Source organism: Schistocerca cancellata, chromosome 4 (genome assembly GCF_023864275.1).
Source record: "Schistocerca cancellata isolate TAMUIC-IGC-003103 chromosome 4, iqSchCanc2.1, whole genome shotgun sequence".
Lineage (NCBI taxonomy): Eukaryota > Metazoa > Arthropoda > Insecta > Orthoptera > Acrididae > Schistocerca > Schistocerca cancellata.
In genome coordinates, this window is record NC_064629.1 from 209,656,565 (window position 1) to 209,728,653 (window position 72,089).

Here is a 72,089-nt window from a genome sequence, read left to right on the forward strand (position 1 = left end):
AAATTTACAATGCTATTTTTCATAATTTAGATTTAGTCTTTTACTGAGAAAAAACACTGTTCTATTAGAAATGACTTAAGGTTATATTTAAACATATTCTTTCATCATTGGAGTTTTAATTCACTACATAGGCTGTTGAATAGTTTAACTTTTATGTGTGAAACGCATTCTTGATACAATACTGTTCTACACTGAGACATGTGTATATTACTGATGTTTCTTATGTTGTGGGTATGAATATGCCTATTTTGTCAGTCATAGATGGCTAGCACTGTTTAAAAGATACTCATTTGCAAAACGGATACACTGATGTATGTAAAGGCTTGGCAGGCTCATTATTTTCAGCTACATAAAGTAGAGTCTACATGTTCCAAGTTTCTTTAGGTTGCAGATAGCCCTGACTGCCCTTCTCCATTTGCTGCCTCTATTACAGGTAAGATCTTACTGGCTTAGGACTCATCTGAAACATTTTTGAGTTAATTTGAGAACAAGAAAGTCATTGTTAATTATGTCAGATGCTTTTGAGAGGTCTGGGAAAATACCAGTCCTCCAGTGCTTTAAAAAGAACTGCTGAAGGACCGCCATTTAAATAATTTGGAAGGCACATATGTCTGTCTTCATACTGATTTCAGATTAACTGATTTGCTGTATTAGTAAGATACACATTAAACTTATCAGCTACTTCTTTTCGATCTGAGAGTCTATTTTTTCAATGTTCAGAGAGATATTCTTTGATGATGACTGTTCCGTGCCAGTTTCTGCTCTAACTGCCTTCCAGACAGCTTTCGTTTTATTTTTTGCACCTTAAACGTAGTTATCATTATTTCATTATTTGCCTTCTTTTATTACCTTGTTGAATATTTGGTTATATTTTTTCACATAATTTCTAAATTCTGGAGTAGTCTTATTGTAGGTTAATTTTTACAAAGAAGAAGACAGCAACCAGCCACTATTAATACTGCTATTTATTTAGGTAAATAGCACCGCTACCAGTTTCGAACTGGCCTAAATAAACAGTAGTATTAATAGTGGCTGGTTGCTGCCTTCTTCTATGTAAGAATTAACCCACATTAATTGTACACAGCCACAGTCTCACCATGTCAGTTTTAGACAAAATAGCATTAGTCTTATTGTGTTTGATGAAAGCGTGGAGCATTTTTTTCTTTCTACTGGAAGTTATAATACTTTCTTTATCCAACATCTTAATCCTCTTCTTTTTCTTCGAGATGTGATATGAAAATAATGTAGATACACAGTGTGGAAACTGCCAAATATGCTATTTACTTTAGTTTTACTGAAGACGTCCTCCCATGTTTCCTTTGACAGCATAACATTAACCACTATGATTTGTCATCACTCAACTCTGTTCAGTTATTTTAGTTTTTGGTCCTTGTTTATTGTCAATGTTTAATTCAATACACAGGAGCTGAACAACATGATTGCTGTAACCCATATTTATAATGGTGTTACAGTGTCATTGCTAAGATCATGCTCTAAATTTCACATTCATTTTGCAATGTAGTCCTTTCCAGCACTTTTATTACAATATCCTTCATCCCAGCAAATTTCAAAACAATGCATTACTGGACATTGCTTCATTAAGAAAAATGTTTAATTTCATGTCCTCTATTATTTCAAGAAACTAGAAATAGTTATTATGATACACCTTGTATAATTTTCTATACAATCAAAATCATTTGGAATGTGGTGAAACAAAAAATAGTGATGACCATGTCTCCAGTTTCCCACTGCGAGTTTGAAAGAACGCACCAGTCAGATGAATGATGAATGAGTGTGCAAAGGTTAAATATGAGTGCATCAAGAAAGAATACCAGTGCTGTGATGCTTTTATGGAATAGATGTCTGAAAATATAGTAATAAATATTGGTTTTAAAAGGAGTGATGAACACTGTTAGCAGGAACCCGAGACCACCACAGCTATGGAACTGGATGATTGCATGACTGAGACCTGCATGGCAAGAGAGAAAAGTGACACTATCCAGGAAATTAAAAGTTTGACTTCAGATGACAATCAATAATAAATTATTGTAAAATGTATGTACACTCCATTTAATTTTATTTCTTAGATTGTTTGAATTTACTTTCTCTTTACCTTGAAACTAAAGGCTAAGTATTATACTATTTTCTACATTGATGAATGTCTGGTGTCAGGAACACTGTGATATGGAATATTCTGTTCCCGCTTGTTCCCTGGCATGCTCAAACATTTTAGTAAACAGATGTCAGCATGCTCACATGTAAACTGCAATGAGTCATGCAGCTGGTAGTGTTTGCCTATAATACAGTCAATGGAGCTTTGTTAGCCTTTCTTTCAGCAAATGTTTGAATCTCAGCATCAACGTCTAGTTGCATTGCCAAATTATATTCATCTGCCAGGGTCTCCAAATCTGTGAGATGTTGTTGATGCATAGTTGATCTAAGCCACTTTTTAAGACAAGCCAGAGAGCTTTCTGCCTTGGGTACAATCATTGTTGTTGTTGTTGTTGTGGTCTTCAGTCCTGAGACTGGTTTGATGCAGCTCTCCATGCTACTCTATCCTGTGCAAGCTTCTTCATCTCCCAGTACCTACTGCAACCTACATCCTTCTGAATCTGTTTAGTGTATTCATCTCTTGGTCTCCCCCTACGATTTTTACCCTCCACATTGCCCTCCAATACTAAATTGGTGATCCCTTGATGCCTCAGAATATGTCCTACCAACCGATCCCTTCTTCTGGTCAAGTTGTGCCACAAACTTCTCTTCTCCCCAATCCTATTCAATACTTCCTCATTAGTTATGTGATCTACCCATCTAATCTTCAGCATTCTTCTGTAGCACCACATTTCAAAAGCTGCTATTCTCTTCTTGTCCAAACTATTTACCGTCCATGTTTCACTTCCATACATGGCTACACTCCATACAAATACTTTCAGAAATGACTTCCTGACACTTAAATCTATACTCGATGTTAACAAATTTCTCTTCTTCAGAAACACTTTCCTTGCCATTGCCAGTCTACATTTTATATCCTCTCTACTTCGACCATCATCAGTTATTTTGCTCCCCAAATAGCAAAACTCCTTTACTACTTTAATTGTCTCATTTCCTAATCTAATACCCTCAACATCACCCGACTTAATTCGACTACATTCCATTATCCTCGTTTTGCTTTTGTTGATGTTCATCTTATATCCTCCCTTCAAGACACCATCCATTCCGTTCAACTGCTCTTCCAAGTCCTTTGCTGTCTCTGACAGAATTACAATGTCATCAGCGAACCTCAAGTTTTTATTTCTTCTCCATGGATTTTAATACCTACTCCGAATTTTTCTTTTGTTTCCTTTACTGCTTGCTCAATATACAGATTGAATAACACCGGGGAGAGGCTACAACCCTGTCTTACTCCCTTCCCAACCACTGCTTCCCTTTCATGTCCCTCAACTCTTATAACTGCCATCTGGTTTCTGTACAAGTTGTAAATAGCCTTTCGCTCCCTGTATTTTACCCCTGCCACCTTTAGAATTTGAAAGAGAGTATTCCAGTCAACATTATCAAAAGCTTTCTCTAAGTCTACAAATGCTAGAAACGTAGGTTTGCCTTTCCTTAATCTTTCTTCTAAGATAAGTCGTAAGGTCAGTATTGCCTCATGTGTTCCAGTATTTCTACGGAATCCAAACTGATCTTCCCCGAGGTCGGCTTCTACTAGTTTTTCCATTCGTCTGTAAAGAATTCGTGTTAGTACTTTGCAGCTGTGGCTTATTAAACTGATTGTTCGGTAATTTTCACATCTGTCAACACCTGCTTTCTTTGGGATTGGAATTATTATATTCTTCTTGAAGTCTGAGGGTATTTCGCCTGTTTCATACATCTTGCTCACCAGGTGGTAGAGTTTTGTCAGGACTGGCTCTCCCAAGGCCGTCAGTAGTTCCAATGGAATGTTGTCTACTCCGGGGGCCTTGTTTCGACTCAGGTCTTTCAGTGCTCTGTCAAACTCTTCACGCAGTATCGTATCTCCCATTTCATCTTCATCTACACACTCTTCCATTTCCATAATATTGTCCTCAAGTGCATCGCTCTTGTATAGACCCTCTATATACTCCTTCCACCTTTCTGCTTTCCCTTCTTTGCTTAGAACTGGGTTTCCATCTGAGCTCTTGATGTTCATACATGTGGTTCTCTTATCTCCAAAGGTCTCTTTAATTTTCCTGTAGGCAGTATCTATCTTACCCCTAGTGAGATAAGCCTCTACATCCTTACATTTGTCCTCTAGCCATGTCTGCTTAGCCATTTTGCACTTCCTGTCGATCTCATTTTTGAGACGTTTGTATTCCTTTCTGCCTGCTTCATTTACTGCATTTTTTTTTCTCCTTTCATCAATTAAATTCAATATTTCTTCTGTTACCCAAGGATTTCTACTAACCCTCTTCTTTTTACCTACTTGATCCTCTGCTGCCTTTACTACATCATCCCTCAGAGCTACCCATTCTTCTTCTACTGTATTTCTTTCCCCCATTCCTTTCAATTGTTCCCTTATGCTCTCCCTGAAACTCTGTACAACCTCTGGTTCTTTCAGTTTATCCAGGTCCCATCTCCTTAAATTCCCACCTTTTTGCAGTTTCTTCAGTTTTAATCTACAGGTCATAACCAATAGATTGTGGTCAGAGTCCACATCTGCCCCTGGAAATGTCTTACAATTTAAAACCTGGTTCCTAAATCTCTGTCTTACCATTATATAATCTATCTGATACCTTTTAGTATCTCCAGGGTTCTTCCATGTATACAACCTTCTATCATGATTCTTAAACCAAGTGTTAGCTATGATTAAGTTGTGCTCTGTGCAAAATTCTATCCTCTTTCATTTCTTAGCCCCAATCCATATTCACCTACTACGTTTCCTTCTCTCCCTTTTCCTACACTCGAATTCCAGTCACCCATGACTATTAAATTTTCGTCTCCCTTCACTATCTGAATAATTTCTTTTATTTCATCATACATTTCTTCAATCTCTTCGTCATCTGCAGAGCTAGTTGGCATGTAAACTTGTACTACTGTAGTAGGTGTGGGCTTCGTATCTATCTTGGCCACAATAATGCGTTCACTATGCTGTTTGTAGTAGCTTACCCGCATTCCTATTTTCCTATTCATTATTAAACCTACTCCTGCATTACCCCTATTTGACTTTGTGTTTATAACCCTGTAGTCACCTGACCAGAAGTCTTGTTCCTCCTGCCACCGAACTTCACTAATTCCCACTATATCTAACTTTAACCTATCCATTTCCCTTTTTAAATTTTCTAACCTACCTGCCCGATTAAGGGATCTGACATTCCACGCTCCGATCTGTAGAACGCCAGTTTTCTTTCTCCTGATAACGACAACCTCTTGCGTAGTCCCCGCCCGGAGATCAATCATAGAAGAGTGTAAAAGACACACATAGCTACACACATATTTGGGAGAAAGCTTGAAATTGTAAACTTGTTCATTTTATTCAAGCCATGTATTCAAAGTCTGAAGTATGAATAGTTTTCAGATTTTTATTTATTCTTCTAAATCTTTTGTGAGATGATTATGGTATGGTATACATTGATAAATAGCTTGCATGGCTCAATGACCTGTTCATTAGTCATCTTTGACTATTTTCGTAAAAACCCAAATATTTTGTCTCTAACTTTCACTGTTTCACATGAAGTTTTCAAGCTACATAGTAGATTGTCAATGATGACATAAAAACATTTATCGTGAATAAATCTTCTGAATTTACGTTTATCACTTCTTTCACACACAGTTTCATCATGAAATGATTTTCTCCTGTTAGTGCATACCTCTGGTATTGCAGGATTAGCATTAATTGCACTGGCAACAACTTTAGATGCAGTGGTGTCCCAATTTTCATGAAGATATTTTAAGTTATTTAATAAGTTCTCAAAATGTCTTACCTCAGTACTGATGGTACTATTTTGAATTTGTGGTGATGTGATGCTGTAGTCAGCTGGTACCAATGATGCCATAACTGAACACTTGAAAGAGCTCCCATAATCCAAAAACCTCATACCACAGAAAGTGTTTCAGCTGACAAATTTACCCTACTAAGAGTTTCAACAACAATGTCAGTCTTATCCATGTGAGCTGCAGTTGGTCTTACTGAGCTCTCCAATGAATATCAGACATGGAATATAAAGAACTACCAACCCACTAATTAAGCTTATTCATTATGGATGTTTTAGAACCTGTGACTGTTTATTCATTGTAAATATATAAAACTGTAACTAGTCACTTTTTTGAAATAGTTATTTATTCTTTCCATGAACTGGTTTTCGAGTGTTTTTGGTATGAGCAGCCCATATTGTTGCAAGTCAGCACCCAGCAATGTGCTTGAAATAATTATGTAACTTGTGGAAAACCATCCGAAGATGAGCCCGAAAATGTTCAGAAACCTGTTCATAGAATGAATGAATAACTATCTCAAAAAAGTGACAGGTTGCAGTTTTACGTACTTACTTAAATTAACACATTGTTTTGGAATTTACCATCATTATAAACTGCAACTGAACAGGTTGTAAAGAAGTTCAACAGCTCTGAAAAAAAGTATTTGCTCCATGACAACTCGTAGCTGCATGGACACCACATAAGGCTATGACAGACACAAAGAGAGAATTTTGCAAGAGGATTCCAATGAATAAAATGTGTTAGGGCTCCTTATAATGCCATTTCATATTACTTCTGTTATCATAACCTTGCCCATGGCATATATTGTTAGGAACTGAGAGTTTCACAGATATTGATCGAATTAAATGTGTGATAGCAACTCCTGTATCCTGATTACAATCTAAAAATTCCAAAGATGAATGTTGACTGTTCATCATGATTTGAATCAGGAGATGCATCAACAGTAATTGAGTAATACTTCTCATTTTCTTTCTATTCCAAGATGCCACTCCTGTCGATATGGTACAATAAGAAATAAATGTATTCCGAGTACCATCCTGGCAGCTAATGAACTTGTAAATGTCTTCCAGTTTTGTGTTCATCTCTGACCTTGCATATGTGTTTTGCAAGAACAGGATAGTAGTGACTCAAGAGCTTTAATACTCCAAGGAAATTTCCATTACTTGGATCTCCAGTTTTCTGAGATGAATCTTTGAAAACCAAGCTTCTTTGATCAAGAAATAATGTCACATCAAGTAAGCTATAGTTATTGTCTATTTTTTCTCAATATATCATATTTCACACTGGTATTAGACACATCATGTAGCCATTTTTATACAGAATAAACACATTCCTTTGAAATTTGTCACTGATACATAATAAGATTTTTTTGTAATGTTGACAGATGATCAGTAATAATACTGCTAATAACAAGCATTAATTTATGCAACAGTTTTGGATACAAAAGAAAATTAAATAATAAGTTATTTGTTTTTGCCATACTGCTGAAAATTCTAAAATACATGGATATAAACTGAAAACTAGTTTTTTTAGATAATGTATGCTTATCCACACTGCAGAAGATTGAGACATTTATACTTGGTGAAAACTCATTTAAATCATATTTCCACCAAATAAACTTAGTATATACACAGATGTGACAAAAGTGATGGTTGGTTGCTTTAAAAGAGGGGGCAAGGGACCAAATTGCTAGGTCATCGGTCCAAAAGTGATTGGGTAGTGGTAGGCACATATGCAGATGGCAGTAGTATCGCGTACACAAGGCATTGGCGGTGCTGTCATTTGTACTAGGTTGATTTGCGTGAAAAGGTTTCCAACATGATCATGGTCACAAGACAGGAATTAACAGACTTTGAACATGGTATGGTAGTTGGAGCTAGACACATAGGGCATTCCATTTTGGAAATCATTAGGGAATTCAATATTCACAGGTCCACAGTGTTGACAGTGTGCCAGGAATACCAAATTTCAGGTATTACCTCTCACCACAGACAACACACACTTGACTGAGAGCAGTGGCATTTGCATAGATTGCATGCAATAACCACAGAAATCAAAGTGGGATGTATGACAAATGTAACCAGTAGGACAGTGGCACAAAATTTGGCATTAATGGACTATGGCAGCAGGCGACCAGCTCGAGTGCCTTTGATAATAGCATGACATTGCCTGCAATGTCTCTCCTGGCCTTGTGACCATTTTGGGTGGTCCCTAGATGAGTGAAACTGACACCTGGTCAGAAGAGTTCTTATTTCAGTTGGTAAGAGCTGATGGTATGGTTTGAGTGTTACACAGACCCCCCCCCCCCCCCCCCCCCCCCCGCCCTCCCCTCACCCGAAGCCCTGGACCCAAGTCGTCAACAAGGCACTGTTCAAACTTGTGTTGACTCCATAATGGTGTGGGCTGTGTTTACATAGAATGGACTGGGTTCTCTGGTCTGAGTGACTGGATCATTGACTTGAAGTGGTTATGTTCAGCAATCAATGTTCCCAATCAATGATAGAATTTTTATGGATGACATTGTACTATGTCACCAGGCCACAGTTGTTTGCAATTGGTTTGAAGAACATTCTGGACAGGCACTCAGATCATCTGACATGAATCGCATCAAACATTTATGGGATAGAATCAAGAAATCAGTTCATACACAAAATCCTGCACTGGCAGCACTATAGCAATTATATACAGCAGTAGACGCAGCATGGCTCAGTATTTCTACAGAGGACTTCCAATAACATGTTGAGTCCATGTCACATCAGGCTGCTGCTCTAAACTGGGCAAAAGGAGGTCCGACATGGTATTAGGAGGTACCCCATGACAACTGTCAAATCAGCCTATGTTCTCTTTTGTATTTTCAGCATTGTTCTTTGTTTTCATTTCTTTCTTTTAGTAAATTTGATTCCACCTGAGAAAGGAAGTGTTTTTCTCCATTTCCAACTTCATTTCACATTTCTCCTATGGATTTGCCAGCAAGTCCTGCTTCACCTTATATCAGCATCCAGAGATGAGATGTTCCTTCATTTTTCTTTTGAAGGTGCTCAGTTCCTTCATGCTCTTTATGCTAAGTGGCAGTCTGTTATAAAATAAGCTTCCTGTATTTGTAAGGTCCCTAATTGTCATTTTCAACGTTTTGCTGGAGTGATGGGAATTTTCTCTATTTCTTGTGGTTGTGTTCATGAAAATCTTTGTTTAGAAATGCTGTACAATTTAACATTAAAAGAAATATTGTGTCATATATGTACAAAATTGGCGTAGTTAATATCTTAAATTCTTTGAATTTATTTTCACAGGATTCCTGTGATGTTAGTTTTGCTATGCATCTGGTGGCTTTCTTTTGAAGTTTCAAAATTCTCTGAATGTATACGTCTGCTGCTCCTCACAATGTTGGTATACAGTATAGGATGAATGGGAAGGTAAGTCCGTAGTACACTTTTAGCAAGGTTTCTGTGTTTACCATATAGCGCATTTTTTCACTATGAATATATTTGTACTTATTTTGAACAAATCTTATCACTGTGGTTCCCATGTCACTTCTACATTTGTCGCACGTCTCCCATTAATTTCTGCAGTTATTTCATGTAGTGTTGCTTGTCTATTCGCACTGATAACTCTATGCAAACACTACTCTTGGTCATTAAGTGAAGACTGTCAGCCACTGTGTAGTCTGTGATGAGAGGTAATACCTGAAATTTGATATTCTTGGTGCACTCTTGACACTGTGGATCTTGGCATATTGAATTCCCTAATAATTTGTAAAATGGAATGTCCTACAAGCCTAGCTCTAACTACCATTTTGTATTCAGGGTCTGTTAATTCCCGTCGTACAACCAGAATCATACAGGAAACCTTTTCACAGGAATCACTTAAGTACAAATGACAGCTCCATTAATGCACTGCCCTTTTATACCTCATATACACAATACTACTGCCATCTGTATATGTGCATATTGCTATCCCTTGACTTCTATCACCTCAGTGTATACAGGCTGAGTCAGGACGAAAGGCACGTGTTTTGACAGGTGATAGCATTAGTGATTCTGAACAAAAAACTTCATGTGGACATGTGCTCTATTTCGAATGGTTTCCAAGATAGAAAACTTTTAATGTATATTTCTATTTATTTTCTGTATTATTCATTCTCATTGTTTACTATGTACCACAGTAGTTTAGAGGAAGTTGAGACGAACATTTTGATACGGGATGCTTGTGGTCTATCAAGTTGGTTAACTACCTCAAACTGGCCCACAAAAAGTACTTAAGCTATGGCACACACACATCTCGGGAGATTTCCAATATTCTTGCGATATCTTTGTGCAGACTGTTAGTCCTAGTCAAAAAATAAAGAGGACCTTTTTTTGTTGCAAATGTAATTTGCTTTAATTGTGTACTGAGATGCATTTTTGTTGGGGTATGCGGTTTTTGAGTTATTAAATAAAAATCTACAAAAGTGATATTAAACATGTTCTATCTTGGAAACCATTCACAATAGGGCATATGTCCATATGAAATTTTTTGTTCAGAATCACTAATACTATCGCGTCTCAAAGCATGTACCTTTCCTCCTGACTCGCCGTGTATACAAGATAAATAGTAGAGCTCCTAGTACAGAGCCCATATTTTATTTGCAGAAAATCAGAGTAGACATTTTTCACTGTATTTCTGGATTCATGTTTTATTTCAACACTTCATTGTCTGTTTTCAACAAATATGTTTATAATATCTGCTGAGTTTCCCTCTTATGCCATAGCAGTCAAGGTTTTCTAGAAGACTTTTATGATAGACACAATCAAAATCTTTTGAAAGATCTAGATATATTCTACATACTTTCCTTTTTATGATCCAGGACCTCAATGGTGTGTGTTATGAAGTTCACCATTCCAATCTTAGTGGATCTACGATTCCTAAACCCATGTTGTGCTTTGTTTAGCATGGTCGGCTTTTCTGTGAAGTTTGTAACACTGTCTTTAATCACTCCATCTACTATTTTAGACAGAACAGTTGTGATTATTATGGGTCTATAGTTTCATGGATCCCTTTTTTTCTCCTCCATTGAAATACTGACACTACCTTGCTCTTTTTTAAACAATTTGAGAACACTCCTTTCTTTATTACTAAATTTATCAGGAATGTCAAAGGCTTTGCAAGGTAACTTGCAGAGGGTTTTACCATTTTTGGTGATACACCATCCATAACCCCTGTATTTGTAGTTTTGTTTTTTAGAGTGCCAGTTATTATTGAAACTTCCATTTCATCTGTAGGCAGTAGGTATAAACTCTCAGCCACTCTTTTGAAACTTTCCATGTTCTTTGTTACTATTTTAGAAGTTTCTCTGCTACAACAATACAAAGCTAATTGAAAATATCACACACATATTCTGGATCTGTCATTTCTTTCCTCTCACTTGTCATAATTATATTTGTATCTCTTAAGACATGTGAGTCTCTTCTGTTCTCATTCATATAATTACAGACTGTTATAGAGATGTTAGGAGAATTTTATATTTCAAGTTTTTAGTGGCTTGCATTTGCTTCTCATATCATTCAAGTGTATGCTTTCTTCTTGCACCTGTAAGCCTCATGACTGTCCTGTCTTCTATCTTTCTGGTAATTTTTGTAGAGCTAAATCAGTTTATCTATATTCTTAATTTCTATGGGGTACCATTTTTTGTTTGGTTTAGCCCTAAGAGTTCTGCATATTTTAAGACAGGCTGTGTCTATATGGTGTCTTAATACATCACAGAAAGATTCCCAGCTCTTTTCTATGCTGGCCTGTATGTACACATCATACCACTTTTAGCAAAATTTGTAGCCTATTCAAATTTTCAAGTTTAGTTTGTCTAAATTCAGCCACTATCTTGTCCTCTCTTTTTATATCATATTCCAGTTCAATTGTTTATCCATAATCATCTGCAATGACAGCATTCACGACCTGAACTTTTGGTTTATCTGTTGACATATATGAAAGAATTTCATCTATTAATGTGTTTGGTGTTTCTGTATATCTTGTTGGTGCCTGAGTTAGGTGATTGATATATTCATATTAAAAGTCATTTTTCCTCCATGGACTTTATTTGTACTGCTGCTGCTTCAGAGCAAAAGTCCATGCAGTTTGAAGTCTTTTGTGGAGTGTAGTCCCCTACTTTGCTGCTTACGTGTATTACTACTCCCCCACTTTTATGTTCAGTTCTGCAATAATATGTTACATTTTTGTATCCTATTGGACTGAAAACATTTAATTTGCTCCCATTAAAACCATGCTCCATCACTATGAAAATATTGGATACTTCAGCAGCTAATAATTTTGATGAAATATTTTGAAATTGATTTTTTAAAATCTCTTTCTGTATTTGTTATGTTGTTTTTTTCCCTATCAGTGAGTACCAAAAATTTTGCTCCTTTTGTGCTGGCTTCTTGTTCCTGGTACTTCTTCCCATGCATCAGGTGCTGCCAAAGCTGCTCCGTGATTGAGAATTTTGTGCAATTAATTTTTCTGTGACAGTTTTGCATTTCTTGTCACATAAAAGTTTTTCCTTTGAAATTTAGGTGGCTCCCATGTTTGGTATTTAGGCATTTGTCCAGTTTACCTTTATCCACTATTCCACATTTTCCAAATGAAGCATACCTCAATTTCATTTTATTGTTTGTTTTTTTGTACCTCCTTGTTTGCACATGAATCATATTTGCTACCTGTGAGGTAGCATTATAACATGAGGGCTCCCAAGTAAGTTGGCTATTCTACAGAAGAGCATGGCCAATGCAGCCTACCTCTTTCATTCCATTTCTTTACTTTTACATTTTTTCCAGGACAAGTATATATACATACATAGATATATTTTATTTTGTGTTTACTCTTGAATGCAATATGTTTTCTGTATGTATCATGTAAAAACACCTTGTGATGGAATCAGAAATGGCTTATATTTAAATGCTGTTAGAAATCCTACCAGTGCGGTACCAAATTGTACTGACAATCCATGGCTGCTGTTGTGTAGGCTACATTTGTTGAGGAAATGTTTTGGAAAGGTTTCCAACAATATTTAAAGACAGCACATTTTTGACTTCATGACTTCAGTAGGCCTATATTATTCATGGTAATATTTTTCAACCATCACTTATTAAAGTGATGGATTAGCAGTATTCACACTTGTTATCACTTGCCATTTTTGGAAATGGAACTATTATATTCTTCGGGAAGTTTGTGTGTATTTTGCCTTTTTAAATCCATTTATTATCATCCATTTCATTACACCATAAGCAGGGGTTACTTTGAACACAGGAAAGACTGAACATCTTTCAGAAAATGATTTTTAACACTGCCTCTCACTCCAGCTTTGGTGAAGGTAAATTTCTCTTGGGGCAATGTTTTCTGTGCTATTTCACTATATTTTGGTAAATGAGATAACATTGATAAATGTTCAAAGTGTACACATAACACAAATTTCTAATGAATCCCATTCCTTTTTATGCCAAGATGTTGTTTTACACAGTTACATTTGTTATTTTGATATTAAATTATTTATAATATGTATATTTATTTATTTCAGTGCTAAAAATGGCAAGAAAACATGTACACAGAGATGATGCATACCGATATGAGAATCATTCTTCAGAAAACTTCGAAGAAACTATGAAGACAGCCAGGAAATGAAGAATGATACTGTGAAAGGCCAGAAAACATTTTAATATTCCACTAAGAGATCTCAGCCACACAGCAAGAAATAAATTTTCTCACTCTACTGGACAGCTGTTAGTATTCTCTGTTGATGAATAAAATAGCTTTGCTGATTATTTAGTAACTGTAACTGTCAGTTTCTCGTTTGACAGGTAGATTTAAATATGATGGCTAATGTCAATTTAATTTTACAGAGCCATACAGTAGGGCTTATCATGTCTCAAAGACAACATTTCTATCCTGATTGGGCCTCAGTCTTTCTTAAAAGGCACAAATGTCAACTGTCTCAACATGAGTAGAAATATCTCAACAAATAGGTCTCCTTTATCTGCTGCAACCATAAATCAGTACTTTGATAATTTGAACATTACACTAAAAAATGATAATAGTTCTGATGTCTCACCCAACAATTTATTTAACTAGCCTTTTCCCCGCATCTTCAGCTGAGTACACATTCAACATATATATTTAACATGTTGCCTCATCCCACCTCTCTGTGTCCACCTCTTGCTCCTTCCATCTCTCTGTCCAACTCATCTTCCCGCCTCTATCTGTCCATCTCCTACTATCCACTCTCCATGTCTCTTCATTTCTTCCTCCCTCCTCTCTGTGTCCATCCCCTTCAACCCCTCTGTCTGACCATATCTTCTTCCCCCTCCATCTGCCGATGTCATCCTCCCCCTCTCTCTGTACATCTGCCCCTCCCCTCTCCCTGCCTCCTCCTCCTCTCTCTCTCTGCCTCACCCTCCTCTCTCTCTCTCTCTCTCTCTGTCCACCTCCTCTTCCCCTTTTCTCTCTGTCCATCTTCTCCTCCTCCTTTCTCTGTCCATCACCTTTTTCCCCCTCTCTCTGTGTCCATCAACTCCTCCCCTTCTCCCTATATCCAGATCCTCCTGCCCCTGTCTCTCGGTCCATCTCCTCCTCCCCTTCCTCCTCTCTCTCTGTCCATCTCCTCCTGGTGCCTTCTGCTATCCATCTCCCACCCACTGTCCATCATGTCCTGCCTCTCCTCTCCCTACCCCCCCCCCCCTGCCCTCTCCCACTCTCTGTTCATCTGTTCTTCTATTCATCTCAATCTTCCTTCACACATATCTATCCACATGTGTAGTCTCCAGAAAACAGGTCAATAAAGCAGGGAAATACTACTCCCACAACATGCCTGTAGTGGCAGGCAACCTACATATTAGGGGCATGAAAAAAAAATTTTTTTCCACCCAATGTTTTGGTTGCCCTGCAAAGCAAATTGATAAGTAGGCTGATACTACTCAAACACAACATGCCTGTTGTGCAGGGCAGCCTGCACCTCAGGGGGTGAAAAACTTTTTTTATCTTTTTTTCCCCCTTTATCTCCACACCTATGGGAGCTAGAAGGTTCTGACAGCTGCAGTGCTAATAGTTGTGAAATGTGCTGTGTGTATGCCAAATTTGTTTGAAATCAATCCAGTGTTAGGGAGGAGATCTTGGACATACACACATACATACATGCTGTTTTATAAAGAGTGGTTTAGCTGCCCCTAACAATTTGTTTTATGCAACCTCCACTATGTCTGTACAGGAACAGTATCCAGACAGGTGATAGCCCATAATCAATGTACATTCCCTCTCAGAGGTTTGGGAAACTGTTAGCAAATGGAATTGTACAGTAAAAAACTACAAGTGACGATTGGCCATGAGTTACACAATGTTTTTGGCCCAAGACATACCTTACTTCTTCCAATCTTATTCAAGTGTCTCCAATTTTTCTTTGTGTAATTATTGATGTAGTCATACACGTATTGGATGTCTCTGTAAGTTCATTCTGTTTATAGTACTAAAGCTTTGAGAAATGGTTCCTAGGTTATATACTGGAAACTTATTAGTTCCACACTCCCAATTTCGATATCTCATGTTAATTTTATAGTTTCTGATGGTGAAACACACTTTATAAGACAATATTTCTGAACCATTTATGAGATGTTAAGTACTGATACAGACATACATGGGTTACATGAAACAAATCAGTATGGGCAACTGAATTGCCCTGTATACATATAGATTATGATGAGACCAACTTGTCAGATGACACTGGCCAGAAGAAATTCGTATTCGTGTGAGTGAGTAAATATACAGTTAGAATCTGTAGTAGCACTAAGAGCTTGATATCAGTTATGTTCTGTGGTTCAAACACAGGTGCTATATTGACAGCATATGTCATATATAATGATGAACAGATGTGGTCAACTTGGACAGAAGGTGGTCCATCAAACACAAGATAAAAGTGTAGTAAGAGTAGTTGGTTCAACATTGTCATCTACACTGATTGGTTTGAAACAGTATTTGATCCAAATGTCAGAATTATTCCAGAGAAAAATGTCCTAATCAGTAATAACCTGAACAGTCACTTTAGTGCAAGGGTTCCATAGCTAACACAAGAAAATCGGATATCATTCTCTTGTCACCCAGCAAATGGTAGTTACTTGTTTCTTATGGCCTATAAAGCAACAGTGGAGGAGCATATTGGATCCCTGGATACCTCTTTAAAGAAGAAATCTCAGTGGCTGAGTAAAGACCAGTTTCCATGTTTACTTTCAGAGCTGTATGAAAAATTGTACACAACTGAGGAAGAGGATAGTGCAAATTCAGCTGGAGGACTTTGAAAAATGTGATATGTATTCTTACAACCCTAGTAAGGTATTTGTGAGACTGCATGATGGAAATTCTGATCAGTTCCTAGAAAATGAAGAATCGCCCATTACTATTCCTCTGGTGTCTGAAGCAGTAATTAGTTTTCCGAAGAAAATGAGAGGAGTTAATAAGCTAGTTGAAAGAAAGAGCAGGAATAAGAATATTAATGTCAGACCAGGAAAAACTATCAGTGCAGGAGTGTTGTAATAGGTACTTCAGCCCAGTTGACAAGAGAGGAGACTCTGCTAGAGGAAGACAATAATGCCACCAGCAGCAGTGGTCAGCAACAGGTTTCCTGTGATCATGATAATGGAATGCATATTGCATATGATCTCACAGACTCTGAATCACAATCAGTACCATTATGTGCAGATGCTAACAGCGTTCTAACAGTTGGAGATTTTTGTTTGATTGAGTTTCGTGTGAAGAAATCTGTAAAACATTATATTGGTAAAATTATAAAAGCCACCCAAGAATATGAATGTTGGGTCAACAAATGACAGTGCATTTCTAAGAACAGAGTAATAAAATTTCATTAAAGTTTTACAGGACTACTATAGCTCACAAAAGAACTGTTAGTAAACAAGATATTCTTAGGTCACTAAGTGCTTCAAGTCTGGCAGGAGAGGATTTATAATATTCATGGAGGAGGATCAGAAAACAAATGGATACATTCTTTGTATGTCCCACACTGATTTTTGTGGTTATTTCACAAAGTGTTGCTTGTTTGTTACTACAAATAACTCCGTGCAAACGCTGCTGCTCTCAGTCATTAAGTGTAGGCCGTTGGCAACTGCATTGTCCTTGATGAAAGGTAATACCTGAAATTTGGTGTTCTTGGCACACTCTTGACGCAGGCTCTCATAATACTGAATTGCCTAATGATTTGCAAATGGAACATCCCAGGTGTCTAGCTGCAACTACCATTCTGCGTCTGTTAATTCCCATTGTGTGGCCATAATCATGTTGAAAACCTTTTCATGTGAACCACCAGAGTAAAAATGACAGCCTCACCTATGCACTGCCATGTCAGAAAACGTGTCCTGCAAACTTACATATGCTGATTACATCTGTCTAGTGACCCAACAGACCGGTCACTCAGAGGCAGAAGAAATAGTGACAGAGGACTTTCATACATTACATGAGTATGTCAGAAGTTGGAAGATAAAACCAAATCCACTGGAGACAGACATTGCAGCATTCCATTTGAGCAACAAATATGAAAACTACTGTCCACAGATAATATTCAGAGTCACTGTTTTACTATGCAAGATCAATACAAAGTAGCTGGACATAACCTTGGGTAGGTCACTTATGTATTGTCACCATCTTCAGAAAACAGCTGGAGAAATGAAGAGCCACAATAATTTACTGTGAAAGCTAGCTTTTGGAAACTTTTTGTAGAACTGATGCAAACACTTTGAGAACATCACTGGATTTACTTTCTTCACCAGCTGACTACTGTTCAGGCATATGACTCAACAGGTCCCCAGCCCATTTAATATGGAAACTGAAATATTCTTAAAATTTGTCATTTAAGTGATCATCTTTGACATGCCATGCACATTATGTCTGGTACACTTCTGCCTATGGCTTTTCAGTGGCTCTCAGTGTTAAGCAATATTACTCCATCTTGCCTAAGAAGACATCTATCTCTCAACCATTTATGTACAGGAATACAGAATAATCAGTCTCGTCTCATATGCAAGATCATTCAGTAAGTTTCTGCAATCTAATCAAAATCTCATCAACTAAGTTGGAGAAGTGCCATGAGCCAGTTAGCCAGAGCTTTATCTGGCTTCTGCCTGGAAATTAGAGTGATCGTCTGCACTCCAGACAGGCTTCTTGCAAATCAAACTCCTGGGCTTCAGTTGTCCCCATGTCACCTTACGGAATCTGAACTGAATCAGATGTCGGACAGAGAGAACAGCTGTTACTCTCTAATGCTGAGAATAGTGAGATTCTCCAAGTCGTGACTGCAACAAGGTGGCAGCAGTTTAGTGGTTGGAAAACATGGGTGGTGATCTTTGATTGTTTACTTTAATTTATTTAACTATTTGCTTGTAAATTGTTAATTTTCTGGTACTTGTGACTGTCAGTGTGCATCAAGCACTAAATTGGTCACATCATATCTACATCTGACATGCTTCAGTACTGCAAAATTGAGGTGAATTTGTATGTTTATTTCAACATATAATTGCTAAACTGTAAAATTCACAGTCTTGGACACATTTTAATTTGTTTGAATTGCTCACCAGTTTTGACTTAATAGACCCCATCAGATCTAAAAAAAAGAGCAGTAATACTAAGGATGGAAAATTATAAACCACTTGTCTTCTGTCACTGCATTTTTAAGATCTGATGATCCCTGTAAAGTGAAAACTCATAACCTGTTGAGTTAAATTAAAAGGACTGTGAATTCTAGGGTTTATTTAGGCATTATGGTCACCAGCATCCTCCGAAGGTCAAAGCATCTTCATTTCATTATAACAGTTAGTTTATGATTAACTATTGGTGCATTAATTCTAGCTACAATATTTATTATGAAAATTGAAATATAATCTTACTCACTTATAGCAGAGCCCAGGAAGAAAACTTTTGTTTTTTGATGTCAAGATTATATTTTCCTGTTTATTTTGGGAACTCATGCAGCATTTTTCAAAATTATGATTGCTTCATTTATAACGATTATGACTGCTACAATTCATGAGAAACATTTTTGTTACTAGAAACATAATGATAGAGTATGTGAACTGAGAGATAAATAAGTGTAAATATTGTGATTTCCTTGAAAACATTCCTACAATAATTCTCATACGTATCTCCACAGATCACATCCATATCTCATTTTTGCAACATAACACATTGTCAGGTCTTATATCATTTGCCAAGAACACCATACTGTAAAACAGTAAAGAGTAAAAACATACAAAGTATGACAACTTAACTTATCTATGAGTTATGTTGGGGAATAACTTGTTAGGTTCAACATCCTGAATTGAATTTTTGTCCAGTTGAGCCATATTCTCATTCCATCACAAGACATTGTTTACTTGTTTTTCATTTTAATTACAGGACCTCGTGGACTATTATATACAGCATGAATCTGAATAACTTTTATTTCTGGAACCTTTTTGGTTGATGCTGCGAACTACTTGTGTATCTGGATTATTATAGTTCCAGCTACATTTTATACTGTGGAATTTTGATCCTTGGTCAGTTTGTCAGTTTCATCAGCAAATGTCACAATCTGTACTTCATCATTTGCCAACACTGATATATCATAAACATTAAGTCAGGTAATACGAGGATCTAATTTTGGGAAAGTTCCATCTCATTGTTCTCCAGTGTGACATATCTGTACATGTAAAGGCAACTCTTCATTGCATGTTATCTGAATAAAACTGTAACCAACAACAAGCATATCATTGATATGACAGCATGGAACTATTTTGAAAAAGTATTATAATTTATACATACAGAAGCTGTTCCAAAATAACAGATAATGCCAGTTGGACACCTTTCTCATCTGTTTCTACAGATTTTCATTAATGAGAGAGTGAGAGAGTACAATTTAATTTGTGGAGTATCATCTTTGAAAGCAAATTCTTTAAAGCTTCAGCAAGCCATTGTGCATAATTAGCCAAAGTTCTACATTATATACTTTTGGTGCAAATTTTGAGATCATAATGAGTCTTGTTTACTTATTACAGTTCTATCCTCCCAAAACTGAAACATAAAGATGTGAGTTAGTCAGCACTTATATTCAAGTTACAGAATGTATATACATAAAAGATAACAATAATAATTCTTTCTCTATTTGGGAATAGTTTTAATGGCCTGTTTACAAGATATTTCAAGCATAGAAAGTGGGATGTTTTGATGCATACAGTGAGTGGTACAACAGCATTGTTGCAAACATGCCTAGATTATATGGTGAAAAGGCCATGATAGTGAGTGCAACAGGTGATGATTCAAGTGATTGAAAATCTGTTCACATTGTGAAGTCCAAGTAGAGTTCATTTAGAAGTGCTGTAATCAAGAGTGTGTCTGGGATGGATTGTAGATGATACTTAATCTTCCCATCACATTTTGTTCAAATGGTTCAGACTGCTCCAAGCAGTCCCCTAGACTTAGAACTACTTAAACCTAACTAAACTAAGGACATCACACACATCCATGCCCGAGGCAGGATTCAAACCTGCGACTGTAGCAGCAGCGCAATTTCGGACTGAAGTGCCTAGAACCACTTGGTCACAGTGGCTGGCTCACTTTTTGTAATTTTGTGGTGTTACAAGGTGCATTGATTGTTGTGTGAGGATTCATGTGCTGCAACCTTTCCTCTCTGATAATGTAGTGAACTCTGACAGGAAGAATGAGCACTTCTATAGACTGCAAGCCAGACACGTCTACTTTAAAAGTGAGCCAAGGTTCATAAATGATCAGTCACAATGACCTCAGTAATTTTGGTGTCATTAAAGTACCATAATATATAGTGATGCATAACATAAAATTGTGATTTTAGAGCAGCTGAAAACTATCTATTACATTGGAAATGCTAAAAGGCAGGCTACAATAATATTATGACACACAGAAAGTATTGGAAACACAAATTTACACCACCCTTCATCAAAGGACACATGAAAATAAACTTTGTTCTATTGATATTTAAGACGAAATGACCACATATCAAATGGGAAAGCAACTCTTCTTGGCATGACAAGGGATACAAATCAGCAGTGGATTGTATGAGGTGTGCTTCTTAAATAAATACGATTTTGAAATAAAAATAAAACCGTTAGACTTTCCTTAGCAATTTTATTTTTACGAGAAAACCTGTAGTTTAGACTTTTACCCAATTCCTACCAACATTTGACATGTCAAGAAGTATACTTTCTGCAGTTGTTCCCTAATCAGATGGCAGATTTCTATGAGGATGACACTCAAAAGCTGGTTGTATGATGGGATAAGTGCCTTTACATTGGTGAGAATTATGTAGAAAATTAGATTAAAGTACAGGCTTTCATGTGAAAATAAAACTGATAAGAAAAGACCACTTGTTTTATTTTTATTTTAAAATGGTACTTACTCAAAAAACATGCCTTGTACATTGGAATTATCTTGATTTATTGGGACTCTCCACTTACAAGAGCAGAAATGACATTGTCTGTCAAAGTAAAGGATGGAAAGTTTTGAAAAATACCTACTGTGACAAGACATTTGTGCTCCTCATGAACTACGTCATGAAGAGTGTATTCTTGGGCATGAGCTCTAGCAAATTCTAGGAAGGAAGATCTTGACTGAATTTTTTTACAGCTCTATTATTACTACTGGAGAAGTACAATTTAAATACTTTACTCCAACTCAAAAAGACATAAATTTATTTTTTAATATGTCTAAAAAGGACATTTGGTCAGAATCTTCTGACTATTCAGATGAAGATGATACAAGACCAATGACACCAGCTAAAGATATAGACACAGGATGTAAGAGAAAAACTTCTGATACAGAAGAACAAAAAGAGGTAACTCCCCTTAAGAAAACAAAAATAACAACTTTAACAAGTGACAACAATGATACTGATGGACTAACAATAGATGTAATTGAAATTGTAAGTCTATTAGTTAAAATTATTAATTTATTTGATGATCCTCAAGACTCTCTAAATTCATTTTATGGTTACGTTCTCACTTTGAAAAAAAAAAATATCAAATTGAACATTTACAAACTTTACAGCAAATTGAAGGGGGAATGGGAAAAATCACCTCAGACAACATAATTAATAACTTGTGTATCCAATTTAGAGAACTGGATTGGACACACTCTGTGTTCATCCAAAGCCAATACTCGAGGTGTTATAAGGAAATTACAAATTGCATTAGATTCTTTTGAAAACAAAATCAAAGAAACAGATTTCTCTTCATCCTTGCAGAGAAATCAAAAACGAACTCAGAGCGCATCCACATTTTCCATTGCTGTAACAATTTATAGTATTTTATAAATCACATGGTGTTCCTTGATTTACAGAAACAGAACGTATTAAATCTTTAGTGAAAATACTTTCAATGCGTTCTGCAAATGTAGCAGTTAAACATATTCTACAAAATAAAATATCACTCATTTGTAATATAGTTTCAAAATAATGAGCTTTTGACATACAAAGTATTTTTTGAGTAGTAAACCCATAATGATCCTGAGTTGGTTGTTCAGTTAAATATAATACATTACTAGGTCGACTCACATAATGATTATTAGACAGTATTCATAATTTTCCTTCATCCTGAGTGTTAATAATAACATTTAAATAATAATTTGTACACAATACATTGTATAGAACAGGTTTACACATATGGCCATAATGTCTAAGACAGTAATTGTGTGGTTGATTCAGTGATATCAATTTATAATTTACATCCACAATTTTAATTCTATATAGTAATTTACACATTGTATCAAATCGTGTCCACATTATCAAATCTTTATCTTTTAATGACCAAATTCGCATAAAATGATCATATCTTCTAAAAGCGATAGCACTCCAATTAAAATGTCTTTCAAATTCTTCATTTCTAATTTATAAGTAGTATTTGGTACATATTTCATTACAGCATTGTCATACAAACAGCTTGGCCATCCCAAACCTTTTAATACTATTGTTTGTTCACCATACTGCAAGTCTCTTGTAGATAAAAGATACTTTTTTGTCAATACATGCTCCCCAGTATGCACAACGACAATTAAATTGGTCTTCAGATTCTCTACTACGAATTTGAGATAGTTCTTCGTCACCATCACTATCACTTTCAAAAATTAAGCGACGTACATTTTATGTAAATTATGAACTCCAAATACTCATCTGTAGCAAATAAATTTCCATTATCGTCAGATTTACCATGTGGTATTATAAAAGAATCATAAAAAGGCCAGTTATGTGGAACAGTTAAACATATAGGATAATCATTCATTGACCTTGAACCCCATAAAGTATTTTGTATATGGCCTTTTGCTGCAATACGACTAATACACATAGGTTTAGTTTGTTCAGTCGTAACTTTAACTGGTTCATCAGCAATTGCAAGATTCACACCTTTATTATAAATTAACATTGGAACATGAGTAATACTTCTGCTTGCACTTAATGTACTTCCAGTTTGAAAACTGGCTTCTAAGGCAACAGGAGTTAACGACATCCATAATTTATTTACAAATGAATTATGTGGTAATGAATCAAATTGTTGCTTTACTCATAAACAGACTTAATTAGTTAGTCATAAATTGAGCTCCAGACGTAACTAATCTTTTAGCTACAACTTCGTTATTATTATCAGGAGCAACTGCATTAAACCATTTATATACATAACCCCATACAAAAAATACAGGGCTATTACAAATGATTGAAGTGATTTCATAAATTCACTGTAGCTCCATTCATTGACATATGGTCACGACACACTACAGATACGTAGAAAAACTCATAAAGTTTTGTTCGGCTGAAGCCACACTTCAGGTTTCTGCCGCCAGAGCGCTCGAGAGCGCAGTGAGACAAAATGGCGACAGGAGCCGAGAAAGCGGATGTCGTGCTTGAAATGCACTCACATCAGTCAGTCATAACAGTGCAACGACACTTCAGGACGAAGTTCAACAAAGATCCACCAACTGCTAACTCCATTCAGCGATGGTATGCACAGTTTAAAGCTTCTAGATGCCTCTGTAAGGGGAAATCAATGGGTCGGCCTGCAGTGAGCGAAGAAACAGTTGAACGCGTGCGGGCAAGTTTCACGCATAGCCCGCGGAAGTCAACGAATAAAGCAAGCAGGGAGCTAAACGTACCACAGCCGACAGTTTGGAAAATCTTATGGAAAAGGCATTTCTTAAACAGGAGATTGGAAAACCGATGGATCGGTCGTGGTGGAGATCATGATCAGCAATTCATGTCATGGCCTCCACGCTCTCCCGACTTAACCCCATGCGATTTCTTTCTGTGGGGTTATGTGAAAGATTCAGTGTTTAAACCTCCTCTACCAAGAAATGTGCCAGAACTGCGAGCTCGCATCAATGATGCTTTCGAACTTATTGATGGGGACATGCTGAGCCGAGTGTGGGAGGAACTTGATTATCAGCTTGATGTCTGCCGAATCACTAAAGGGGCACATATCGAACATTTGTGAATGCTTAAAAAAACTTTTTGAGTTTTTGTATGTGTGTGCAAAGCATTGTGAAAATATCTCAATTAATAAAGTTATTGTAGAGTTGTGAAATTGCTTCAATCATTTGTAATAACCCTGTATATGTGTATTAATAATTATAACACTGTTTTGTTTAATTTGTTCTACTGACATCCATAACTGAAATGTAGTTAATTGTCCAGAACTTGTACCACCAGCTGCTGAATCAATATTACTAGTACCTTGCCATAATTGTTGAGAAGATCATGGTTGTTCTTCTGCTTCCATTTCTGTGGCTGCAGAAGTACTGGGAATTTGTAATCCTTGATCTTGAAACTCTTTGTCTATTAAATTAGGTTGATTATCAGTCTTCAAGATGGTCCTGGTGTCAGTTCGTTGTCTTGTGTAGGACATTTCACTTCAGATGGAGCATCACTAAATAATTCAGTTAAATGAAGATCTTATAAAGCATCAAAAAAATTCTTGTCTTCAGTAGTTAACTCCAATGTTTCATCTAAAATATCTCTCTTACGTTTTGTGGCACGTTTACGATTAATCTCTCGTATTGCTGACCGAGGTAACTGTTTCTCTTCACCACGAGCAGTATACTTTTTAAACTTCCCACGATTTGACTCCATAACCCATCGTTAACTAAGTAGAACTAACCATAAAGTCCAATGCTGCCTCTTATATACCTACTTGCAACTTCATTTGTAATACAAATGAACATTTGTAATACAAATGAGGACATTTTTACATAACTGATTACTTGCCAATGACCCCCAGCCACCCACCGACCCTCGGCCGTGATGTCATGGCTGCCGCTGCCGTAGGCACGAAGTAGCACTATGTGGCGCACTAATTAAAATAATATAATAAATACCTTTGTCTTCTAGACGCCACTGTTTGCAAGTAAACATTTCACTGTTCAGCCCAATATATATTCATAAACACTATGCATAAGCTATTCAGTCCATTAAATAATATAACCTCAGATACAACCACACATCACTAACTACTGAAGACCCAAAAGAATTAAGAGTAGAACAGATACCATTGATGACCTGTTGGCAGCTGAGGGTTTCAATTAATTATCATTTACCCTAGAGAAGCTGCACGGTTATCAATGGTATCTGTTCTTTCGAGAACAGTTACTATCTTCACATATATAGTTAAAGGCTACCCAGCCATTGACCTTTGTCTGTGCAAATGCCCACAGGTTGCCCGAACGCTTACAGGAATTGTCACCTTACTGTGTGCGAGTAATGAGTGGATGGGCAAATATCTATTAGGTATATTATATATGTAGATTGTGGACAATTGGGAATGTGGGTCTCATGGAGGGCGTGCAAGGGATAAGTCCCTGCTGTCGTGCTATTCATCTGTGTCCTCGGTGGCTCAGATGGATACAGCATCTGCCATGTAAGTAGGAGATCCCAGGTTCGAGTCCTGGTTGGGGCACACATTTTCAGCTGTCCCCATTGAGGTATATCAACAACACCCGTCAGCATCTGAGGGTTTCAATTAATTATCATTTATTCTAGAGAAACTGCACAGTCATCAATGGTATCTGTTCTTTGGAGAACAGTTACTATCTTCATATATGACTGTATTTTGTTTTCCTTGGATATCACTAATTTATGCACCAATATCCCTGTTGCAGAATCTCTAAAGGTGGTTCAGAATATCTTATTTTGCATAATGAAGCACATTTATCATTGGTGAAGGAAGTTGTCAACCAAGTAGGCCAGTCTCTTTCATTTAATTATTTTTCCTTTAATGGATGTATTTTTCATAAAAGTGATGGCTTGGCAATGGGCTCTAGCCTTTCTGGAATTTTGTCTGAGGTTTTTGTAAATAGTCTGGAATGAAAACTTTTCATGAGGCAGAATGAGCTAGTTAATAAGATTGTACTTTACTAATGTTATGTTGACAATATATTCATCATTTTTAATGGGAGTAAGAATGAGGTGCTCGGACTATTAGAAATTTTTAACTCTTTACACCACAATTTTAATTTCACTGTGGAGTTGGAAGTTGAGGGTTTTCTTAACTTATTGGATTTACAGATAAGTAGGAATGGCTAGTGTTTAGAATATGAGGTTTCTCATAAGCCAACGACAACATGTCATTATTACTGTGAATTATAAACACCTCCCATCACAGAAGAAAGTATTTCTTGTTCAGTGTTACAAAGGTTAAAAAATTTGCACTTTACCAGGAGACCACTGACAGGAAAATAGCCTCCACCCCAATCCAAATGGATTGTCAGACAGTGATATTAGGAAAACAGGTAAAAAAATTCTGTCACAGACTCGTGAAGGGACCGGAATAAAGAACAAAGGAGTTAGATATGCTATGATGTATGATGTATGTTGGCCCACCCTCTGTGAAGATTAGTAATGAGTTTAAAAAGCATAACATGATTGTATGTTTCAATGCTGTTAACAAATAGGGGAAGCTCCTCTGACATAGTACATGTCAGCATTTTAATAAATATTACATCTGGGGGAGGGGAGATTGTCTACAAGATCAAGTGTGTAAGTGCAGAGCTTGTGACATGTCTTACATCAGACATACTGTGAGTGAATTCAGAATGCAATATAGAGAATGTGGTTACCCTACATGCGGTAGTGCACAAGGAGCTCATTTATAGGGTGTTACAGAAAGGTACGGCCGAACTTTCAGGAAACATTCCTCACACACAAATAAAGAAAAGATGTTATGTGGACATGTGTCCGGAAACGCTTAATTTCCATGTTAGAGCTCATTTTAGTTTCATCAGTATGTACTGTACTTCCTCGATTCATCGCCAGTTGGCCCAATTGAAGGAAGGTAATGTTGACTTCAGTGCTTGTGTTGACATGCGACTCATTGCTCTACAGTACTAGCATCAAGCACATCAGTATGTAGCATGAACAGGTTAGTGTTCATCACGGACGTGGTTTTGCAGTCAGTGCAATGTTTACAAATGCGGAGTTGGCAGATGCCCATTTGATGTATGGATTAGCACGGGGCAATAGCCGTGGCACGGTACGTTTGTATCGAGACAGATTTCCAGAACGAAGGTGTCCCGACAGGAAGACGTTCGAAGCAATTGATCGGCGTCTTAGGGAGCACGGAACATTCCAGCCTATGACTTGTGACTGGGGAAGACCTAGAACGACGAGGACACCTGCAATGGACGAGGCAATTCTTCGTGCAGTTGAGAGATAACCCTAATGTCAGCGTCAGAGAAGTTGCTGCTGTACAAGGTAACGTTGACCACGTCACTGTATGAAGAGTGCTATGGGAGAACCAGTTGTTTCCGTACCATGTACAGCGTGTGGCCTCCACGGGTACACTTCTGCGAATGGTTCATTCAACAATGTGTCAATCCTCATTTCAGTGCAAATGTTCTCTTTACGGATGAGGCTTCATTCCAACGTGATCAAATTGTAAATTTTCACAATCAACATGTGTGGGCTGATGAGAATCCACACGCAATTGTGCAATCACATCATCAATACAGATTTTCTGTGAATGTTTGGGCAGGCATTGTTGATGATATCTCAATTTGGCCCCATGTTCTTCCACCTACACTCAATGGAGCACATTATCATGATTTCATACGGGATACTCTACCTGTGCTGCTAGAACATGTGTCTTTACAAGTACGACTCAACATGTGGTTCATGCACGATGGAGCTCCTGCACATTTCAGTCGAAGTGTTTGTACGCTTCTCGACAACAGATTCGTTGACTGATGGATTGGTAGAGGCGGACCAATTCCATGGCCTCCATGCTCTCCTGACCTCAACCCTCTTGACTTTCATTTATGGGGGCATTTGAAAGCTCTTGTCTACGCAGCCCCGGTACCAAATGTAGAGACTCTTCATGCTCGTATTGTGGACTGCTGTGATACAATACGCTATTCTCCAGGGCTGCATCAGCGCATCAGGGATTCCATGCGACGGAGGGTGGATGCATGTATCCTTGCTAACGGAGGACATTTTGAACATTTCCTGTAACAAAGTGTTTGACGTCACGCTCTTACGTTCTGTTGCTGTGTGTTTCCATTCCATGATTAATGTGATTTGAAGAGAAGTAATAAAATGAGCTCTAACATGGAAATTAAGCATTTCCAGACACATGTCCACATAACATATTTTCTTTCTTTGTGTGTGAGGAATGTTTCCTGAAAGTTTGGCCGTACCTTTTTGTAACACCCTGTATGTCAGTGCAGAAATCAGCTTTGTGACATTGGAAACAATTGACAGATTCTTCATTATGAGGATAGAGGTGTTTATTTTGATATCTTGGAAGACCAAGAAATTTTTGTATGTAGATGGCGCTTCCATGACCAGTTACTTAACGAGCAGTTCAGTGGAACAAGAGATTGGTTGTTTCATATTTTTGATGTCTTCAATTGCCTTTTTGAAGCACAAATTGTCCACCCTTTGTGGCCACTGTTGACATCTTTGACATTTTATTATTTTAGTACATTTGTGAAATTAGCAATTGTGTATATTTGTATTTGTGTTATGGGAAGAGTTTGTAATCCCAAATTTTAATTGCTGACAGGCCACCAGATGATGATTTGGCCCCAAACATGTTGTGAATGTGGAAATGAGAAAAAATCTCCAAAAGCAGCAACAAGATTTTTCCAGCAACCAACAAGCATTTTTAGTCATTTTTATTATATCTGTCATGGTTGCCTAACTCTACCAGGACTTTCAGTGTGAAATACAACTGATCTCTCTGCCACTCATCTTTGCAGTGGTGTGAGAAGTAAACTGGGACATTACTTATATGTCCTCTTTAGTAAAGGAACATTTGAAAACTAGTTTCAGCATTTCTGCTATTGCTTTGCTGGCCTCAGTTTCAATTCTTGTTCCATCCATGGGTGTCTCGACATTAACTTTGGTGCCACTGATAGGCTTTACATATTCTCACAATTTTTTTGCATTCTGTGAGAGATCTTTTGATAAATTCTCCTACAGTAGTTGTTGAAGGCCTTACACATTGCCCTTCTGACAGTAAAACATGCATCATGATTATTCTGCTAGTTTCACTTCATCTGCATACTTCTTTCTTGATATCAGTAGTGCATGTTTGAGTCAGAAGTGTATTGTAAGCAAGCTTTTGAAACATATTTGGAAGAATGGTTGAAGAGAAATTAATTTATATTTACAGTGAACTCATGGTACTAAAATATTTAATTAATTCGTCATGGGGTACATTATTTTTCACCAACAAGTATCAAAACTAGTGTAATACATGATTAATTCTTGACATGATTTTACTAACATACACAGTACACTGTTCTATTGAGAAGATAAGGAGTGTTTTAATAATTTCATGAGGTTTGTAGCTTTAGTGGAAGCTAATGAAAATTCCACACAGATTAAGATTATATGTCAGACCACAGCTTGAAACTTAACCCTTATGTTCCGTGAGAAATGCTGTCATTTAATATGTGATTTGGGTATGACTCTTAGCTCAAAGCTCCATTTTCACTGCACCTCTCTCCACTTAACCTCCACAGAGAATTTCCTGTGTAATGTACTGGGTAGGCACTTTTGATAAAAAAGGATGTAGTGCAGAAAGCTTTGCGATAGTCAAAGAGATGTTTCCAGAACGGAATTTTCACTCTGCAGTGAAGTGTACATTTTGCTGAAAGTTCCAAGCGGTAGGGAAGGAAATATGTATTTATATCTGATTGATTTTGCCCTATATCTGTTGTCTTTCTAAATTTGATGTCATAGTCCGAATATTTTGAATCACTGTCTTTTTCAGTCAGAGTAATGAACAATTTACTATCAGTGGATACTGACTGTACATCACTAGAGTTACTAAACAGCTTTGAAAGTTCCAAATTTACACCACTGTTTCTCATTTTTATTGACTGTCAATATATTGTTCACTCTACTGTTTGACCCAGTATATTTGTGTACAAAAAGGTGTGCTATTAACTCTTACAATCACAATTTTCATTTGGTTGTGATAGTTCACAGTTTAGTTTTTGAGTTTTACAAGTTTCTACACCTGTTCAATTTCTGTTTGTTCCAGATTATGTTCCTATTGCTGGAGTGCATAAGTAAGCATTACATTTAGTTCCAAAGCCTCTTGGAAATAAACTGCAGCTCTCAGTTTCATAAGTTAAAATACATCTTTTATTTCAATTTCAGTTACCTTTACAATATGGTACTTCTATCATCACTGAAGGGATACTGCAAATTTAAGAAATTGTAAGAACTAGAGTGAAACTGTTGAAGCAGCATGTGACATTTTAGGTAATACTCTTTGTAAGTAGGTCCTTGACTCCTGCATCGAGATGCAAACTGTGGTGTTTTTGAGGAAGGACGATCAGGATTTAATTACCCTTCAGTGATGTCATTAGTGATGGAGCACAAGCTCAGTTGGGGAAGTAAAGGGAGAGGAACAGACCATGTTCTTTTCAAAGAAACTGTCTTGGCGTTTGCTTTAAGCCATTTAGGGAAACCACAGAAAATCTATATATGGATGACAGGGTAGAAATCTGAACTGCTGTTCTTCCAGATGTACCAGTACACCAAACCCACTGCACCACCTCATTCGGTGTATTTTTGTAATTTTGCTTAACCATTGAGCGATCATGTTGGAAAGTGAGTCAACCAGAGTTAATTGTTTAGCTTTTAATTCTAATTACTTATTGTTGGACTGTTGGCAGTTGCATGTGTCTTCAAGTTGGACCTCTGTTAGTCATCTGTATTGTTGCTGGATTTGTAATGGGAAAACATTGGCAATTTGTCCACACACTGATTGGTGTTCAGAGTCAACAATGCGACTGGCAATGTAAGTAAATTATTTTAAATTAATTATTTATACCATCATTTTTATGGGTTAAAATCTTTCATTGTCAAATAAAGTTCATTTTTGTTTGTAATTTTTGAGCTCATTTCAAATAAAGTTTGTCAGAGGAAGAAATTGAAAAGCTTCTAAATGACTATTCCGATGGGGAGGAAGAACAAATACAAGTTAGCAATAGCAACAATGAATCAGAAATAGAAGTGGGTCCTTTAGAGAGAAATGAGAATGAAGAAGAGGAAATGCAATGTCATGAAGAAAAGACTTGGGTGACAATTTGGATTTTATTTGTAGGTCTTTTGTTGGTAAAGATGGTAGACCTAAGTGGTCCAAGGAAAGTGTTATAGCCAAAACAGCAGAAATGCCTTCAAAGAGGTCTGCTAAGAGTGTTACGGAGGAAGTGACTGCATTCACAACATTATTAGTGAGGGCATGAGTGATTCACTTGTGGAATACACCAGCTCGCATATTAGAAACCTGATATCACAAAACAAGTATTCTAGAAATAGGCATGTAAAGGAGACTTTGAGGGCAGAAATTTGTGCTCTTATGGGAACTCTTATTTTGATTGGCTTGAAGGGTGCAAACAAAACAAATTCTGAGGAACTTTGTAGTAATGATGGCACTGGTATGATGATTCTCTCTCTCTCTCTCTCTCTCTCTCTCTCTCTCTGTGTGTGTGTGTGTGTGTGTGTGTGTGTGTGTGTGTTCTCATTTCTCCTCAGAAGTGTGAGACTTGATGATAAAGTGACAAGAACACAAAGGCATGAGAAAGATAAATCAGTAGTGATATGGCCATATTTGGATAAATTTGGTACATACTGTAAAGAAAGCTATAGTTTGGGAGAATTTGCAACCATATATGAGATGCTGGAACCTTTTAGGGGAAGATGTTCATTTGTTCAGCACATACCAAACAAATCAGTCAAGTATGGCTTGAAATTCTTTGATGTTTTCAATGCCAAAACATTCTACGCAGCGTAAGTTGAATTATATTGTGGAACACAAGCATATGGCCCTTACAATATGTCAAATAAACCAAATGATATTGTGCACTGACTGGCAGAAACTTGGCATGGATCCAATTGGAATATTAATTTTGATAATTGGTGTACTAGTTATCCGTTGGCAATCTCACTTTTGCAAAAACACATCACTTGAATTGGAACTCTGGAAAAAAAAAACTGAAATCCCTCCAGAATTCCTACTGCTGAAATCCAGGTATATTGGGTTTCAATGTTTGAATACCAGAAAGATATTACAATGGCATCACATGGGGCCAAAAAAATAAATGTGCTGCACTGCTTCACACCATGCACAGTGCAGGCACAACTGGGGAAGGAACCAATAAGTCACACAGTATCATGGACTAAAACATGACAAAGGGAGGAGTTGACACAATTGAGCAGATGTGCAGTAAATAATCTGTGGCTCATGTAACTAGATGCTGGCTATATGGTTTGGTTTACTAAATATCTCTGCCATCAGTGCCCAAATATTGTTTGAGTACTTTTATAAGTAATCAAAATGGCTCTGAGCACTATGGGACTTAACATCTGAGGTCATCAGTCCCCTAGAACTTAGAAATACTTAAACTAAACTAACCTAAGGGCATCACACACATCCATGCCCGAGGCAGGATTCGAACTTGCGACCGTAGCAGTCACGTGGTTCCGGACTGAAGCGCCGAGAACCGCTCGGCCACCGCAGCCGGCTATAAGTAATCAATATCATTAATATGCATAATCATTTTTTTTTATTAATTCATTACTTTACAGGATTTTCAACCTCAGTACAATTAATATGTATCATGAGCAAAGGTAAAACAAACATTTACTGATGGGAATATTTATTTGTTATTAATTTTTCCTAACAAATGAATAATTACAAAAAATAAAAACTGTCAAATGTTTGGTAACTTTTTTCTTCCATATATTAGGTTTCCACGATTCAATGCATAGCAACTTGCAGGTAGAAATGGAGACCTCCAGCCAGAGGACATTCCACACCTTTGGAGTGTCTCATAGACTGCAGAAGAAGAAATGTGGTGCCAGAAGACATGACAAACAAAGAAAACTTTGGCTTCAGCAAGATAGAGAAGCTCAGCATAACTGCAGACAAAACCAATTAAATGTTCAATCCCCACAGTTAGTGCAACTTTGTGACCAACATACCTACTTCGTCGCCACCAAACATTAGTGCAAGACAAAAGCTACATAAAATTCCAAAAACATATTGTTCTGCCTGTCCTTTTGCTAAAGACAATGAAGTCAAACACACGGTGTTGATGATATGGACCAAATCAGTGTACATTGGTCTGAAAGGTTCTTTGCAAGGGAGTTCAGTGGCAATTCAGCTACCGTTGGCACAAGGGAAAGGTTAACTTAGAGTCCATTAATGTTTGTGAAGAGCTTAAAAACCTCATAGAGATGAATAATGACTATTCTAAGAACCATCCAGAAATATTAGACAATTTACCAGTGATCTGCATTTGCTTCACTTCTGTTTAGTTTCATTTATATTCCTGGCAGAGACCTATATTGTATTAAAATACATGGACAAGTCTATCATATGGAAGGAAGTTTGCAGCCTTATGTAGGAGTTGCTCAACTTACACCAGTCTCTTCATTACAGATTTTAATATTCCATTATAGCGTTGTGTAGAGAGTAAAGCTTATAGAACCTGTTGCAGGGAATTAATGTTTACACTGCAAGCAATACTTGATGCACATAATCTCTGTGGACATTTGTTTAAATACATAAATTATGTAACTTGCAGTATACTTGATTTTCAATACAGTTCATTACTAGGAAGGCATTTAATCATGGAAGATCAAGTGCACCTACTGCCAGTGAGGTGGCTGCTGTCTTTATCACTGATGATGGAATACCACCACCCAATTTAGATTTTGTCATCTATTATGAAACAACTGGTGCACTTACTATACTATCTAACTGTGGCCCACATTCTGATCCAATGTGCGATCCATTGCTTTTTCCATGTGGTGATTCTGAATCCACTCTAGGTAAGCCACATGCCCAAGTTCATGCTACTGTGTTGAGAAGTCACAATACAGCTACAGTAATATTGTTATCATTTAGAAGTTAGGGCCAGCTTAAATATACTTCAAGCTTCAGGTAAATTATTTCAACTATGTATTGTTGACAGTTACATGAAAGTAGAAGGTTTCAGGTTGACATTCATTCTGTCCCATCAAAAAGAACTCAGAGCTCACAGTTGCAAAGGTTTGGTGGACTTTATTAACACTGATATTGTACAAAGATGAGCAGCTGAGGGAATTCCTGTTAACTTATACTTGCAACCCTTTCAATATGCTTCAAAATTGTCAAGATGCAATGGCCATTATTGCCCATTTAGGAAAGCCTTATCAGTTTCTCGCAATTACTTGCAATCCAAGTGGTCTGAAATTATCTCTCAATTGAAACTATGTGAAAGAGTTGAACATACATTGAGGTGGCAAAAGTCACAGAATAGCAATATGCACATATACAGATGGTCGTCATATTGCATACACAATGTATAAAAGGGCAGTGCATTGGGGGAGCTGTCATTTGTACACAGGTGAAAAGGTTTCAGATGTGATTATGACTGCAAAATAGAAATTAATAGCCTTTGAACATGGAATGGTGGTAGAAGATGGCTGCATGGGACATTCCATTTTGAAAATCATTAGGAAATTCAATATTCTGAAATCCGCAGTGTCGAGACTGTGTTGATTATAACAAACTTTAGGCATTATCTCTCACCACAGACAATGCAGTGGCTGATGACCTTGACGTAATGTCCGAGAGCAGCAACATTTGCACAGAGTTATCATGGCCAACAGATGAGCACCACTACATGAAATAACTGCAGGAACCGATGTTCCATATCCATTAGAACTGTGTGGTGAACTTTGGTGTTAATGGGCTATGGTGGTAGACAACCAACTTGGGTGCCTTTGCTAACATCATGTTTGCAGCACCTCTCCTGGCCTCCTGACCATATTGGCTGGACCACAGATGACTGGAAAATTGGGGTTGATCAGACGAGCCCTGATTTCAGTTAATAAGAGCTGATGGTAGGGTTTGAGTGTGGCACAGACCTCACAAAGCCATGGATCCAAATTGTCAACAAGGCACTGTGTAAACTGGTGGTGGCTCCATAATGGTGTGGGCTGTGTTTACATGTAATTGATTGGGGTCTGTGGTCCAACTGAACTGATCATTGATTGTAAGTAGTTGTGTTCAGCTATTTTGAGACTGTTTGCAGGCATTCATCGATGTCATGTATCCAAGCAATAATGGAATTTTTATGAATGACAATGGATGTCACTGGGGCACAATTGTTCATGGTTTGAACAACATTCTGGATGATTTGGGTGAAAAATTTGGCCACCCAGATTGCCTGACATGAATCCCACCAAACATTTATGGAACATAATCAAGAGGTCAATTCATGCACAGAATCCTGTACTGGCAACACATTTGCAATTATGAATGGCTGTAAAGGTAATGTGATTCAATATTTCAACAGGGGCTTTTAACAACTTGTTGAGTCCGCACCACATTGAGTTGCTGCACTACACCAGGCAAAAAGAGGCCTTACTCAATATTAGGAGTATCCTTCACCTCGGTGTAGACCTGACTTAGTTTCTAGAATTCTTCATTTAAAACTGGTAGTGTTATTACAAGATCTTTTTTAAAAATATACTAGCTATAGTTACTGGTTATGTTTGTATTATTGAATTTCAAATGAGGGGTCTCCCTCATGTACACAATCTGATCATTCTGGCAAACTAAGACAAAGTATGTTCAGTTAAAGATGTAGACTTTAATTTGTGCAGAAATTCCAAATAAAGAAACAGACCCTGAACTTTTGGAGTTATTCAGAACTGCATGGCACGCTGACCTCTTGGTGCCATCAGTCCAAAATGTGTATACATGAAAGAGCAAAAATGTATTGAAAATTATCCAATAGAATTTCAGAAGGAAACTGATTTAAATATCAAGGCTATCCTACTGATAGATGATGCAATAATGGCATTACAGTGACAGTTTGATCATTTATTGATCCTAATTGGTGGATTTACCATACTGAAGATTTCTCAGCACAAAATACTGCTCTCATATCAATCTTGAGCATTGTTCTTTGATAAAATCTTTTAAATTTTTACACAAATGAGTGTATGAAAGACATAACTGAGTGTTTTTTTTAATTCATTCAGATTCTGAAGGCCAACAAAACCTCATTGTTGACGAAGTGTTACAAGAACCCACCAGAGGCTATATGGCGACTACACGAACACTGACTTTCCACCAATCTCATGTGGTTGAGCGACTGCTTGTCCCCTTACCAGAGGAACAGGTTGTACTTTCAGGTGGGATACGAAGCTGCTGCTAACCTTTGTAGGGACTCCAGACTCATGACATTTTTTAAATTGTGCAATTATAATATTACCACACCAAGTATCTTTACCATAATATTTACCAAATCCAGAACATTTTTGTGGTCAGAGCACTACTTCTGCACGTCAAAGGCTGTAGTCGTTTGATGATCTATGCATAGTTGATGAAATTCTGTGATACTCATTTCTCCAAACAACAGAAAAATTACATTTTTCTGTTAGTGATGCTGAATGGAAAGAGTGCTTACAGAAGGCTACCAGACACCAAATGCTAAAGCAACTGAGATGGCTTTTCAGCATCATCTACATATTTTTTCTATTACCAACATACCAGAGTTATTGACAACATTTCAGCATGTACTTTCAGAAGATTCCAGAGACAGCATATGTCATGTGCAGCTTACAACCTCACACTGCTAGAATTGTGGAATGTTTTTAAATATCATGGCAATCTTTCCAATAGTTCAACTTGCTATCCCCAGTTGTGATCATCACACAAACACAATACAAGCCTGCAACACAGAAGAAGAATGCACAAATGGCAAGACAGCTTACAGAAAGCTAAATGAAGAATGGAAAGCGATACCTGGTGAAGTCTTACATTCTGTAAGAAATAAGATTCCCAATTCTTCATTGATAGAGTGGGAGCCTATGGTAAAACATTTGTCTACAAAACTTTGTGTCACATTTTATGTTGTGAAAACAAGGTTATTTTAGCAATTGTATTGACAGAGGGGCATGAAAGGGAAGCTGTGGTTGGGAAAGGAGTAAGACAGGGTTGTAGCCTCTCCCCGATGTTATTCAATCTGTATATTGAGCAAGCAGTAAAGGAAACAAAAGAAAAATTCGGAGTAGGTATTAAAATTCATGGAGAAGAAGTAAAAACGTTGAGGTTCGCCGATGACATTGTAATTCTGTCAGAGACAGCAAAGGACTTGGAAGAGCAGTTGAACGGAATGGACAGTGTCTTGAATGGAGGATATAAGATGAACATCAACAAAAGCAAAATGAGGATAATGGAATGTAGTCAAATTAAGTCGGGTGATGCTGAGGGAATTAGATTAGGAAATGAGACACTTAAAGTAGTAAAGGAGTTTTGCTATTTAGGGAGTAAAATAACCGATGATGGTCGAAGTAGAGAGGATATAAAATGTAGACTGGCAATGGCAAGGAAAGCGTTTCTCAAGAAGAGGAATTTGTTAACATCGAGTATAGATTTAAGTGTCAGGAAGTCGTTTCTGAAAGTATTTGTATGGAGTGTAGCCATGTATGGAAGTGAAACATGGACGATAACTAGTTTGGACAAGAAGAGAATAGAAGCTTTTGAAATGTGGTGCTACAGAAGAATGCTGAAGATAAGGTGGGTAGATCACGTAACTAATGAGGAGGTATTGAATAGGATTGGGGAGAAGAGAAGTTTGTGGCACAACTTGACTAGAAGAAGGGATCGGTTGGTAGGACATGTTTTGAGGCATCAAGGGATCACAAATTTAGCATTGGAGGGAAGTGTGGAGGGTAAAAATCGTAGAGGGAGACCAAGAGATGAATACACTAAGCAGATTCAGAAGGATGTAGGTTGCAGTAGATACTGGGAGATGAAGAAGCTTGCACAGGATAGAGTAGCATGGAGAGCTGCATCAAACCAGTCTCAGGACTGAAGACCACAACAACAACAACAACATTGACAGACACTGTTGCCAATCTCCTACCAGTGACACACACATCACATTCAATTTTCAAACTACCTGTACCCATGTTGCACACATGTCTCATCAATTTTTACTCACACCAAGGATGCACACCTTCTTTATGACTCTGATCTCATCATTTGGGATGAAATTTCAAAGGTTCTCAATGACACACTAAGTATTTATTGAGTAATGGTGATTTAGAAAATCAAGCAAATTATGTCAATGAAACAATCAAAATTTCTGAACATTGTTATTGAAATTATGAAAGATTTATTAGCACCATATTGGGATGAAATTTCAAAGGTTCTCAATGACACACTAAGTATTCTTGAATGAGTTTTAAGGTAAGTCATGAATAATAAACTCCCTTATGGAGGAAAAATAATTATATTTGGTGGAGATTTCCATCAGGTATTCCCCCTCATTAGACATGCCAATAGAACAGTCATTGTTGAAGCTACTGTTAAATGATAGCCCTTATGGTCTCATATTAAAATTCATAAGTGGGCTGAAAATATGAGGGCAAATGGTGATCCTGTTTTCACCAAATGGTTTCTTAAATTGAGTAATGGTGATTTAGAAAATCAAGCAAATTATGTCAATGAAACAATCAAAATTTCTGAACATTGTTATTGAAATTATGAAAGATTTATTAGCACCATATTCAATACCACAGAAATCAATGAACAGAATGTTTTGCAGTTCTATTCAGGGGTGATTCTATGTCCAAAAAAATTATGAATTTACAACAATTAATGAAAATGTCGTTTCTGTTGTGTTACCTGGAGATACAAACATTTACCTCAGTTCTGATTCTGTTCAACTAGAAGAAATAAACAATGCTCATTTGTATGCTGTAGAATTCTTGACCTCTTTAAAGCCATCTAATTTAACTCCTCAGCAGTTGCTTTTAAGGAAAAATGGTATTGTTTCATTGATTCAAAATTGTAATGGTAATTAGTGATTAATTAATGGTGCAAGATAACTCACTTAGGTAAGTACATCATCACTGCTAAATTTACTGACTCCAATAAGACTGTGCTCACACCCCTTTTAACATCACACCTTCTGATCCAACCATGCCTTCCTTAATGATAAAAAAACAAATCCCAATAAAAGTAGCTTTTGCTATGACAGTTAATAAAGCGCAAGGTCAGATGCTTCAAAGAGCAAGATTGTTTTTAGCAGAACCTGCTTTTTCGTATAGAAAGACAATATACATGGCTTTTTCGTGTGTTCACCAATTCAGTGATATTTATGTTTGTGCTGAAGATACATACAGCAAAAAAGTAAATGATAATCAGATTATAACTGTTAAAATTGTTTTCAGAGAAGTTCTGTAAAATAAAGAAGTTTTAAGAAATAAAATTAATTTGACAGTGACAATGTTGTCTTTTTATATGTTTTCTGATTAACCATATTGTATATAATGGTGTTTTTTTTTCTTACACTGAGACTAATATTTGTTACTACTCTTCAAAATATAATACCTTTTAGTAATAAATATTTGCATTTACTTATTTCCCCAGGACTATATTACCTATTGGTGACTGATCAGGATAAAGCGTAAATTTTTTGCATGGGTCAGTTAGTAGCAGTAGTAGTAGTAATAATGATAATATCAAAAACAATAACAAAAAATTAAAAAGTTTTACTTTTGACCTTAAGCCCCTTGCTAAATTTTGTATCCAACAAAGATGATAGTAGGAATGGGAGAGAGATGCCTATGCACCTGGAAGTAATCTTTTTTCAGAAGGCAGTTTAGCAATGGATGAGATGCAGCCACCAATTACATGCTGCACAATGTGGCATGTAGGCTGATTGTGTGTCCCAGAGCAGCATTAAGACAAAAGGACAGAGTGTGATTTCAGAGTGATGTTAAAAACTTTCATGTATGATGAAGAAGGGTAAATGTATCAATTTGAGGTAAAGTGTCCTGGTACTGAAATGAATGAGTCAAAATTTATAAGTAGCAATCACTCTGATACTTCTGATTGTGGACCATGTCTACTGCAAACTTTTTGTTTTCCATATTGAGGGAGAAGGTAATATGGACCAAAACAAGAAAAAAATGCTCAGGAAACATGTAATCTGTAGAGCATACCTTAAGAGATATGAGCACTTGTTCATCTTTCTATGAAACACAACTCTTCTACTGAAGACGTGATCATAGCTCCTACGGTATGCATTTTAGAGGCTATTTTTACTTGACAGTTTTCCTGCTTTGGTCCATACCACTTCATCCAAAAATATGGAAAGCAAAGAGCTTACAGTAGAAGATATCCACTGTCAGAGGTACCAGAACGATTTTCACTTATAACTTTCAGTTCAATTCAGTTAAGTTTATTATCATCGATTTTATCATATACATGATATAGGAACTGTCACACAGGGTGGTCCATTGATAGTACCAGGCCAAATGTCTCACGAAATAAGCATCAAATGAGAAAACTACGAAGAACGAAACTCGTGTAGCTTGAAGGGGGAAACCAGTTGGCCCTCTAGATGGCGCTGCCATACGTCAAACAGGTATCAACTGCATTTTTAAAAATAGGAACATGCAATTTTTATTACATATTCGTGTAGTACGTAAAGAAATATGAATGTTTTAGTTGGACCACTTTTTTCGCTTTGTGATAGATGGCGCTGTAATAGTCACAAACGTATAGGTACCTGCTATCACGTAACATTCTGCCAGCGTGGGCGGTATTTGCTTCATGACACGTTACCCATGTTAAAATGGACCGTTTACCATTTGCAGAAAAGGTCAATATCGTGTTGATGTACGGCTATTGTGATCAAAATGCTCAACGGGCATGTGCTATGCATGCTGCTCGGTACCCTGGATGACATCATCCAAGTGTCTGGACCATTCTCCAGGTAGTTACGTCATTTAAGGAAACAGGAAGTGTTCAGCCACATGTGAAACGTCAACCATGACCTGCAACAAATGATGATGCCCAAGTAGGTTTAGCTGCTGTCGCGTCTAATCCGCACATCTGTAGCAGACAAACTGCATGAGAATGGGGAATCTCAAAACCTACAATCCATGGCTCTGTTAGAGTTATTTCCTCTTCCTTCTTATGGTTCCACAATTTCTAACAAAATGTTGACATCATTCAAGTGAATGTCCAAAAACCTAATAAATAAAAAATACGTAGATTTTCACAAGAAGTAGGTGATTTCAGTTGTATGCCACGATCTCTAGATTTCATCTTTGCAAGGTTAGAAACATTAAATGGATTTCACATCATTGTCAAACTCTGGAACCTGCACAAATACAGATGCTGTTAGCAAGCTTATTTAAAGAAAACACAAAGTAAATTAATTCAGTTTAATCTCCATTTTGAACACTTGATGATATCTCAAAGGCAACTGCTAATTATTATGAATATTAAAGAGTTGCAAATTCAAACAAATAGTAACTGTAAAAATTGTATCAGAGAAACTATCAATGAGAACTGAAATTTTATTTACAAATGACAATCAGATCATGCTGTGTTACATTTACCAATGGACCATCAACCAAGGCTATGCACCTGCTGTGCTGTGTGTGCACTGTCTGCTTCAGCTATGTTAGGAGTGTACATTTCTCCAGCTGCTTGGTGAGATACGAATTTGGCAGTTTTCAATATTAAAAAGAAAAAAAAAATACTTGCGGTGTGTCATAGCAGCTAAAATTTTGGTGTAGTGTTTCTTTTGGTGTTCTTTCTGCTCAAAAAAATTTCAGGACAGATTTTGACATGTCAGATTCGACCATTCCCTTGCCAGTTATGATTTGTACCAAATTATTCTGTGCTTCATTACTGAGTTCAACATAATATTGTGACCAACATTAGTGATTAGCTGGTTCTTATTATATGTGTGTGCCCGCCCCGATAGCTGAATAGTCAGCATGACGGACTGCTGTCTGAAGGGGCCTGGGTTCGATTCCAGGCTTTGTCGAGGATTTTCTCCACTCAGGGACTGGATGTTGTGCTGTCTTCATCATCATTCCATCCCCATCCGGCGTGCAGGTCGCCCAATGTGGTGTTGAACGTAATAAGACCTGCACCAAGGCGGCCGGACCTGCCCCGTAAGGGGCCTCCTGGCCAATGACGCCAAATGCTCATTTCATTTCCATTATATGTGTGTGAATCATTTCATGTCCAGATGGATTAGCAGTTATCATATTCCTGAAAGATCAGCAGTAGCTGCAGTTTATGCAGCAGCAGCAGCATTAGACTCATCAGCAACAACCATTGAGCAAATTCTGCAGTGTTAACAACTGACAACAAACTCAACACACCACCAATAGCCTCCTGTGTCCCTAGGACTGTCTCTAATGCCCCCTCTGTTTCCAACATTTAGTGACACAAAGGAAGATTGAAACTTATATAGCAAACAGCTGCATGGTTTTCCGTGTAACTGATTTGCTATCCCAAAAGTGTTTTCATTCATAGGCAGGTCCTGAGATTTATCAGTTATGCTCCACAAGCATGGAATGTGACAGAGGGAAGAACAGATGTTTATTCTCACATGCTCTCAGAAATAAATGGATTATTTGTAATTTACTATCATAAACAAGCCCATAATATGCATCAACTATGCGTCAAACCATCAAGAACAGTTAAATCAGTAAAGTGAACAGAATAACACAATATCGATACATAAACATTTTTATATGTATGACATCTTTTTCTAAATAAACACTAGATATTGCTGCTTTTTAAGCAGAAAGTATTTGTCAAATGAAGGTGAAGTTTAAATGAACACAGCCTAAGTCGAAAAATTTCATGTTCATTTAATTCTAGAATGAATCACATGAGTGTTTTATAAGCAATCTCCTTTGTAGACCTATTGCACTTTCTCTGTATCCTGCCAATGACTGGACTTAAATGATCATTACATTTGATGTTCCCACAAATTGTTACACCCAGGTATTTATATGAATTGACTAACTGTAGTTGTGAGTCATTTATATTGTAGTCATAGAACACTATGTTTTTATCAGTTTATTAAGTGCACAATTTTATATTTCTGTACATTTGTACCACTCTGAAATCTATCAAGATATAATTGAAACAGTACTTGATTATAGATAGCTGCAAAGTCTGAGATTACTATTAATGTTATATGCAATGTCATTGATATATGACATGAAAGGCAAGAATTCCAACACTTTTCCCTGGAGCTCACCAGAAACTACTTCCACATCCAATATAATGTCCTATACCATGCCTACTAATAAATACTCAGTTCAGTAAGAAACGTAATTTTATCTCTCATATGATCATACTTCCATTAAGAAATGTTGGTGTGTTACTGAGTCAAATGGTTGTCAGTACTCAAGAAATACTGCAGCTACCTGACTGCTTTCATCCATGGCTTTCAGATATCATGTGAGAAAAGTGTGAGTTGGATTTTACCCGACAAATTTTTGATACCCATGGTGGCTGGCATCAAGGAGATCATTCTATTTGAGATATTTCATGGCATTTGTACTCAGAAAATGTTTTACCAATTCATAACAGCTGGCTGTCAAAGGAAGTGGACAGTATTTCTATGGGTCACTTCACCTACCCTTCTTGTCAGTGGGTGTGGCTAGTGCTTTTTTTCCAATTATTGGGCACTGTTTTGTGAAAGGTCTCAGTTCTTGGTATATTATAGTTAAGAGAGGGACTAACTCAGACACAGATAGTGTAGAGGATCTAATAGGGTCCATTGGGCCCTGAAACTTTTTAAAATTCCATCTGTTTCTCTTCACCACAGACACCAATGTACACTTCTCCTTCTTCTTGGTCTTATCCTTCATCTCCATGGTGTCAGCACATTATTTCAGATGTGGAAATGTAATATTAGTGGTAGTGCATGGCCAAATGCCCTTTTTGACAGTACCACTTCCCGCAACCCCCCCCCCCCCCCCCCCCCCCCACCTTTACCACCATATCCCTATCCTGGGATGGAATGTATGTAACATTTCTGTGTTTCTGTGTGAGTTCTGTGTTATCTCATGACACCAATATACCCACATCAAAAAAAATTTTGCATCACCTCGATAAGGAGATTTCTGGAACCTCTACAGAAAATTGGAATAGAGATCAACATAAACATCATGTCCGCCCTTTTTATTGCTCATGAAAATCACACATTGCATGTTGTACCACCATAGAGCGAGACCCTCAGAGGTGGTGGTCCAGATTGCTGTACACACCGGTACCTCTAATACCCAGCAGCACATACTCTTGCACTGATGCATGCCTGTATTTGTCGTTTTGTCGTGGCATACTATCCACAAGTTCATCAAGGCACTGTTGGTCCAGATTGTCCCACTTCTCAATGGCGATTTGGCATACATCCCTCAGAGTGGTTGGTGGATCATGTTGTCCATAAACAGCCCTTTTCAATCTGTTCCAGGCGCGTTTGATAGGGTTCATGTCTGAAGAGTATGCTGCCCACTCTGATGGAACGATGTTGTTATCCTGAAGGAAGTCATTCACAAGATGTGCATGATGGGGATGCGAATTCTCATCTGTGAAGATGAATGCCTTACTAATATGCTCCCGATGTGGTGGCACCATTGGTCAGAGGATGGCATTCACGTATCGTACAGCCATTATGGTACCTTCCATGGCCACCAGCGGTTTATGTCAGCCCCACATAGTGCTGCCCCAAAACATCAGGGAAGCTCCACCTTGCTGTACCTACTGGACATTGTGTCTAGCGCGTTCAGCCTGACCAGGTTGCCTCCAAACACGTCTCCAATGTTTGTCTTGTTGAAGGCATATGCTACACTCATCAGTGAAGAGAACGAGATGCCAATCCTGAGCAGTCCATTCGGCATGTTGTTGGGCCCATCTGTACCATGCTGCATGGTATCGTGGTTGCAAAGATGGACCATGCCATGGATGTCAAGAGTGAAGTTATGCATCATGCAGCCTATTGGGCACAGGTTGAGTCTTAACATGACATCCTGAGGCTGCACAAAAAGCATTATTCAACATGGTGAAATTGCTGTCAGGGTTCCTCCGAGCCATAATCTGTGGGTAGCGGTCATCCACTGCAGTAGTAGCCCTTGGGTGGCCTGAGCGAGGCATGTAATTGACAGTTCCTGTCTCTCTGTATAGTTTTGCCATGTGAAATAATTTTAATTAATGACTATGCATACTGCATTGTAACTATTACATTTTCAATACTGGTTAATCATGTACCCTAGCTATAGTGCCCTCTGCTGCCTTCAGTTTCCTTGTACAAATACCAGATGCATTCTGATCATCACCAGCATTTACTATGTACCTACATGTTTAGTTGATGTTAATAATACATCAGAATATTTTATGGTAGGTATGGTTGGTATACATGGCTGCTAATCATGTAAACACTTTTTATCTTTCTTATATAGCACTGGGACTTTTATAGATTTATCGTAAGCAAACTGAACTTAGTTGGTTACATGCTGTTTTTGTTTGTAACAGATCTGAAGATGACAGTAGCCGAAACCAGTAATAGTGAACTGTAAGAGTTCGTGTTATCAAGAAGGACCTGTAAAATAAAATTTTCCAGCAGGATAACTGCCAATATCACAAGGCCAGAATCATGCTACAGTGGTTTGAGGAGCATGATAGTGAACTTATGTTGATGTCTTGATCACCAAGTTCACCTGATCTGAACTTAATGGAACACATCTGAGATGTTTTTGGGTGCCATCTTCGCACCCATAAACAACGTGCCCATGATTTGCAGGAATTGCACAACCTTGTGCCTCATACATGTAGAAATGTACCAAAGATTTTCACACCCACAACTGATTGTATTCCAAATGTGGACCTACATGATGTTAAGTATGTGGTTGTTACATTTTGGCTCATCATTGTATATATCACTCATCTTTGTAATGATGCAAGAATTAAAATGGGACAGTACTCATGTATTTTACTTAGTGAAGGAAAATTTGAAAATGCAGTTCATTAGTTCTGCTTTTGTTTAGCTACCTTCAGTAACAGTTCCTAGGTCACCCATGAATGTCTTGATAGTAACTTCAGTACCATTGATATCCTTTATATATGACTAGAATTTCTTTGTGATTTGTGAAAGGTCTTTTGATAATATTTTATTACAGCAGTCTTTCAAAGTGTCACATATTGCCCTTTTGACAGCAAAACATGTTTCCCTTACTGTCTCTCTACCTATCATTCTAGTCTTCCTTTTACACCATTATTCAGTTGCAGTGGTCACTGTTTATGTAGAAGTTTCTTTACAGAGGTAGTATACCATGAAGGAACCATCCAATCACAAACTGTCCTACTAGGTACATACGTGCGTCAACTGTTCCTCTAAACTTCAGCCAAAGTTCCTCTACATACTCTTGCCCAGAGTTTAATGGCTAATGTTCTTCACTGTGATATAACACTGCTGGCTTTTTGTCTAGTTTTCTGAACATGTAAATCTTTCTATATTTTAGTTGCCCTTTGTGCTTTGGTAATCATTTTTGTTACAATTACCTCATGGTCATTGATATCACTTTCAATATGGACATCCTCAAAGAGGTCATGTAAATTTTTTACCATTGGAAATAGTACATTTCCATCATGATTGGACTCCCTAACTACCTATTCTAGGTAGTTTTCAGAGAAAGCATTTAGTATTGTTTCACAGGCTATCTCGTTATGCGCATCCCTTAAAAAACTGTAATTGTATCAGTTGGCTTTTAAATGAGTAAAGTCACCTCCTGTAATGAAAGATACATAATAGTGAGCTGAAGTTCATTCTAAAGTTTACTGTTGCAGCTCAGCAGTATCTGCGTAAACATGCATAAGGCAATAAATGTTAGTTAGTTAGTTAGTTGGTTGTGTGTTCCATTGATCACTCACATGGTACAGTAGCCATTATGATGTGGAATATGTCAAATGCACAAGAAATGCACATATGAAATGATTTTTTAATATATATACATTACAATACAGAGTTAAGGATTAATATTTTATTATTTACCCCATTCCCTTAAATGGCACAAAATGCATATACTGTATTTATATATTTATTTATTCCTATTCAAGAATTCATCTATGGTATATAAGAAGTTGTCAAGGAGGTATGATTTCAATTTATTTTTGAAGCTATTACTGCTATCTGTCAGACATTTTATTTCATCTGGTAATTTGTTGAAAATTTTTATAGGAGCAGATTTTACCCCTTTCTGTGCCAAAGATACGTTGAGTAAAGGATAGTGTAAGTCTTACTTTTTTCTGGTATTATATTCATGAATGTCACTGTTGTTTTTAAACTGGTCCATGTTGTTGAGAACAAATTTCATTAGTGAGTAAATGTACTGTGAGGCTGTTGTAAGAATTCCCAATCTTTTAAAAAGATGCCTACAAGATGTGCAGCTATGAACCCCACACATTATTCTCACCACTTTCTTTTGAGCAGTGAATACTTTTTGTCTAAATGTTGAGTTATCCCAAAATATTATTCCGTATGACATAAGGGAGTGAAAGTGTGCAAAGTATGTTAGCTTACTAATTTCTGTACCCTCAAAATGGGCAATTATTTTGATTGCAAAAGTTGCTGAATCTAGTCGCTTTAGAAGCTCCAAAATATGAATTTTCCAATCAAGATTCTCATCTATATGTACACCCAAAAATTTAGTATGCTCTACCCTGTCTTCAGACTTCTGTTGATGTGTTATATTTATTGAAGAAACTGTACTTTTTGCAGCAGAAAATTGGATGTACTGTGTTTTTTCAGAGTTTAGAGCAAGCCAATTTGCAGAAAACCAATTAATGACTTTTCCAAAGACCTTATTTGTATCATTTCAATTGGAATTTCTTTTACCAGATTAATAATGATGTTTGTATCATCAGCAAATAGTGTCAGTTCAGCTTCCTGTTTCAGATAGGAAGGGATGTCGTTCACATACACTCCTGGAAATTGAAATAAGAACACCGTGAATTCATTGTCCCAGGAAGGGGAAACTTTATTGACACATTCCTGGGGTCAGATACATCACATGATCACACTGACAGAACCACAGGCACATAGACACAGGCAACAGAGCATGCACAATGTCGGCACTAGTACAGTGTATATCCACTTTTCGCAGCAATGCAGGCTGCTATTTTCCCATGGAGACGATCGTAGAGATGCTGGATGTAGTCCTGTGGAACGGCTTGCCATGCCATTTCCACCTGGCGCCTCAGTTGGACCAGCGTTCGTGCTGGACGTGCAGACCGTGTGAGACGACGCTTCATCCAGTCCCAAACATGCTCAATGGGGGACAGATCCGGAGATCTTGCTGGCCAGGGTAGTTGACTTACACCTTCTAGAGCACGTTGTGTGGCACCAAGGCAGAAGCGACTCTCATCGCTGAAGACGACACGTCTCCATTCGTCCCTCCATTCACGCCTGTCACGACACCACTGGAGGCGGGCTGCACGATGTTGGGGCGTGAGCGGAAGACGGCCTAATGGTGTGCGGGACCGTAGCCCAGCTTCATGGAGACGGTTGCGAATGGTCCTTGCCGATACCCCAGGAGCAACAGTGTCCCTAATTTGCTGGGAAGTGGCGGTGCGGTCCCCTACGGCACTGCGTAGGATCCTACGGTCTTGGCGTGCATCCGTGCGTCGCTGCGGTCCGGTCCCAGGTCGACGGGCACGTGCACCTTCCGCCGACCACTGGCGACAACATCGATGTACTGTGGAGACCTCACGCCCCACGTGTTGAGCAATTCGGCGGTACGTCCACCCGGCCTCCCGCATGCCCACTATACGCCCTCGCTCAAAGTCCGTCAACTGCACATACGGTTCACGTCCACGCTGTCGCGGCATGCTACCAGTGTTAAAGACTGCGATGGAGCTCCGTATGCCACGGCAAACTGGCTGACACTGACGGCGGCGGTGCACAAATGCTGTGCAGCTAGTGCCATTCGACGGCCAACACCGCGGTTCCTGGTGTGTCCGCTGTGTCGTGCGTGTGATCATTGCTTGTACAGCCCTCTCGCAGTGTCTGGAGCAAGTATGGTGGGTCTGACACACCGGTGTCAATGTGTTCTTTTTTCCATTTCCAGGAGTGTATATCAAGAACAGAAGGGGACCCATGATTGAACCCTGTGGAACACCTAATGTAATTTCACCCCACTTAGATGAAGTGGCAAACTTAATTAAATCACTTGACCCATACAAGGAAACTTTTTGCTTCCTTTTCTGTAGGTATGACTTAAACCACTCATATGCTATCCTATTTATACCATAGAACTGTAATTTCTGTAACATAATGTCATGGTTCACACAATCAAATGCTTTGGACCAGCCACAGAAAATTCCTATTGTCGACATTTTACTATTTAAAGACTCTATTATGTGGACAGTGAAATTGTATATTACTGTCTCAGTTGAAGAGCATTTTTGAAATCCGAACTGTGATTTACTAAGTATCCCATTACTGTTGAAATGGCTAACCACTCTTGAGTACATTACTTTCTCAAAGATTTTTGAAAATGCTGTAATCAAGGATACTGGATGATGATTATTGACATCTGTGGTGTCCCCCTTTTTGTAGAGTGGCCTGACAATGGCATATTTTAACATGTCTGGGAAAATACCTTGAGTTAATGTTGCATTACATATGTGACTCAAAACATCAACTGTAATTCCTCCACATTGTTTTAATATCTTATTAGAGATGTCATCTACTCCAGCAGAACATTTATTTTTCAAAGATTTAATAATTTTACTTATTTTACAAGACGTTTTTAGGTGAAACTTAATCTGACTAAATTTTTTTCAAAACAGTCTCTTCCATGTACTGCCTGGCTTCTTCTTACCTATAGTAATCCAAAGTTTCTTTGAAAAGTGTGTGGTGTTACATTTAGTAATTTTCTTTGGGAAACAGTGTTCAAAAAGAGATATAAATTTATCAAGAAATATGTTGCATTTATCATTAGCATTTGGCTCATTATATATATCTCCCCAATTAACATTTCTTAAACTTTCTCTGAAGTGCTCTATAGATACTGAGTTGAGCGACCTTACTCTTTTACTTAATGATTTCCGAATTGTACACCCTGTTAGATTTTGTAAGTTAATCAGTTGTGCATCGTGGTCTGACAATCCATTTACCACAGGGAAAGTATGTGTTTGTTTTACATCCTCTTGCTGTACAAATACCTTATCTATTAGTGTGCTACTGTCTTGAGCTACACGTGTAGGGAAATTGATCACTGATTCTAAGTTATATGTTGTTAATAACACTTCTAGTTCCCTTTACCTCTCAGAATTATTTAGGAAGTTTACATTGAAATCACCACAGATTAATAACTTCTTCTTTTTGTCTGACAGACAGCATAATTGGGAGTCAAACTTTTTTATGAATAGCTCCCAGTCTCCTAATGGGGACCTGTACACTGTTGCTAATATCAATACTACATTATATAGCTGAAGTTCACATGTATAAACCTCAAAGTGCTGATCAACACAAAATTTGCTTCCTTCTACAGTTTTACATTTATTGTTTTATGAAAATGGCAACTCCTCCTTTATCCATCGTAGATCTACAAGTGTAAGATGCTAAATTATACCCACTTATACTGACACTATCTATGCCCACAGTTACATGGTGTTCAGACAGACAGAATATATCAATCTCATTCTTATTTTTGAGATCAGCTAAACACAATAGTAGCTCATCTACTTTATTTATTATTCCCCTGATATTTTGATGAAGTAAGTTGATACTGCTCTTAGCTGTACCCCTATTTACTGTACATTAAGTTTCTTTTATTCTATTTATCTTGATTGTCATCTGTCTGGACTTTGGCTTTAACCTAAAAAATCTGTTTGCTTGGACCCATTAACTACAGGGATCACCCCTTGTGTGACTGTGGACTCCCTTACAGTTTCTGCTAATAGAGAAGCTAACTTATTTTTCCCCATCCTATTCAGGTGCAGGCCATGTGTAGTGTATCCCCACCTACCAATATCATTTACTGGAACAACAGTTATGTGAGATTATGCCGGTGTCTCGAGCATCCTATTCAGCTTAGTGTTAACATGCCTTACAGCACTGTTTACCCAGGACTGATCATGGCACTGAAATACCTCCACAAATCCCACATTTGTGTGCTCAGTTTCTGCTTCTATTTTATCCAGGTCACTCCTAATACTGTATCTTGGATTCATAGCCAGGCTGTTTCCTGCTCCCCCAATTGTAATTACTTGATCTTCCTTCTCAAAGTCCCTGCATAGCTGACCTAAGTTGTCTGTTACCTGGCTAAGGCTAGCACTTGGTTTCACAAAACTTGTGCCCTGGTACCCTGCACCTAATTTCTCCTGAAGCTGCTGGCCCACACCCCTCCCATCACTGCTGCTTGTGAGCAGAAATCTTCTTTTCCTATTCTGGTTTGATCCCGACCCGTCTTTTTTCTTTAAGCTAATATTCTGCTTCAACCTACTTTCAACTACATCTGGATGAGGCCCTTCCTCCACTTCAGATAGCGAGCCAAACTGATTTACTAATTGAACTGAAGTATAAATGAGAGGAAGACACAGTGCGAGATAGAGCTTTCATTTGTTTTATCTAAAGTTCACCTAAAATGTAAGATTTGCACCCATATAAAAACTAGTCTACTTTTAAAGTGTATGGACTGTATTCTGTGTGTTTTACATTTTCACTCCATGTTTACATGTTTGGTACATAAATGGAGAAATAACCTGAAATTTTGCTAACTCAGTGATAAAATTGCATAAAGAAACCTTTTTCAGGGTGGTTGGTATACTATACCAATGGTTTTTAATAATTGAGCACATGGGGTTGATTAATGCTTTGCTCATGACCTTGTCCCATGTGTTGTTTTATGTGAGTATATAAAATTTCAGATCTTATCAAGTAAGGCTTCCTGGTACATATCAGTGTGACAATATCAATGGAGAAGGCAGCAATACTCAAGCAAGATTTTGTTTCCATAACTTTGTTTGTCTCAAAAATAGTCATATAAATGAGTTCCAAATTGTTGGCTTCATAGAAGGAAAAGATGCAATGCCTTTTGTAAGTATACATAACATGTTAGTGGGAACACTAATAATGGCCACAATGCTGAGGAATGACATAGTTTATTGATGGAGCAAAGCTTCCTACTGAATAGTATAGCCTCATGATTATGCACAGTATCAAATTTCCTAGAATCATAGAAATAATATTCTAACGTGAAAGTCCTGGAAAAATCAAGAATTGTGATGACTAGCAGGAGCTTGAAATCTAACATTGCCAGTCACCAACCTGACCAGCTAAACCTAAATGGAAAATGAAGAGGCTAAAGCATTACACACCTTTATGAAAAACAAGTAGCCCGTTTTTACAGAGGCTTTTCCAGAGCTTCCTATGGCATCCTGGCTCTGGATTTATCCAAAATTACAACATGGTAACACCTGGGAAACCACACAGTTTCAGTGGCACTGACACATTTTCACCACCCATGCAACAAAGGTAGCCCCTTCTGTCACTGCTTTGCAATTTCCAAGCAAGTCTTCAGGTACTTTATATGAGAAATCATTTTCACAGGATTATAGTAAGACTTCATTCGGTGAGCATGGATGATATCTCTGTACTTTTGTGTCTTGATGTACCCCTCAAATGTGTATATAATGTTTATCAAGTTGTGCACACCTTAACATGAGCCAATGTAGTGAATTAGTAATTTTTCTAATAGCTTGAGTTCCCATGCTGGCATAGAAATTCATGTTAAGCCAGCTGTGTTCCAAATTACTGCCCAGTTTCATGTGTTATAATGCTATTGGTCCTTATTCTGCTCCTTCAAAGCTGGATGCAAGCCAACCAGCTTTGCTTCTTCATTTTGTGGTAATGGGTTGCTTGATGTAATCATCTTGAGTATCAACAAGTTGAAATAAAATAAGAAACAAATTGTTAGGGTGATTGGGTCTTCCAAATAGTGCTAGATGATGTCAATTTGTGGCACCAGTTATACATCATTTTTGGTGATTTCTTTTACTTATCAGTAATAAATTATAAACTTCTTGTGCCATCTTCCTTCTTCATCACAAAACAGGAACAAGACCTCTATAGCAGCATCTTCTCGTCTTCCTTACAAATCACCCAACACTCAGTTGGGGAGAGTCCATTTGATCAGTGCATAATGGGTGGATGAGTACCATGTCTGATACAATGTTTCACCTCAGATCATTTGATTTGTCTTGTTTCAAGTTTGAATTTTAAGGTCTCTGGAAATTTGCAATGAGTGGTCACTGTTCACTGACATTGTTCCCTTGTTAGGACACAACCTATATCTGATTGATTGTTTTTATTTATTTACAGCACTAGGTGACCCACAGTTCTCCTTGACTGCTTGTGAAACTTATGAGTATTACTGACATGTAAGTAACTTTTACAAATCTAAATTCTTTTATTTTGTAATCTACTAGAGCTTCATATTTAACTGAATGTTCATATTGTTGACCAGAAGTCATCGCATAGATGACACTGAGACAACAATTGCTTAGAGCTATTTTTGTTGTGTGAACATGTTAGAGCAGCTTCATCAATCTGCACCTCTGAGTGTCAACAGTGATGGCTTGTGATACCTGCAAAAACTCCTGTTCAAGAATAAGATTATGACTGTATTCTGTAATAATGTCAAATTCAAAGTAATTTATCCGAATAGTTATAGTTCTGTAATGACATAAGCCTAAGCAGATGGGCTCAGTGCAGTAAAGCAGGCCACTTATTGCAATATGTGGACCAAGTGTTGCGCCACACCACTCACTGGGCATCACTTTCCATCTGCTGGTCAGTGCCCTGACAGTCACTGTAAGCAGGGATTCATTGGCATGTGCTATCTATGTCTTCTGCAGCCAAAACCCCCAAACAAACTCATTTTTGTGTGAATAAATATAGGCCATCCAGTCAAACTGAAGATGCATTGAAGCAGCAAGTTGTCAAGTAGTCCACTGCCACAGCATCAGCCTTGTTGTGAGGTTGCCACCACTCTGTTGTCATCCTGACAGGACCACCCACCAAAGGGGCTGAGCCAGTGCCTGATAGGCTGAAGGTCCAACTGAGGCCCTCCTAGCCACTGAACCACTGTGGTACTCAGCAGCACCAGTCGACATCAGCCAATAACCGGTCTAGGGTTCACTCCCTGGATGTCAGTGGCCATCAGTTTCCATGGTCAGACAAGACTCAGCATTCCACACTCAGTTGGCCACAGCAGCCTACCATGTCAGCCCTGACACTACCCAGCCACAGCTGGGACTGTTGATTGTGCAATGTTTCACCTCACCTGGGCCATGCTAAGCAGTATAAAAACTACAGAGCATTACGGCTGGGGTCCATGGGTTGAGGCCCACCTTCCAGTACTGCTTTATGTGGGCATGAGTTTTACTGTGAATTACTGGGTATAAGAAAGGGATTATACAGCTTCTATGCAGCTTCTGACTAACCCCGACCCACCATCCTCCACAAGAGTATCAACATCCTCTATATATCTTCTCAGTACAGGTGCAATTGTCTGGACAAACTTTTATTCTCAACCTTCAAAGCAAAAGTAAAAAGAAAAGTATAAAAATACTTCATAACATAGTCTTCTTAAAATCATGGGATATGAAGAGCTAGAGTCAACTAATGCCCTGACATGTTGATTGACAATGATTATGTTTTTAATATAACAATCTGACAGGTGCTGTACATTGAGGATTTGTGTCTCTGCTGGCCTCACCTATGGACATGTTTAGTTTTCTTGATTTTGGTAGATAGATATACGGCCAGAATCTCTTTACCTTAGTGAGGGGCAGCTGCATGTGTTGGGAAGTGATGTTGTCTTGTTGGTAGGTTTACCCATATGTGCTGGCTGCTATGAAAGGAATTTCTGTGATGATTGACTTTATAATAGAAGCAATTTCTGAGATTGTTGACTTCACATGGTCTAATACCCACTCAACACTCTTCCTGTTTCTTAATGGGCCCAGGACATCAACAGTGGAAATTTACTGGCATGTGGTCCTCCCTGCACAAAATATTCACTGTCCTCTACATTTTAAAAATTGGTGGTTGGATAAATTGCAGCTAATAGGTGGCAGAGAAACTTGACTGTTGTTTAGCAACTGTTTTGTAAATCTGAGATGGGCCATCCCGTTCTCTGGACTTGCTTGTCAGTAGAGACTGGTGCTTGGGGTTCAATATACCTCTTCTTGCACAATCACTGATATATCATGCTGCTTGAGTTCCATGTTTATAGGGGACAAAAAGTCATAGAACTCTTATCTTATATTAGGTTGGTTCAAAAAGTTTGTAGCATTTTTGTTTTGCATATTGGTATTCTGTTTGCTAATGTGGTCAGTTTTTATTTGTAGTTCACTGGTGTTATTTGAGTTTTCACAGTGTTATTTTGTCATTTGGAGACAATGAGTGGATGAGTGGATGCTAGAAAATGAAGTGCCAAGTGGAGAAATTGGAACATCTCTGACATATTCTTCTGTTTGAGTTCAGTAGAGGGGTGACAGCAGCAGAAAAAAAGCACCCCGTCTTCAGACCACGAGTGGCCTACTGAGACCATCCAACCACCATGTCATCCTCAGTGGAGGATGCGGATAGGAGGGGCGTGGGGTCAGCACACCACTCTTCTGGTCGTTATGATGGTATTCTTGATCAAAGCTGCTACTATTCGGTCGAGTAGCTCCTCAATTGGCATCATGAGGCTGAGTGCACTCACAAAAATGGCAACAGGACATGGTGGCCTGGATGGTCACCCATCCAAGTGCCGACCACACTCGACAGTGCTTAACTTCGGTGATCTCACGGGCACCAGTGTATCCAATGGGGCAAGGCCATTGCCCAACAGCAGTGGAGGCAGCCACAAACATTTGTGGCCTGTCTGGGGATAATGTCACTGGACAGAGTACAGCAAGAAAAGGAGAATCATTTTGGAAATAGTGACTCTCCATATTCAGAAAAGGTAAAACCCTCACAAGTTGTATCACGCTTAGAGCATAATATGTTACTGGTATGAGATGTGGCCCACCTGGTTGAAGAATCTGGCCAATAGAAGTTAAGAAGAGTTACACAGAATGTTGGACAAAGTAGATATATATGCAGTGGAAAAAAATGAATTTTAATGTTGATTATGATAATTAAAAATGGAAGTACACTATATATCTAACAGAAAGAAAAATTTATGGTTTGCTTTGGAACATAAAGTAACGACTAACGTTCACCTTGCATTATTTTACTGAATACAGATCATGTGGAATTTATCTGAGGATTGAAACAAAGCAGGATTGGCCCACACCATCCTACTTTATGTACACTTATAATTTAGAAGTTAAAGCACATGTAAAATTTGTTTTACTAATATTCTTATTCAAATCTTAATGGTAGTGAGCACATGTTACACAAAATGTCAGTTTTGCAGAAACGAAATTCCCATTTCAAAACCTTATTATTTAGGTCATGCTATTTACTATTTTGTTTGTATTGTAATAATTAGTTTCACTAGCAATGTAGTAATTCAAAACTTATTGTGATTATGAAATTTTGTACACCCAGCTGTCCATAAAAACATTGTGAGCCTTGTTAAATCTGAAGGAAAGATCCCATTCACTACAAATAGTTATTTCTCCTGATTTCAGTAACATAGTTATATCTGTCCAAACTTAATTAGTTTATCAGATATTTTTAATTGAAGATTTCCACTAGCCCAAGCTTTTGGAACAGATTATTGACCAGAGTACTGTAATGTTCCAGGACTTGGTCACATCTTTTGTTAATCTAAAGTTTCTGCATCCAATAACACTCATATTATGTGATAACCTTCACTAATTAAGAATTACATAATTTCCAATAACTAAATTTCTTCATTCAATGTGGATGCCATACTTGTAATCCAGTGAATCCCATTGTGTATACATAGTTTGGTTCTTTACATTTTAATATATACTGCTCAATCCATATTTATTTAACTAAACTCCACTGTGGTTTCAACTGCCAGTTATGAATGACCATTTTAACCTATAGGATTTCCAAGCTATAACTTAACAACCAAATTTGCTTAATATTCTAACATAAGTTTTTATAATGCCAATGCTCATGCCATTTCAGTCAGTCTACTTCATTTAACCAAACTCCACTGTAGTTTCAACTGCCAGTTATGAATGACCATTTTAACCTATAGGATTTCCAAGCTATAACTTAACAACCAAAACTGCTTAATATTCTAGCAAAGTTTTTATAACGCCAATGCTCATGCCATTTCAGTCAGTCTATGTTCAGTCCTACCTTTGACTTCATTTCAGTCAGTACTTATTGAGTCTCAGCTTTGCTGTCACAAGTCTTAAGCATTGCATCGATTGCATCATTGGATTATGTTCGTTATTCCTTCAGCACCACGTTTCAGTTACAGAGAAGTATGTAATGCATCTCATATTTGTGTTCATTTACATCATGCTTGGGAACCATTATATTGCAATATAATGTTGCATAAGCAATACTGTGTGGACTCATCTGCGGGTTGTGACAGTATTTATTAGATTGTGAGTGAAACTCTTTGATTATATGTACAATTATTTTCATTATTTGTTGTAGGAAGATTGTTAATATTTTGTGTGCCTGTAGTATATTTTAGAACTGCTTAAGTGGTTGTTAATGAATTGCTATTGTCACCATTAGTAAGAATTTGTAATAGTCACTTGTGTGAAGAGTAGCAGAAAACACGACATTTGATGTTCTTTTGTGTTATTCACACATGTCTATTTCCTTTACCTGTTCAATCTATGTGAAACCAGGCCATCATCTATAGGAAACCAGTGACATAAATAAAAACAGGAAGAATTTTCTGTGTTAAACTATAAAACAACTGTTTGACTTTTCATTTAGTTGGTGATAGAATTCTCTCACATAAGCTCACAGATGGTGAACTAGCACGTGTGCGCAGCCTCCGAGTGCAGATACTTCTACAGGTAGTTGCCAAAACTACCTGTAGATGGTAGAATAAAAGAGTGGGTAAGGCCTATATTCCACATAAAATAATATTCACAGAATTGAAGTGTACAGAATTACTGCTTACTTTAAGCAACACGCATACATGTTCATAAGCTAAAACAGATAAATCAACAAATGGGGGTAACTTCAAAGATAACCTGTGTACCAAAGGTAACACTCACTAAAGTCAGTTGCTGGTGAAATGATGATTCCCACACAGTGTCCCCCTCTCACCACTCCTCTACAGTGTGAAGCATGTGGACTGCAAACAAATGTAAACTTTATTCACAGGCTGGCTCTTGGGATACTTTTTCTTGTGTAGTTCTGCTAGCTTCTGATTTGTGAGGTCTTGCGTTGCTTTCTTTATGGAGAATTCTTTGCAAAAGCCAAATTGAGAGACACTTAACATGTGCTCAGTGAAATGAGTCAATACTCTTTCATAAGCCACCTTCTCATACACTTTTGAAAAGACCGGACACAGTTATATAGGTCTGTGATTAGAGGCGGTTTGTTTATCTCCAGATTTGTAAATGACTGTTACTACAGCATATTTACAACAGTAGTATATGCTGAGTCATTGATTAATTACAAGAGTAGCTTAAGAGTGATCTTATCAAGCCATCACAAGATTTAAATATCCTGTGAGAAATGCCATTGTGGCAGCCTTTTGCTACACAGCTATCTTAGCAATTCCTTATGGCCCTAGCTTGCCATGGCCATGTGCTAAGACAGAGAGTTTCCACTTCATGTGTTTACTTCCATCCTAAGCTGTTGATCCTGCAATGTAATAAGATACCTGCATACTACAGTCACTGACTGTGGTTGCAGGACAATAGCTTGGTCCCTAGTGATCTAGCCCTGCACTCAGTCTTTGAAATCTTCCACACGGTGTCAACATTGGCTTCAGCTCCATGCCCACACTGTGAATGACATGCCACATGACAATGCTCATTGTGAAGTAGCCATCTCTATGCCTGATATGAAGCCAGGCATCCAAATTGGTGTTTAACACACATCTCCTGTTATATATGATTAATTCTGCATCTCACATCGAAAAATATCTGTGTCATGCTGGTGATACTCGGGGACAAGGTTGCAACTTCACTCAGTGTCAGTATTCCTACTACGATGCACTTTTGTCTAGTGCCATGACAGTGATGACTTTCTTCACTATTTGTAAATTTTGAGACTGTTTCATGTTTTTGTTGCAGTACAGCCATTAAACAAATATATTTCTTAACCACATGTAGCACCGACCATGCCTTGTTTCACTATTTCATAACCAAAGTTGTAAATCAGCTAGGGAAATGTCCCCACACTGGTAGCTCAATAATAAACTCAGGTAATTTAATTTTCTATTTCAGTTTGTTGTTGGCCACCTTGTTCCATTAGCAATTGTTTCAACTCCCACACACATCAGCACCCCACCATGCTCCCACACACATCAGCACCCCACCATGCTATGATCAATAGTGTGCTTTGCATTATGAGCTGTTTCTCTTGCTTGTGTTTTGTCATCCCTTTGGCAACCTAGCGACCATGGCTTCCACCACTGGCCCAACCAATGCCTCACCACATACATCTGCTGCTCCAGCTCCACACAACATCATTGCCGAGTTGACAGCAGGCCTTGTGGAACTGGAATGCTGCAAAGCCAAACTGTGCAACCACCAGAAGCCCAGCCTCCAGCACTAGTTTCCATGCTGACACCTGCACCTTGCTTGCCCCACTGCAGCTGCCATCCCATCTAGTCTCAACACGCTGATGCCCATTCCCCTTTGTCATCTCTGTCCAGCCATACTGCAACTCATCTGCTGCCCTTCAATCCCCAGGAATTATGCCTTCGGTTTCCCTTGGTGGACGCATGGCTGTGGCATCATCAGCACTGCCACTGTCATCTACTGAATGCACAAGACACTGGCCTCCCTGCCTCCAACTGCAGCAGCCACGTGCCAGCATTAACCCTACCTGGCACAGTCAGCTGGCAAACACTCTGCCAACTACCCCACCATGAGCTCCCCCTCACCACTTGAAACAGCAGCTCCCCCTCACCCACTGACCTGCAGCACAGTGCCCAGCAGCTGGGAGTATACTATAACCTCACCCACCTCAGCACTGACATGGCAATGTTGCAGGCAACTGTGTCGCTCCTAGATTCTGACCACAGTCCTCTGTGCAGCCCCAGCTGCTAGTGCAATGACACCTACTGCTGCCACAGCTCTAGTCATCATGCTGACACTCTTGCGACACCATCAGCTTCTGTTGGTACCATGAATGCTTTAGTCTGGATGCTGCAAACTACAGGGAGCTCTGCTCTTGTCATCCAAATGCCAACAGCCCCCTCAATTAGGCGCACCTCGGTGTTACTTGGTCTTGCAGCATATGTTGGTTGGTGATACACCCTTCACCACACCATTTCTTATCTACACTGACTCTGAGTTGTCTATCTTCCTGTGGCAGCTTGTGCAGGCCCTGTTGCTGCTCAGGCATCCTACTGATGACAGTGAATAACTCCACTATCACCACCTATGGCATACATCATCACACACTTGACCTTGGCTGCCATCAGTGGGACCTCCTCTGGACCTTCACTGTAGCTGATGTCACTGACACCATTTTTGATCAGACTTCATAAGGCACTGTTGCCTGCTCCTTGACATTGCCAGCCAGCATCTCATTAACAGCAACACTGGAAGACCAATGAAGTGCTTCACTTGTTTTGCCATTTTCTTTGATTTGAAGCTGGTGGCACATTCTAGCCCACATGCTGACCTGATGCAGTCTTCTGCTCTCAGATGCCTGTCGAGTGCACCTTGGGGGTCCACCATTCAACTGTCCACTACATCTACACCAGCCCTGGATCACCCATCTTTCCCGACCATGACCCCACCACCCCACAAACTCAAGATCACCAAGGATACTTGCTATCGGCATGCTGCATCCTTCGAATAGCCCATGGAAGTCCTCCCTTCACCTTGCAAAGACAAAGGATAGCTTCTGGCTCCCATGCAGCGATTACCAAAAGCTAAACGCCCATACCACCCCTAAAAAAATGGCGTGTGACGAGGGTCTCATGTCGGGAGTGGAGAAAATCTCCGACCCAGCTGGGAATCGAACCCGGGCCCTGACCATTATCCACTGCTGCTCCTACACAGCTACAATGCTCTAGCTGGAGCTGCAATTTTCAGCAGAATTGACTGTGCCAAGGCTTTCACTCAGGTTCCAGTCATACCTGAGTACTTACAGAAGACCACCATTATCATGACATCTGGGATCGACAAGAGCCCTTTCATGACCTTCAGCCTCCATAATGCTGCCCAAATGTTGCAGCATTTCTTCGATGACGTGTTGTGAGGCTTGCACTGCTGTTTCACCTGCCTGGACGATGTACTCATTTTTTCCACAATGCCCAAGGAACACTGTGAGAATCTGTGCTGTATTTTCGAATGTCTCCAGACACTGGCATCATCATCAACACTGAAATGTGCATTCTTGATGCTAGCGAGGTGGTAATCCTGGACCCTATCATCCCCGCTGCTGGCTATGTCCCATCCATGACAAGGTGCAAGCTATCCTCGAATTTCCATGTCCAGAGATATTTGAGGAACTCCACCACTTCCTCGGCATGTTAATCTTCTTGTGCCACGATCTTAGGAATGCTGCTGCTATGCTGCCCTCCACAGTGCCAAAATAAAGGGCAACAAGCTGGTTCTGTGAATGCCACAAATGAAAGACAGCTTCTCTACTGCCAAACATGACTTAGCGGAGGCTATCTTGGTTGCCCAACCCCACTTCACAACACCCGTTGCCATCATGGTCAGTGGCAGCCAGGCAGTCATTGGCGCTGTCCTGGAGCAGCATGTAAGCAGTGCCTGGCAGCCTTGAGCTTACTTCTCCAGCAAGCTCTCTGATGCTCAATGCCTCAGGAGAGCATACAACAGAGAGCTCTTCGTTGTCTACAAGGCAATCAAATAATTTTGGCAATCGGTGAAGGCCTGTCACTTCACAGTCTTCACTGACCACAAGCCTTATAATGTATGCCCTTGAAAAAGATTTCGACCAGTGCTCTCCATGTCGATTCCAGCAGCTGTCATTCATCCCCGAATTTACTACTGACATACGTCACGTCACTGGAACTGACAACGTCTTCACAATCTGCTACAGTTGCACCTACACAGTTGCCTCATCCCTGGACCACAGGACACTTTGCACGGTATAGGAGCGTGCCACAGAACTCGCCTGCCTATGCCTGGATGCCACTTCTGGACTCAGCCTTCAACACATGTTGGCTCCTGTATCAGACAGCAGTATCTAGTGTGATGTATCCACCAGTTCACTGTGCCTGTTTCTGCCAACTGGCTTCCACAAGGCTGTGTTTGATTGGTTACGCAACCTGTCACACCTCAGCATGCCTACATCCACTGTTATGGTGATGCAGCGTTTTGTGTGGGCAGGAATTCATAGAGGCTACAGGACCTTCACCTCCACCTGCTTCAAGTGTTAGCATGTCGAGGTCAGCTGCCACGTACTCACTCCCGTCACCACCTTCACTGATGTCAAGCATCACTTCACCCATGTTCACATGAACATCATCAGCCCTTTGGCTTCCTCTGATGGCTGCCACTACCTCCTCACCATAGTGGAATGGTTCACCCACTGGCCTTATGCAATGTCAACATTGGATGTCACTACTGCTACAGCAGCAGCTGTCTTCATCTCCACACGAATTGCCCATTTCGGCTGCCCACAGCATGTCACTATGAACCATGGACACCAATTTACACCTGTCCTTTTTCACCTGCTGACAGACTTCTGTGGGGCTGACCTGCACCTGACATCAAGCTACCACCCAGTTGCCAATGGCATGGTGGAACGGCTCCACCATACCTTGAAGGCTGCCCACCTGTGTCACAACAACAACTGAACCACTGCCATGCCTCTGGTACTCCTTGGCCTCAGTGTCTCTCACATGGCCAACATTGAGAGGTGAACCACTGACCTTGTTTATGGACAACCACTTGCAATGCTGGATAACTTCCTGGAGCATTCCCACCTGCCTGCAGGTAATGTCATCCCTAACTTCATCGCTGGTTTGCAGGGCTGCTTTTTGTGCCTGTGGCCCACCCTTTCCCAGTGCCACAGTGCTCACCAAACCCCCCTTTGCCCATACTAATCTGACCACCATTGGGTCCTGAAGTTAGACTCAAAGATGTTTACCCTGCATCTACATGGCGCTCTTACCAGTGTTTTGATTGATAGGCTGAAGCCAGCCTATATGCTTCCCAATTCCATACCACCCAGCCCCATTACCACCCTTGTCAAAACCTTACAGACATGCTGCAAACAATGCCAGCACCTCTGATGGTGGTGCCACCACTGCCAATGCCACTGCTGACATCACACCAAGCACACCCACCATGGAAGCTCCAGAGATGCCGGCCTACCATGCTACGACCAAGGACACTGTGGGAAACCCACCATGCTGCACAGTCGCCACCCTCATCCCACTAGCTGTCGACAACACTAGTGCCCACATCCCTGATGTGCTGGATGCTCATGCTCTTGTCCCTCTTGTGTACCCTACATCTGATGCAGAGTTTTTACCTTCACTGCTGTCAGCAGTCAGATACACCCTCAAAGCTTTATCAAAACCTCCAACACCTCCACAACAGTGTTATTTCGTATGTACCCACTGCTGCACCTCAAAGCTGCAGCCATCCATCCTCACACCAGAGACAATGGTGATTCATACTCGCAGTGCATTTTGCATGCACTTTCAATTGTCAAATGCAGCCACCAGGCTGTCAACTCCTCTTGACAGCCACCTGGCAATGCTGCTGCTCCTTTTCCTCCACAGCCCCACTCTAACAACTATTCCCTGCACCTGCCCCTCTACACATGCTGCACTGGACACGACTTCAGCTCAGCTCAACCCATCACCCAACACCCCACCTGCTGCCAGCTTACTCATTGCTTGCACCCACTACTAGTACTGTGCTGCTGCTCGCTGTCATGCACCAAACTGGCACTACTGACAGCCAGGTGCCCTGCCCATCTCACACTGGGCATTCTAACATCCAGTGCCCACCTCCATTGCATGACTTGCAACCCCATTCTCAATGACACTGCTCACATCTTCACTGCTGGCACAATGTCCCCCTGAACTGGAACCAGCCTTCACCATCATCACCTCACTCATAACCCAAGTACCACTCTGGTGGGGGGAGGTGGAGGAGGGGTCAAGCTGTGTGGTGATCTTTCGCCACACAGTTGTCTTAGCAGTCACGTACAACTCTAGTTTGCTACAGCCATCTACTAAAGCAGGGAGTTTCTTTCTTCAGGCATTTACTTCTGTCCCAAGATGTCAATATTGCCATGTGACAAGATACCTGAATACTACTGTTGTTGGCTACCAGTACAGGACAACAGCTCGGTCCCTAGAAAGGCTCCCGCTGATCTAGCCTCACTCACAGTTTTTATCTTTCCCCCACAGCATCAACTTTGGTTCCTGCCTCATCCTGTGCCGTGATGGTCTTGCCATGTGGTGACACTTATTGAGAGATTTTGAGACACACCTCCATCATGCCATCTGTATGCATACTGTGCAGCTGGGTGAGTAAATCAGTGTTTTGCACCACATTTTCTACCAGATACTGTTAATTCCACATCTCACATAAAAAATATTGATGTCTTGCTGGTTTATTTATTTATTTATTTACATGTCTAGTTCAGTAGGACCAACTGAATAGCAAATCTCCAAAGTAATGAAATGTGTCAATACATGAAATTACAACATAAAAATAATAACAGATAAAATAAAATGTTTATGAACCCAAAAAAGTCAAGCCATAAGTTTAAGGAAATGTAATCAACAATATAACAGACAAATCAGCTTAATTTTTCAAGGAACTCCTTAACAGAATAGAAGGAGTGACCAATAAGACACTCTTGAGTTTTGATTTGAAAGCACATGGATTACCACTAAGATTTTTGAATTCTTATGGTAGCTTATTGAAAATGGATGTAGGAGTATAATGCACACCTTTCTGCACAAGAGTTCAGGAAGTGTGATCAAAATGCGGATTGGATTTCTGCCGAGTATTAACTGAGTGAAAGCTGCTAATCCTTGGGAATAAGCTGATATTGTTTACAAGAAACGACAGTAAAGAATACATATATTGAGAGGCCAGTGTAAAAATACCAAGATTAGTGAACAGGGCTTGACAAGAGGTTTGTGAACTTACACCACTAATTGCCGTAAATGCCCATTTCTGAGCCAAAAATATCCTATTAGAATGGGAAGAGTTACCCAAAGTATAACACCATATGGGATAACCAAATGAAAATAAGCAAAGTAGACTCATTTTCATGTCGAATGATCACTTGTTTCAGATACTGTTCGAATAGTAAAAATGGCAGTATTAAGTCTCTGAACAAGGTCCTGAAAGTGGGCTTTTCATGACAGTTTACTACCTATCTGAAGATGTAGAAATTAGAACTGTCCATTCTGTGAAATTAAAACGTCAGGTTTTCTTGAATTGTGTGTTAGAAACGAAAAACTGAGTCATATTGTAATTTAGTGTTAGTTTGTTTTCTACAAGCCATGAACTTATGTCATGAGCAGCACTATTTGAAACAGAGCCAATGTTGCACTCAATATCCTTTACTACCTAGCTAGTGTCATCAGCAGACAAAAATATTTTAGAATTACCCGTAATAATAGAGGGCATATCATTTATATAAGTAAGGAACAGGAGTGGCCTCAACACTGATCCATGGGGCATCTCAAATTTGACCATACCCCACTCAGACCCCACATCACAGCCATTCTCAACACTGTGAATAATGACCTTTCACTGTCTATTGTTAAAGTAAGAGGTGAACCTATTGTGAGCTACTACCTGTATTCCGTAATGGGCCAACTTCTGGAGCAATATTTTATGATCGACACAATCAAATGCCTTAGTTAAATAAAAAAATATGCCTAGCACTCAAAAACTTTTGTTTAATCCATCCAGTACCTCACAGAGAAGAGAAAATATAACCTTTTCAGTTGTGACTTCTAAGGCCGAACTGTACATTTGATAGCAAATTATGTGATATAAAATGATCAATTATCCTTACATACACAGCCTTTTCAATAACTTTGGCAAACACTGATGGCATATAAATAGGTCTAGTATTGTCTACAGTATTCCTTTCTCCCTTTTTGTAAAGCAGTTTTACTGCTGAGTACTTTAATTGATTAGGAAACTGATCATTCTTAAAGGAAAAATTACAAATATGGCTAAGCACAGGACTAACATGTCCAGCACAGTACTTTAATATTGTGGTAGGCACTCCATCATATCCATGAGAGTCCTTAGTCTTCAGTGATTTAATTGACTCAATCTCTGTCTCGTCAGTATCACAGAGGAGTATTTCAGACATCAGTCTCAGAAAGGCATTCTCCAAGAGAGTTGTAGGATTCCCTGTAGGAACTAAGTTGTTATTTAACTCATGAGCAATGCTCAGAAAATGATTGTTAAATACTGCACATATATCTGACTTATCAGTAACAGAAATATTTTTACTATGAACTGACTTTACATTCTTGACCTTGTGTTGCTGACCAGACACTTCCTTCACAACTGACTGTATGGTTTTAATTTTATCCTGTGAATTAGCTATTCTATTTGTGTATCACATACTCTTTGCCTTCCTAATAACATTTTTAAGCACCTTACTATATCATTTGTGATGGGCTGCTGTAGCCTGATTGTGACTCCTTCTAACATTTTGATATACAGGGTGATCAAAAAGTCAGTTTAAATCTGAAAACTTAATAAACCATGGATTAATGTAGATAGAGAGGTAAAAATTGACACACATACTTGGAATGATGTGGGGCTTTATTAGGGGAAAAAAAAGTTCACAAAATGTCCGACAGATGGCGCTGGACAGCAAAACTGCTACCATGACGGGTGAGAGGTATGCCGATATGTTACAGAATCACATCATCTCCAGCCTGGCTGATAAACACCTGCTGGAACGTACAATGTTTATGCAGGATGGTGCTCCACCCCATATTGCTAGACATGTGAAAGATCTCTTGCACGCATCGTTTGGTGATAATCTTGTGCTCAGCTGCCACTTTCATCATGCTTGGCCTCCCAGGTCCCCAGACCTCAGTCCATTCGATTATTGGCTTTGGGGTTACCTGAAATCGCAAGTGTATTATGATCGACTTACATCTCTAGGGATGCTGAAAGACAACATCCAATGCCAATGCCTCACCATAACTCCGGACATGCTTTACAGTGCTGTTCACGACATTATTCCTCGACTACAGCTATTGTTGAGGAAAGATGGTGAACACATTGAAAATTTCCTATAAAGAATATAATCTTTGCATTGTCTTATTTTGTTATGCTAATATTGCTATTCTGATCAGATGAAGCGCCATCTGTCGGACATTTTTTGAACGTTTGTATTTTTTTGGTTCTAATAAAACGCCAAGTCATTCCAAGCATGTGAGTCAATTTGTACCTCTCTATCTACATTATTTCGTGATTTATTCAGTTTTCAAATTTATACTGACTTTTTGATCACCCAGTAATTCCAACTTTTCCAGAATGAGATTTTCACTCTGCAGTGGAGTGTGCACTGATATGAAACTTCCTGGCAGATTAAAACTGTGTGCCCAACCGAGCCTCGAACTCGGGACCTTGCCTTTTGCGGGAAAGTGCTCTACCATCTGAGCTACTGAAGCGCAACTCACGCCTGGTCCTCACAGCTTTACTTCTGCCAGTATCTCGTCTCCTACCTTCCAAACTTTACAGAAGCTCTCCTGCAAACCATGCAGAACTAGCACTCCTGAAAGAAAGGATATTGCGGAGACATGGCTTAGCCACAGCCTGGGGGATGTTTCCACAATGAGATTTTCACTCTGCAGTGGAGTGTGCGCTGATATGAAACTTCCTAGCAGATTAAAACTGTGTGCCCGACCAAGACTCGAACTCGGGACCCTTGCCTTTCGCGGGCAAGTGCTCTACCATCTGAGCTACCAAAGCACAACTCAGCCCCGGTCCTCACAGCTTTACTTCTGCCAGTATCTCGTCTCCTACCTTCCAAACTTTACAGAAGCTCTCCTGCGAACGATGCAGAACTAGCACTCCTGACAGAAAGGATATTGCAGAGACATGGCTTAGCCACCCTAGGGGATGTTTCCAGAATGAGATTTTCACTCTGCAGTGGAGTGTGCGCTGATATGAAACTTCCTGGTAGATTAAAACTGTGTGCCCGACTGAGACTCGAACTCAGGACCTTTGCCTTTCACGGGCAAGTGCTCTACCATCTGAGCTACCGAAGCATGACTCACGCCCGATCCTCACAGATTTACTTCTGCCAGTATCTCGTAGGTAGGAGACGAGTTACTGGCAGAAGTAAAGCTGTGAGGACCAGGCGTGAGTCGTGCTTCGGTAGCTCAGATGGTAGAGCACTTGCCCGCGAAAGGCAAAGGTCCCGAGTTCGAGTCTCAGTCAGGCACACAGTTTTAATCTGCCAGGAAGTTTCATATCAGCGCACACTCCGCTGCAGAGTGAAAATCTCATTGTGGAAACACCCCCAAGGCTGTGGCTAAGCCATGTCTCCGCAATATCCTTTCTTTCAGGAGTGCTAGTTCTGCATGGTTCACAGGAGAGCTTCTCCAAAGTTTGCAAGGTAGGAGACGAGATACTGGCAGAAGTAAAGCTGTGAGGACCGGGCATGAGTCATGCTTCGGTAGCTCAGATGGTAGAGCACTTGCCCGTGAAAGGCAAAGGTCCTGAGTTCGAGTCTCTGTTGGGCACACAGTTTTAATCTGCCAGGAAGTTTCAATTCTAACTTTGTTCGACATCATATCCTTATCCCACTAGTCAGCCACCCAGGCTTCCTTTTACTCCTAGTACCCTGTTTAGAATGTTTTAATGGAAAGCAAATCTCAAAGATCATGAGAAATGTGTTAAGGAATGCATTATATTTGCCATCTATGTTATTGGCTCTATAAACATCCTGCCACTCTTGTTCCTTAATGTGGTTTAAAAAAACTCTCTACTGCCATTGGATTAGCTTTCCTATGTAGTTTGCAATTATATGTGAAATTTTTTTGAGTATTAAAGCCTTTTAGTGTTAAAATTTGTGCATCATGGTCTGAAAGGCCATTCACCCTTTTACTAACAGAATGCCCATCTAGTAATGAAGAATGAATAAAAATATTGTCTATGGCTGTGCTGCTGTTCCCCTGCACCCTAGTTGGAAGAAAACACAGTGTGCATCAGATCATATGAGTTTAGGAGATCTACCAACATCCTTTTTCTTGAACAATCATACTATACAAAATTACTCGGGGATGAGGTTGCCACTTTGCTAAGTGTTTTTATTGCTACTGTGCTGCACAAGTGACTTTCTTCAGGATTTGTAAGTTTTAAGACTATTTCATGTATTTTGTTGTAGTGTAGTCATAGAAATAAATTTGTTTCTTAAACATGTATGCAAATTGTTCTTTGTGCGGTGCCCACTATACCTTGTTTCTCTATTTCGTAACCAAACTTGCAGTTTGTGTAGGGAAACATTCCTACACCTCCATAGTCAGTCGAACTACTACTTTTTAGTGACCTGGTGAATTCTGTAATCTGTTTAAGGGTTGTATTGTTGAAAGTAATGCCTGTTGTTGGTACTTGCAGTGTCAGCAAAAGTAAAGCTAAAGAGTTTGTATTTAATTTTTTATTACTGTATGCAGTTGTTTGCAGCCATTGTAAGGAAATAATCATTGAATCTGATGGTCAATGATTTGAAGGTGTCACTGTTTCTGTCAGAACTATCTTCTGGGGCCTCAGTTTCATTTGGATAACTACTATTGTTTGTTTCTTGTTTAGTAATGCTCAAAATAGTTTTTGCCTTATTTTTGGAGTGTGTAATTTCTTTGAGTATAGTAAAGGAGTGTTGCTTTTTTAGTGGCAGGGTCAAGGACTTGATAACACTAGTAGCAATGGAATTGCTAGTCTCAAGTACTGCTTGTTCTCTGAATTGTTTAGAGCCCTCTTTTCCTGGTACAAGACACTTTTATCCCAAGAGTTATCAACTGATTATCTTTGCAGCTGCTAAATTTTGCCTTTACTTGTTTTGAGGAGAATGATATTCACAGAACTGTATAAATATTTTTAAGAGAAAGCTATATATCCCATCAACACTGCCTGCTTTATAAATTTCTACTAATGTCCTTCCTGTAATTTCTCTGTAAACAGTGTGATTTAGTCATTGTTTATGATTCTATGATGCAATACTTTTTGTCTATGATCTGTACCTAGCTGGTCAGTACATTTTATTATTAACAGTAGACGTCCATGATCAGATAAACTGTTGACTATGGGTTTTGAAGCTGAATCACTGCAGTTTGTTTGGTATAAAGACAAATTGCATTATGTCCTCCAATCCTTGCAGGGAATTTTCCTGTGGCAAATAATCCAAAGATGGACGTGAACAATTCCAGGTGCTGTCAGTCAGTACGGTCTGATAGAAAATCAGCATTAAAGTCTCCACAAACAATGATTCTCCATTTCAGTCTGTGTAAACTTACTAAAACTGTTTCTAGCTGTTACATGAAGCTTAGGATACATACTGCCTTTGACCTGTAAACTGTCTGTACTATAACCTTGTGCGTTTCCTGATCTATTATTGTGGTGCAATTGTTCAACAAAACATTTGTTAACCTGACTCCCCCTTTCATCTGAACTGGAAAACCTGCCCTATAGCCTTAACGCAGGACATTAGTTCATCTACATTTACAGTGCAGATAATTTTAGCATATTTCTACATAATTACATTCACTAATGTGTTATAGATTTTTAAGGATTATGTTAAAGAAATAAAGTAGTGTTTTGTAAGAGATATCTGGTTTTAAGTGAAGAACTTACTATAAAGACCTCTGGAAACAAATTATGGTGTTTTGAAAACTGGCTCTAATATTTGTATCTAATGATGTTACCAATTTTCTGAGCAATGTAAACTATGGTTGTTTTGTCTGTATATGAGATTTCTGTTATAGCTGACGATTGTGAATCACATTATTTCCCTGAATGGATCATTAATACTCCTAATAACTTAGAAACATGATTGTAGTTAAGCAGGTTGGTCTTTGAACATCTTAAAATCTTACATAGTGCAGTTTGAAACCAAACAATGAAAATACCAGGAAATTAAAAGTAGTCTTTGTAAGACATTGTAGAACTATATTTTGTTAAATTTGTGGGACTAAGTTTAGATAATAATTTAAAGTAGGATATGAACATTGTGTATCTAAGAAGCAAACAGCTATGCATTTATACTATAAATACTATCCAGTGTTTATTACATCGACTGAAGAACAATTGCCTACCACAATTATTTCCAACTAAAAGTACAGTATGGGTTTGTTTATGGAGAAACTATACTATAATATTACATATTTGGACCTCAAAAGAAACACATATCAAGAATTATATGTATTACTTCTCCAGTGGAATCTCATCAGCTATTACTCAAACTTTATTTCAAACTTTTTCACATGGCAACATTGGTATTATTGAAAGAAAATAATTTTGACCATCAGTAAAACACAAGAATAAAAATAATTTGCGCTTCCTATTCACTTATTAAAATCTTGTAGGAATAAAACTAAACAATAGAACATAACATGAGAACATTCTGAACATGAATCTGGGTCAATTGGAAACAAAAAACTACATGGTTACCTGACATGA

General features: G+C 38.7%; 1 long non-coding RNA gene across 1 annotated transcript; it reads left to right on the forward strand.

Annotated features, from left to right (window-relative positions):
* Window positions 1–9,264: 9,264 nt before the first annotated feature.
* LOC126184142 (uncharacterized) lies at window positions 9,265–33,923 on the forward strand. The gene is made up of 3 exons (XR_007536827.1): window positions 9,265–9,359; window positions 13,490–13,691; window positions 33,246–33,923. It is a non-coding gene; the product is annotated as an uncharacterized LOC126184142 (long non-coding RNA).
* Window positions 33,924–72,089: the final 38,166 nt, after the last annotated feature.